General features: G+C 44.2%; 1 protein-coding gene across 1 annotated transcript; it reads right to left on the reverse strand.

The window, feature by feature from the left end:
• Window positions 1-12193: 12193 nt before the first annotated feature.
• Window positions 12194-59099, reverse strand: LOC120936444 (galactose-3-O-sulfotransferase 2-like). The gene is made up of 4 exons (XM_040348779.1): window positions 58934-59099; window positions 37491-37586; window positions 24676-24976; window positions 12194-13065 (listed from the first exon to the last, which is right to left on the reverse strand). Exons 1-4 carry the CDS (start codon window positions 58957-58959, stop codon window positions 12220-12222), a joined length of 1269 nt encoding a protein of 422 aa, XP_040204713.1. The 5' UTR covers window positions 58960-59099; the 3' UTR covers window positions 12194-12219.
• Window positions 59100-72089: the final 12990 nt, after the last annotated feature.

A 72089-nucleotide genomic window follows, 5' to 3' on the forward strand; every position in this document is an offset into this window, starting at 1 on the left:
AGTTAACTTTTATGTCTCTATACCCTGTAAACAGTCATTTCAGCCAAATTTTTTTTTCCTTTAGTGACCCTTTAACCAAAAGTCTGTGGGTTAAGTCTATCCATTGTGTCTTTTCATGTCAGGGACTGCTTGGTAAAGAAAACTTGTCATGAGAGGATTATGGAGGCTGCCGTTGCTGACCTCTCCTGGAAATGCTAGTTCTTTGGGTGTCATGTTGATTGGCTTTAATGCTTTCTGAGTCACTGACCTGGATTGACAATAAAGTTAAGGAGTTTTGACAATTTTCTGACACAAATTTTCAGCATTTACGTTTATGTTTTTAAAAAGGATTAAATCCAAAATGGCCAAACAACTAGCAGAGGTCAGCAAAGGTGGCCCCTATAATTTGTCAATCACGGGGTCAATTTAAAGTAATAAATAAGTCCTTCTCAAGGATTCTCTTCTACTCAGCAAATATCTCTGTCAACAGGCATATATATTTCATTTTTCAACAAGAAGCTGTAAAAGACATTTTAAGAATAAAACATTTTTAATAAAAAATGTTTCCAGCTGTATTGGTGAGATTTATTTTAGACTTATATTGCACATTTTTTTCCCGAAATGATTGGAATCCATTTGAAGTCATCAGCAGAGCAAACGTAGGAGAGGTACAGTGTTTACGTCTACGTAAATCCTAAATCAATTTTCCAGTATATAAACTTTTGTTTGTGAAATTGTTGTAAAGTTTCTTACCTGGAGATCCTGAAAGTTAAAGGGTTAGTTTAAAAAAAAATAACAGACATGCCATTCTTACCTCCACTGTGCAGTTCGTTTTGCACAGTGGCCCCGATCCACGTCTTCTGGGGTCCCTTGACGGCTGTCTCGGCTCCGCCCCGCAAGAGCTAACCCCCTTCTGGGAAGCGCTCTCCCAAGGAGGTTAGCTTGCGGGCGCGCTCCCGTGTGATAAAGTGGCGGCCCTAGCCGCCAAGTGTATCACTCGGCCCCACCCCCTGGCGCGTCATTGATTTGATTGACAGCAGAGGGAACCAATGGCTGCGCTGCTATCAATAATCCAATGAAGAGCCAAGAAGACCGGGCCGAGAAGCCAGCGCGTTCACGGAGCAGAACTTTTGAGGGTTTAGGTAAGTAAATGGGGGGGATGGGGGGCTTGTAAGCATCGGATGTTTTTTCACCTTATTGCATAGGGTGCATTAAGGTGAAAAAACGGGAAGCTTTACAACCCCTTTAAACCTTGTATACACGATCGGATTATCCCACGGGAATTGTGTGATGACAGGCTGTTGCCGGAAAATCCGACCGTTTGTATGCTCCATCGGACAACTGTTGTCGGATTTTTGTACAAACACGCATGCTTAGAAGTAATGCTCACCATAACACAACATTAGCAGAAGTTGCCCAAAGAATTGCGCTAAAGAGCTGAAAAAAACACATTGTTTCGTGTTTGTTGGCCAACAATTCTTTGCTGTTTGTATGCAAGACAAGTTCCTGGCCAACGGCCTCCGGATAAAAGTCCTAAATGTTGTCCGCAGAAAATCCGATTGTGTGTATGAGGCTTAACAGCACTCTTTGTTCCAACGCTAAGCTGCTGCCTTGCATTTAGCAGCAGTGTGTTGACCCTGTGGTTCACAATTCTTGCACTGTCTACAGATAGGCAGCCCAATGGCCAACCGAAGATGCATGCACTGCAGGCTGCACTGACAACACTGCTGCTAATTGCGAGTCAGTGGCTTAGACTAGTCATACATTATACAACAATGTGCTTGATAAAAGTGGCGCACGATGCCAAACATACTGCAAAATAGATTTAGTGATAACATACTGTACATCTAAGGCAGGGCTCGACAAATCCCGGGCGCCAGGTCGCCATGGCGACTAGAAATGGTGTCCTGGTGACTTGGCTTGGAAGGTGGGTGAGCTGGCGCCATCTGGTGGTGAGCCGTTGGTATTACAAGTTATTACCACCAGATGTGTGAGCTGGCGCCATCTGGTGGTGGTCGTTGGTATTACAAGTTAAGCATTACAAGTTAAACAGCAATTCTAATGTAATTTTTCACTATTTTTCACTGCCATCTTCTTCCCTCTAATTAGCCTCCCCCAAACATTATATATATTTTTTATCCTAACACCCTAGAGAATAAAATGGCGATCGTTGCAATACTTTCTGTCACGCCGTATTTGCGCAGTGGTCTTACAAGCGCACTTTTTTGGGAAAAAATTACACTTTTTTTAATTAAAAAATAAGACAACAGTAAAGTTATCCCCATTTTTTTTAATATTATGAAAGATAATGTTACGCCGAGTAAATTCATACCCAACATGTCTCGCTTCAAAATTGCGTACGCTCGTGGACTGCCGACAAACTTTTACCCTTTAAAATCTTCATAGGCGACGTTTAAAAAAATCTACAGGTTGCATGTTTTGAGTTACAGAGGAGGACTAGGGCTAGAATTATTGCTCTCGCTCTACCAATCGCGGCGATACCTCATATGTGTGGTTTGAACACCGTTTACATATGCACTTCTGCGCGCAAGCTCATCGGGACGGGGTGCGTTTTCTGGCTCCTAACTTTTTTAGCTGGCTCCTAGATTCCAAGCAAATTTGTCAAACCCTGATCTAAGGCCCCGTACACACGGTCGGACAAAACCGATGAGAATGGTCCGACGGACCGTTTTCATCGGTTCACCTCTGAAGTGGCCGTACTGCCTGATATGTGTACACACCTTCAGTCCAAAATCCGATCGGGTCAGAACGCGGTAACGTCAAACACACAACGTGCTGAATAAAACAAAGTTCAATGCTTCCAAGCATGCGTTGACTTGATTCTGAGCATGCACGGGTTTTGAACCGATGCTTTTCTGTACTAACCATCGGTTTGGTCAGATGGGGCAGCGGTCCATCGGTTCGGTTTTGAAGCATGTTTTAAAATTTTGAACCGAAGGAAAACAGACCGATAGCCTATACACACGGACGGTTTGGTCCGATGAAAATGAACTTCGGTCCATTCTCATCGGACCAAACCGACCGTGTGTACGGGGCCTTAAAAGGTCACTGTGACATGGTCATGGGGAGTAACAATCAATTTTTAAATTCACATGGATTTTTGGCAAAATGGTAGTAAACAAAAATTCTGTTTTTTGTTTCTAATATGAATACATAAAGTACCCGCTTAAAGTGATGTGATATACCCCAAAACAAAAATGTATTCAACTACAGCTCACATTCCCCTTAAAGGGCACTTCTGGGCCAGATTCTCCAATAATCTGCGGCGGCCTCACGTAAGCTATTTACGCTACGCAGCCGCAACTTACTGGAGCAAGTGCCGTATTCCTCAAGCACTTGCTCCGTAGTTTGCGGCGGCGTAGTGTAAAAGGCCCGGCGTATCCCCGCGTAATTCAAAGGGGGCGGCTTATATTTAAATTAAGCGCGCCCCCGTGCCGATCGAACTGCGCATGCGCCGGGCTAAAAATAGCCCAGTGCGCATGCTCCAGTTCTCGACGGAAAACGTCAATGATGCCGACGTGTGCGTCATTGACGTAAAGTCGTATTCAAGAACGACTTACGAAAACGACGTACCCGATGGGAAAAGACGACGCGGACCCGACGCCATACTTAACATGGCATACGTGGGACTGGAGTAAGGTTACCCCTCATATAGCAGGGGTAACCTTACGCTTACGCAAACGACGTAAGCGACGGTTACGCGACGCGATTTTGTTCGGGAATCGGCGTATCAGGCTCATTTGCATAAACAAATGAGACCTGAACGTAAACGCCACCTAGCGGCCGGCAGGGAAATAACATTTAAGATCCGACAGTGTAAGTGACTTACACATGTCGGATCTTCAGCGTATCTATGCGAAAATGAATCACTCGCATAGATACGCGGGTCAAAAAACAGAGATACAACGGAGTTTCCTGAGATACTCCGTTGTAACTCTTCTGAGAATATGGCCCAGTGTCAATTTTGCCAGGTTCCATCAAATTGCAGAAATCAAGTCTACCCAGATCCTTCCTGTCAGCTGCACGACCGCTCATTTCCAGGTTCTGGGACTCCTCTACCATACCCCCTCCAAATTTATGGGTAGAGCTCATGAATGATACCATGCTTATGGGGGAAATATAAATACACACACTAAACTGTGGTACAATTGGCTCCACTATTTTACCTCAGACAAGTTCCGCATCAGAATCTCCACTTAATATCGGTGGTTGGCCAGGCTGCGGGGAATAGATAATTGCCCTACGTGCCTTACCCCATTTTCGCTTGCTCTTCCACCAACCTTCTGTTGGCCGTTGTACACCTCTAACCTCCCTTTACGATCTACCTGTTTAAAGGTAAAACGCGGCAGTCTTGCAGTTTTTCAGAACTACTTCCTGTCCACCACTTTCTTGGCTCTGCTCATTCTCTTTTCTTTCTTTTCCCATCTTTTACACCTTTTTTTTCAGGGCCCTGCCTCTCTGTTAATGAGCCAATTGACCCTCTTATTTGTTTTACTTTATTATATGATATATCACTCATAACATGTTCATCCAATTTGGCTAAATGCCTACCCGTGATGATTCATGTACAGTGGAACCTTGGATTACGAGCATGATCCGTTCCAGGAGAATGCTTGTAATCCAAAGCACATCAGTTTCCTCATAGAAGTCAATGGAAACGAGGATAAATCGTTCCGCATTGACTTCTATGGCATGCAATACGGCATGTGGCCAGAGGTGGGGGGGGGCGCTGGAGAGCCTCGGAAATACTTGGAAAGGCTCGGGGACAGCTAGGCTGAGTTTTTCCGAATTGCTCCAATCGACTCAGATGGCCTCTGCTCAGCTCCAGCACCCCTGCACCTCGGGCCAAATGGGGTACTGTACGCCCCATTAGCTTGAATTCTGCTCGTTTTGCAAAACAACACTCGCAAACCGAGTGTTTTTAAAAAAAAAAGAAGAGTTGCTCGTTATTCAAAATGCTCTTTAACCGCGTTACTCGTAAACCAAGGTTCCATTGTACTGTTATCCATTATCACTCTCTCCCCCCCCCCCCCACCCTCTTTTATTTTGTACCCCCTTTGAATTTGTTTTTCCATAACAAAAACAAATATATTCAACCTAAATTGCAGCTCACCAATTCTTAGATGTGGTGGCTCCCCTTTTTATTTCAGGCTTTTTTCCCCTTTATTTTCACCTGGTGTTCTCCTGCCAGTAATTCTGTTATTTTTCAACTTAAGGCTCGTACACTCTATAAGAAACCCGGGTGAACATTCCCAAATTTTTCTTGTATGGGAACAGAACAAATTATTTTTGTTTAATGTGTACCGTTTTCATACAATTTTCGTACAAGAAAATCAGAAAAGAAACAATGCGCATGATCAGAAACAATAAGCAACAAAAAAAAAAATTCTTGTACGAGAATATTCGTAAGAATTTACTTTTATTGGTTCCTATTTGCTGTGAAACATCGAGACAAATTGGACGAACGTTCGCCCGATTTTCTTATAGTGTGTACCCCACTTAACTTTAAGAGACCAAGGTGTCCAGATAAAGTGGCAGTTAGAAGAATGAGACAACCACTTACCACTGATAGGGGTTCTTACAATAGTCAGTTTTTATTCATTTATATTAAACCTTTGTCCCAAAAGTAAAATTAACTATTTACTTATCCCTTTAATTTCTAAGCCTATTTCTGACATTTGTTGCTTACAAGTTAAAATCTGTATTATTATTTTTTTCAAACGCACTTTTTTGGGAAAAAAAACAGTAGATAGCCCGATTTTTTTGTATAATGTGAAAGATGATTCTATGACGAGTAAATAGATATCTAACATGTCATGCTTTAAAATTGAGCACACAAGTAATTGAAATTTATCACTTATATACAGTGCCTTGCGAAAGTATTCGACCCCCTTGAACTTTGCGACCTTTTGCCACATTTCAGGCTTCAAACATAAAGATATAAAACTGTAATTTTTTTTGTAGAATCAACAACAAGTGGGACACAATCATGAAGTGGAACGAAATGTATTGGATATTTCAAACTTTTAAGAAAAATAAAAAACTGAAAAATTGGGCGTGCGAAATTATTTAGCCCCTTTACTTTCAGTGCAGCAAACTCTCTCCAGAAGTTCAGTGAGGATCTCTGAATGATCCAATGTTGACCTAAATGACTAATGATGATAAATAGAATCCACCTGTGTGTAATCAAGTCTCCGTATAAATGCACCTGCACTGCGATAGTCTCAGAGGTCCGTTTAAAGCGCAGAGAGCATCATGAAGAACAAGGAACACACCAGGCAGGTCCGAGATACTGTTGTGGAGAAGTTTAAAGCCGGATTTGGATACAAAAAGATTTCCCAAGCTTTAAACATCCCAAGGAGCACTGTGCAAGCGATAATATTGAAATGGAAGGAGTATCAGACCACTGCAAATCTACGAAGACCTGGCCATCCCTCTAAACTTTCAGCTCATACAAGGAGAAGACTGATCAGAGATGCAGCCAAGAGGCCCATGATCACTCTGGATGAACTGCAGAGATCTACAGCTGAGGTGGGAGACTCTGTCCATAGGACAACAATCAGTCGTATACTGCACAAATCTGGCCTTTATGGAAGAGTGGCAAGAAGAAAGCCATTTCTTAAAGATATCCATAAAAAGTGTTGTTTAAAGTTTGCCACAAGCCACCTGGGAGACACACCAAACATGTGGAAGAAGGTGCTCTGGTCAGATGAAACCAAAATCGAACTTTTTGGCAACAATGCAAAACGTTATGTCTGGCGTAAAAGCAACACAGCTCATCACCCTGAACACACCATCCCCACTGTGAAACATGGTGGTGGCAGCATCATGGTTTGGGCCTGCTTTTCTTCAGCAGGGACAGGGAAGATGATTAAAATTGATGGGAAGATGGATGGAGCCAAATACAGGACCATTCTGGAAGAAAACCTGATGGAGTCTGCAAAAGACCTGAGACTGGGACGGAGATTTGTCTTCCAACAAGACAATGATCCAAAACATAAAGCAAAATCTACAATGGAATGGTTCACAAATAAACATATCCAGGTGCTAGAATGGCCAAGTCAAAGTCCAGACCTGAATCCAATCGAGAATCTTTGGAAAGAACTGAAAACTGCTGTTCACAAACGCTCTCCATCCAACCTCACTGAGCTCGAGCTGTTTTTTGCAAGGAGGAATGGGCAAAAATTTCAGTTTCTCGATGTGCAAAACTGATAGAGACATACCCCAAGCGACTTACAGCTGTAATCGCAGCAAAAGGTGGCGCTGCAAAGTATTAACTTAAGGGGGCTGAATAATTTTGCACGCCCAATTTTTCAGTTTTTTATTTTATTTTTTTAGTTTGAAATATCCAATAAATTTCTTTCCACTTCATGATTGTGTCCCACTTGTTGATTCTTCAAAAAAAATTACAGTTTTATATCTTTAAGTTTGAAGCCTGAAATGTGAAAAAAGGTCGCAAAGTTCAAGGGGGCCGAATACTTTCGCAAGACACTGTACTTCTGGCAGCGAGGATTACAATTGCTAGGCACTGGATACAGTCGGTTATTACTCTCAGTTACGTTAGATGGAAACTCTATTGGATCATGATTAATGATAAGCTCACCCATATAATTTGTAATAATTAAAAAAAAAATTATAAGATATGGGACCCGTGGTTTTGTTATATCTCGGCTCCCCAGTGAACTCTGGGTTGACTCTCTTCTTCTTCTCCTTCTTCTCCCTCTTCTTTTTCTGCTTTTTCCTCATTATTTCCCTATTTTTCTGATATCTACATGTACTGTACATTTGGTTGTCTATGGGGCTTCATACAGTTGTGTGCCCTACGATAGTATCAGGAATTAATGGCGGGATTTGCCCGTGGTTCCTTACCCATTACTTGCCCTTGTTCCTACTCTCCATCATACATAGTTGTATTCCTGACTACCGATAAGAGGTGATTATTCAGTTCCACTATTGCTCAGGAATGGATTACATTTTTGTTTTGTTTTGTGTTCTTTTTTTTGTCTTATTTTTTGAGGATGGTGGATAGTACATTCAACCCTTGGAGGTTAACCTGAGACTATTTTACTAAATATGCTTCTTTCATGTAATGTTGGATAACAGTTATCTTATTTGGTCATACCTTATGTGCCTTTGTTTTACTATGTTGACAACCTGAGAATTGGCTTTGTTCCAATGATATTTATATTACTACCAGATGTTTTTTCTTTCCCAATAAAAATATTGAAATATAAAATTGCGCACACTCGTGGAATGGCGACAAACTACGGTACCTAAAAATCTCCATAGGCAATGCTTACCTTAATTTTTTTTTACAGTTACCAGGTTAAAGTTACAGATGGGGTCTTTTGCTAGAATTATTGCTCTCGCTCTAACGATCACGGCGATACCTCACATTTAAACACTGTTTACATATGCAGGCGCGACTTACGCAAGCGTTTTCTTTGCTGTGCAAGCTCGCGGGAATTTCTTTTTGTTATTATTTATTTTATTTATTTAACATTGTCACTTTGAAAAAATATATATTCTGATCACTTTATTGCTGTCACAAGGAACTTCCCTTGTGACAGTAATAGGTGGGGACAGGTACTCTTTATGGAGGGATTGGGGGTCTAAAAGACCCCAAATCCATCCTTTGTATTTCGAAGTATTCAGATCGATAAAATTGTCGATTACTGAATACTGTAATTCAAAAAAAATCTGCGCCATTGACAGCCTGAGAAGTGATGTCTTCTCTGTGTGTTTACCGGCTTTGTTTCAGTCTCACTCTAGCCGGTAGAAGTGCCGGATGGTAGATCAGGTCTCCTGGTGGGACGGGAGGCCTGGGAAGAGCGGCGGAGTTAAATGGCTGAGTTAACCACTTAAGGACCGGACCAATACGCAGCTAAATGACCCAAGGGGTTTTTACAATTCGGCACTGCGTCGCTTTAACAGACATTTGCGCGGTCGTGCGACGTGGCTCCTAAACAAAATTGGCGTCCTTTTTTCCCCACAAATAGAGCTTTCTTTTGGTGGTATTTGATCACCTCTGCGGTTTTTATTTTTTGTGCTATAAACAAAAATAGAGCGACAATTTTGAAAAAAATTCAATATTTTTTACTTTTTGCTATAATAAATATCCCCCAAAAACATATATAAAAAAAATAATTTTCCTCAGTTTAGGCCGATACGTATTCTTCTACCTATTTTTGGTAAAAAAAATCGCAGTAAGTGTTTATCGATTGGTTTGCGCAAAATTTATAGCGTTTACAAAATAGGGGATAGTTTTATTGCATTTTTATTATTTTTTTTTTTTTACTACTATTGGCGGCGATCAGCGATTTTTTGTGACTGCGACATTATGGCGGACACTTCCGACAATTTTGACACATTTTTGGGACCATTGTAATTTTCACAGCAAAAAATGCATTTAAATTGCATTGTTTATTGTGAAAATGACAGTTACAGTTTGGGAGTTAACCACAGGGGGCGCTGTAGGAGTTAGGGTTCACCTAGTGTGTGTTTACAACTGTAGGGGGGTGTGGCTGTAGGACTGACGTCATCGATCGAGTCTCCCTATAAAAAGGATCACTCGATCGATACGCCGCCACAGTGAAGCACGGGGAAGCTGTGTTTACATACGGCTCTCCCCGTTCTTCAAGGGGAGTTCCACCCACAATTTCATTTTTTAAATATAAATACCCCTGTAATACACAAGCTTAATGTATTCTAGTAACGTTAGTCTGTAAACTAAGGTCTGTCTTGTTAGATTGTTACAGCATTTAAATAGTTTATAATCTAGAAATAGACCGTGGCCATCTTAAGTGTGGGCATCATGAAGCCAGACTGTATGACTTTCTGGATTTCAGCTTTGCATATCTCGCACATGCTCAGTGCACAAGCAATGTAATAGGTTTCAGTCAGGTTTGCAAGGACTACTGGGAAACATGATGCCTATCCCAGAAACCCTTGCAAATAGCCTAGGCAAATAAGGAGGAGGAAGTAATGAAGGACTACAAAATAAAGGTATTTACAAGCAACAGATTAAATAAAAATTGTCCATTCTGAACACTATGAGATTAGAGCATGCAGCACAGACAAACATAAAAAAATGGGTGGAACTCCACTTTCCACTTTCAGCTCCGGGGAGCGATCGCGACGGAGCGGCTATAAACGAATAGCCGTGCTGTCGTCCCGGATCGCTCCCCGCGGGAATCCGACCGCAGCACGCAGCGAGGGGGGGTGCCGATCGGACCCGCTAGAAGGCAAGGACGTATATATACGCCCATCTGCCTGTCCGTGCCATTTTGCGGACGTAAATAGTCGTGCGGCGGGCGTTAAGTGGTTAATGAAGGTACAACATTTAGCAACTTATTGCTACACTTAGAGGTGTCTCTCTTCCCTTGTATACCCTGTAAAAAGAATGCTTTGATATACAAGTGCTTTGGATTACAAGCATGTTTCTGGAACGAATTATGCTTGCAAACAAGATTTTACTGTATAGTTGTTTTTTTGACCATATATGAAGGTTTTTTTTTTTGTTTTTTTTCCCCCAAAGTATTTTATTGAGTATTTTAATAATACAGTAATGTAATACAAGTACATTGCAAGGAATTTTCAATGGTACAGAGTAAGTCAGAATTATGTGGGTTACAACAAGAGCCATGTTATGTTCTAACAGCAAGATAATAAACAATCCTATCATAGGCAAAGAGTTAAGGCTAAAATTGTTGAGCAACAATTCAACCCAATGGAGAAGGTGTTCAAGTATATATATGTATATATATATATAAAAAAAAAAAAAAGGGAAGGGATAGTACTAAAGAATAAACTCTCCCCTTCCTATCCACCCATTAAGGGGGACAATCTGTGAGTGGCGATAGGAGGGAGAACACAAATCAAGTCTCTGACATAGCCATAAGTAGTCTTCCAGGGTTTTAAGCCAATACACCCCAACCCCACCCGAATGGATCCCTTTGTCTACCCTGGGAAAACCTAAATTCAGACTATGTCCATGGGAGATCTTTACCCTGAAAGGGGAGAGAAGGGTATAGCAAGGATCAGAAGGGAAAGGAAGAACAGGGCCCGAGGTGGAGTAGTGAAGAGTGAACATGTGACTAAGTAGGTGTAGTTCCTGCCGTCAAGGATTCTTTGTATTGTAGCCAACTGGCCCATGTATATCTATATTTCTCATGTATGTCCTTAGCTTGATGTATAAGCCGTTCCATCTCCTCTATTTTGTTGACCCGTGAGTGCCATTCTTCTAGATTTGGAGGGGTTTTGGATTTCCAATGTAAGGGGATGCATTGGGTTGCTGCATTCACAAGATGAAGCGTTAATGAATTCCGATACTGTGATTTTGGTATGGGAGTATGATGCAATAAGAATTGCGCTGGAGAGAAAGCAATCTGCATAGTGGTGATCTGTACTATACTATTGTGTATCTCCTTCCAAAATTGGGCCAACGAGGGACAATCCCACCAAATGTGTAATAATGAGCCTTTCTTCCCATAACGTCTCCAACAGTCTGGAGAGACTGACGGATAGATTTTATGGAGTTTTTCAGGCGTCCGGTACCATCTGGTACAAAGTTTGTATCTGTTCTCCTGTGCTGAGACATTTATGGAGCCTTTGTGAGTGTAATCCCAGATGCGATCCCAATCCCCGTCAGAAAGGGCCAAAGATAAATCAGTATCCCAAGCTGTACGTATGTTAGGGCTAAGGGCCGCATCCGGGACCAACAAGGAATACATTTTGGAAATCAGGTGTCGTTGGGGTTCCTTGGTTACACATACCCTTTCTAGTGGAGAAAGATCTCTACACCACCGTGATCGCATATGGGTAGACCCAAAAAAGTGTTTGATTTGTAAATATTTAAAGACCGTCAGATCAACGTGTGGGAGCACTGAAGTCAAGTCTGTGTAAGTAAGCAGATTGCCATTCTGAAATAATTGATGAGCTCGGAGCGTCTTGAGGTCGGGGTCCGTCACCGAGTGTTTAAAGGTGATGCTGGGTTTAAAGTCTGGGCTTTGGGACAGAGGTGTCATAGGTCCATGGGAGGGGATCAATTTGAGGGATTTGCATGAGGTTTTAAATGTTTTAAGTGTTGGGCCAATTAAAGGGTGTTCTAAGCAAGCCTTAGGAATCGAGTGATGTTCCAGCCATGGTAGGTGGGATATATGAAGGTTTTTTAAGAGGTATACCGTAGACTTGTTACATGAGCACAATTTATAAATGTTATTACGGTGGGGGGGTTTTTTGTCTAAACCTGCTGACTTTGCTTTCGAGGTTCTTTCTCACCATTTTAGCTTTACTAACTTTCTGTTTTGTTTTGTTCATCAACAAATTGCTGTATTGAAGTTCTGGGGTGATAAGTCTTTTACACAGTGTCCTCTCAGGCTCTGCCAGCCCTTGTTTTAGGCTGTAACCAAGGATTCTAGCTATCCCAGCCTGAAATGGTTTCAGAGACTCATCTTTTATGTGTTTTGGATCCACTTGACCTTGTAAACAGATTTCCATATGCAAAGCCCTTCTCCTCCGCAGTTCCTTTACCTCCTGTTGCATACGCTCTCGGCCAAACTCATCTACCTTTTTCCAGAAAGTGTTATTGAAATAAACATACAGCTGCCAGTCCAGCTGGTTCCAGATCTTGATCCTCTCCTGAATTTTTACCGGTGGGACTTTTCGGGTGGCGTTACTTCTGCTGTTTAATGGAAATGATAGGACATCATCATAGGTCCAGCAAAGGGCATCTTTCAGAAGCACTAGTGACTCGTCAAAGTACTCAGTTATAAGCACCAAGTTAAACATTATCTCTACGGATTTCTGGACTAGTTGGAAGTACTTTGATGACTCTGGTCCATTGTTGTCAAAACCAAGGTCAAATGTCATTACATTTTTTGCATAACTGTTGTTTATACTTGTTTTGTTATAGAATTTGTAGGGATTCATAATAAATTGTTCCAGACTTTTAGTATGGATAAAGCTGTCTATAGAAATGTAATATGCGTAAGATGATTCCATGACTGACACAGGATTCCGTAATATAGTGAAATAAAAAGTGTTCTTTGGCATCACTTTCTCCACCTGTAAGTAAAAGTCACACAGATAATCTTTACCTCTTGCTTTGTTTGAAAAATGATACATTATTAATGTGAGAAATCTGAAGGCCTAATATGTATCATAGTAAAGCTGAAAGGGTATTTATTTCATGTGTTAGTAAATGTAAATAATTACGAGGAGTGTAAAAAATTTCCCCAGCATGCAACACTGCTGACCACAATTAAAGCTGAACTCCGAGGAATACAAACTTTTATTAAAGAGGAGCTCAAGGCATGGATATTTTCTACATAGTTACATTGGTCCAACTTGGACCAATGTAACTACAGGCATACCCCACTTTTAGGTACACAATGGGGTTTATTTATTATGGCTGGAGAGTGCAAAATCAGGCTCACTTCTGCATAAAAACCAATGATCTTCCAGGATTTATTACCAAAGCTTAATTGAACAAGCTGGGGTTTAGAAGCTCATTGGTTTCTATGCACAAGTGAGCCTGATTTTGCACTCTCCAGCCATAGTAAGGCCCCTTTCACACTGGGGCGGGAGGTGCGGTGGCGGTAAAGCGCTGCCATTTTTAGTGGCACTTTACCGCTAATTTCGCTGCGCTATTCGGCCGCCAGCAGGGTGGTTTTACCCCCGCTAGCAGCCGAGAAAGGGTTAAAACCTCCCGCAATGTGCCTCTGCAGAGGCCCATTGCTGGCAGTATAGCCACTCTGTCCCATTGATTTCAATGGGTGGGAGCGGTGAAGGAGCGGTATACACACTGCTCCTTCACCGCTTCAAAGATGCGGCTAGCAGGACTTTTTTCCCGTCCTGCTAGCGCACCTCTCCAGTGTGAAAGCCCTCTGGGCTTTCACACTGGAGAAACAGCAGCAGCTTTTTAGGGTAGTTTCAGGCGCTATTGTGAAAGGGGTCTAAATAAACCCCATTGTGTACTTAAAAGTGGGGTATGCCTGTATGGATATACTATACCATACCTGGCCCATCTCACCAGGAAGCTGGAAATCACTGAAGTAGACTTCGCTACTCCAGTGATCTCCACTTGCTTTCAGGTCCTGTGCTAAGTGCCTACACTCCTGCTAACTGAACACAGGGAGTTGGCTGCTTGGTACGGGTGCCATTCAGAGAATGCTCTGCATATTCTAAATAAATACGAAGGGGTAGATTTACTAAAAATGGTGCACTCAGAACAGTGCTGGGACAAGGTCATCCGGTGCCCAGGGCAAAAGATGAAAAACTGCGCCCCCCCCCCCCCCGGTTTTCACAGCAGAGGCGGGGGGTGGGGCGTTTCGCAGTTTTTCATCTTTGCCCTGGGCACTGGAAAAAAAGCTGCTACAGCATCTACAGAAGGGATCTATATTAGTGCATCAGTGACAGTGCATTAACCCCCTTCCTGCTGCATATTACCAATACCATTGCTAATTAAGCAAACTCCCGTCCCCTACAGCTCATCTCTGTATCCCCCCCAATTCACAGCTCACCTCTGTACCCCCTGTCCACCTCTGTACCCCCCATCCACATTCGCCTCTGTACCCCCTGTCCACCTCTGTACCACCATCCACATTCACCTCTGTACCCCCTGTCCACCTCTGTACCCCCCATCCACCTCTGTACCCCCCATCCACCTCTGTACCCCCCATCCACCTCTGTACCCCCCATACACATTCGCCTCTGTACCCCCGTCTACCTCTGTACCACCATCCACATTCACCTCTGTACCCCCTGTCCACCTCTGTACCCCCGTCCACCTCTGTACCCCCCATTCACATTCGCCTCTGTACCACCATCCACATTTATCTCTGTACCCCCTGTCCTCCTCTGTACCCCCATCCACCTCTGTACCCCCCATCCACCTCTATAGCCCCCTCCCATCCACCTATGTACCCCCCATCCACATTCACCTCTGTACCCCCCATCCACCTTTGTACCCCCATCCATGTTCACCTCTGTATCCCTATTTCTCTTCACATATCTCCACGATTCTTTCTGTCATAAGGTGAGATTGACAACGTATTCATCACGGTGGACCCAGCGGTGCATTACAGTGCAGTCTCGAGCTATCAGACCCAGCACACCACAACAATTCACTCGGCTGTGTGTTACACGGGTCTGTTAGGCGGGGGTGGGGAGAGGGGAATACAGAGCGCTGCTCTGCTTCGTTCCCTGTTTTCGGTCTGCAGATTCTTTCAGAGGGAGAAGCGGGACGGTCAAGCGGCCTCAAGCACATGAAGCCTGCAGCTGTCCTGCTCTCCTGTTATAATGTGGCCACTGCTTGGAGCGCGGAGGGAGCGGCTGCTCGATTGAGTAGCATGACGGCCCTGACTGCGCCCCCCTTCCTCCAGTAAATGGTCCCGCCCAGGGCATCTGACCCTTCTGCCCACCCCTTGTACCAGCCCTGACTCAGAATCTGGTGCAGCTGTGCATGGAAGCCAATCAGCTTCTAACCTCAGCTTGTTCAATTAAGCTTTGGAGATAAAGGCTGGGTTCACACTTGTCCGACAAACGGTCCTACATTGGGAGCCTCATGTAGCATGACGTGTGAAAATCAATGTTTCCCTATGAGAGCTGTCTTAACTGGTCCTACACAAGTCGGTCCGACTTTGAAAATGCTCCCTGTACTACTTTTGGTCCTACATTGATCCTACTTCAACCCATTGAATACCATTGAAGTCGGACCAAAGTAGTATCCTGTTCATGAAAGTAGCATGGGTGTAGGACCAATGTAGGATAAATGTAGGACCAATGTAGCAGAGCAAAGTAGGATGAAAGTAGTGTAGTAGTGTGAACCCAGCCTAAGGCTGGGTTCACACTACTACACTACTTTCATCCTACTTTGCTCTGCTACATTGGTCCTACATTTATCCTACATTGGTCCTACATCCATCCTACTTTCATGAACATGATACTACTTTGGTCCGACTTCAATGATATTCAATGGGCCTGAAGTAGGATCAATGTAGGACCAAAAGTAGTACAGGGAGCATTTTCAAAGTCGGACCAACTTGTGTAGGACGCTACAAGACGCTCTCATAGGGAAACATTGAACACAGAGCAAAGTAGGATGAAAGTAGTGTAGTAGTGTGAACCCAGACTTAACCTGGAAGCTGATTGGTTTATATGCAGAAGTGAGCCTAATTTTGCACTCTCCAGCTTAAGCAAATAAACCCCAAAGTGTTCTCTGATTGGACGAGATGGAGAAGCAGGGAGGTGGCAATCTAAATTTATGAGAAATAGAGATTACTATCAATATAAAAGCGTTGTTCTGAACAAATGGAAGGATTATAAAGGAGTATTAATAACACACAAGTCGACAAACTGATCTTTTCTTCCTCGTAAACCGAGGTTTCAATATAAATATATATATAGATATATATAGGTGTATATATATCTATATATGTATATATTCATAGGATTGTGACTCCTCCAGTGCACCAATCTCTATATGCAGTTCATTTAACAAGAGTTCATATTAACCACTTGCCGACCGCGCACCGTCGTTATACGTCCACAAGGTGGCTCTGCTGGGCGAGAGCACGTAATATGACGTCCTCTGTCCCAGCCGCCCCCGACTCCCGTGCGTGTGCCCGGCGGGCGCGATCGCCGCCGGGCACACGCGATCGCTCGGTCCTGTCAGCAGGGGAAATGCTGATCTTCGGTTCATACAATGTATGAACCGAGGATCAGTGTTTCCCCTAGTGAGGCCACCCCCCCCCACAGTAAGAACACACCCAGGCATACTTAACCCCTTCCCCGCCCCCTAGTGTTAACCCCTTCACTGCCAGTGGCATTTTTATAGTAATCCAATGCATTTTTATAGCACTGATCGCTATAAAAATGCCAATGGTCCCAAAAATGTGTCAAAAGTGTCCGAAGTGTCTGCCATAATGTCGCAATACCAAAAGAAAAATCGCTGATCGCCGCCATTACTAGTAAAAAAAATATAATAAAAATGACATAAAAATACCCCCTATTTTGTAAACGCTATAACTTTTGCGCAAACCAATCAATAAACGCTTATTGCGATTTTTTTTTACGAAAAATATGTAGAAGAAAACGTATCGGCCTAAACTGAGGAAAAAAAATGTTTTTTTATATATTTTTGGGGGATATTTATTATAGCAAAATGTAAAAAATATTATTTTTTTTCAAAATTGGCTCTCTATTTTTGTTTATAGCGCAAAAACTAAAAACCGCAGAGGTGATCAAATACAACCAAAAGTAAGATCTATTTGTGGGAAAAAAAGGACGCCAATTTTGTTTGGGAGCCACGTCGCACGACCGCGCAATTGTCTGTTAAAGCGACGCAGTCCCGAATCGCAAAAAGTACTCTGGTCTTTGGGCAGCAATATGGTCCGGGGGGTAAGTGGTTAAAGCACACAAATCTTCAGCCTTGTGTCTGTGTGAATGATTTTCAAACCATGACCAACTGTGCCCCATTACCAGTCATACAATGGAATCATTCACACAGGCACAAAGGAGAGAGCACATTTTATATCCACCCCCAGCATGCACCAGTGGCCTAAACTTCCTACTGGATTGGCTGAAGGAAATGTAAATATTCATAACTTAGTTTTGTTTGTGAAATCTTATACAAGTACATTGTAGCCCCAGTTTAGGACAAGGAGGCTACATATGGATGTGGGACAGACTCTAACCCTTGGCCAATCAGCTTTAGAGAGGGTTCTTGCTATAGGTTATATAGATTAGCTGGTTATCCCGAAGGCTGAAGATCCAAACACTGCATGACCACTGTAAACAGGGTCCTTATAACTGTTTTGTGCTAGATGGTTCTACACAGCCAGAACATACAATGTAGCTCATAATTTGCACTATCAAAAGGAATACTTTTTATCTCATGTCATCTCATCTAGTTAAATGTTAAATTGAAAACATTTGTCTACTACAGTCCACTGAACTAAGAAAATATCTGTAATATCATCTTAATTCTATATTTTAATATCACAACAACATTATATAAATTAAACAGATACTAAGTCCTGGTTCACACCAGCGTGGCTTTGAAATTGTACTACTTCAGCATGATTTGCACCTTCGATTTATTTGCTGTTTGAGACCCTGTTTAACAGAAGTCTTTGCAAGTCGCAATGAAATCGAAAAAAAGCAATACAGGAACCTTTTTTATAATCGCTGAAACATGAGTCGTGGCAATTTGAACGATTCCATTGCTTGAAATGGGATGCAACTTGTCAAAATGTCAAATCGCATGACAAATCGCACTGGCGTGAACGAGGTCTAAATGTGTCAATATGCAAAACTGTCTGGGTCTGCGAAAAGGCATCTAGCTATGATGCACACAGACCACACCACACTATAGAAGTGATAATTTTTAATTTTTGGTTATTTTTTTCTAGGTTGTTTTGTTTCTACCCTACCAGCAGCCTGCCACCCTTCTAATTTGTAATGTAAACACAGAAAAGGTGCACAGGAAGATGGTAAAGAGCAGAGTGCTGAGACTCAACTTGAACAACTTTACTTGGGAAATTTTAGAATTAATTACTCCACTGTGTTGGCCAGTGAGAATTTGTTTAACAATGTATTTATTGCTTATTCGGAATTTGTAAATATTTAAATGCCTGGAATTTGCCTATTCGGAATTTGTAAATATTTAAATGCCTGGCCATTTCTATGCACGACTTGCTCGTTTTTTTATTAGCCAACAGACTAAACTATTCTGCTGCATCGTTTGTTGCTAGGTATTTCAGCTTTTTTTTAGCTTTTTCATTAGCACTTATTTATTTTTATTACTATTATTTTCCGTTAGGGTAAGGGGTTAGGATTAGGAGTTGGGGTTAGGGGTAGGATTAGAGGTTAGGGTTATTAGGTTATGGGTTATGAGGTTAGGGTTATTTATTTATTTTTTGTTAGGGTTAGGGTGTTAATACTACTATTGCTACTAATAGTATTAAATGAATACATAAATGTAAAATAAATATACAAATAAATAAAGATAATCATAAATAAATAATAAATAAACTCAATAAATGAATACTAAGTATTAATAAATAAATAATTAACCCCTACCATTAAAACAATAAAATAATAAATAACTAAACACCCCAACCCGTGGGTGTTTATTATTATTTTATTATTATTTTTTCCTAATAATAATAATTTATGTAAGATTTATTATTTATTTATGCATTATTTATGCATTATTACTTTTTATTAAAGTGGAGTTCCACCTAAAAGTGGAACTTCCGCTTTAAGCACTCCTGGGGGGGGGGGAGTGGGGGCTTTGGTAGGAGTGGGACTTCCTGTTTTTTTTAAATTTGGGCAGAAAATTGTGCAAAAATGTGCGATAAAAAAACGCAAATGTGCACAAAACTTGCGAATGACGTGTTTCAATTAAATTCTATCAGAATAAAAACGTGCCCAAAACTTTCCAATCTGCCCGATTCGAGCTATAAATAAAGCTTCAGAACTTTTTTGAGCTTCAGGCATTATGCCGCGTACACATGACCGTTTTTTATGACGTGAAAAATGTTTTTTTTTTTTAAATATCATTAAAAACGATCGTGTGTGGGCTCCAGAGCATTTTTTATGACGTGAAAAATGGGCATTAAAAACTTAAAACATGCTCTATTTTTTTTCGGCGTGAAAAATGGTCTTGTGCAGGCTTTAATGACGTGAAAAAAAACGCGCAAGCTCAAAAGCAAGTTATGAGATGGGAGCGCTTGTTCTGGTAAAACTAGCGGGCCAAATCCTCAAAAGAGATACGCAGGCGGAACTGCTGTTCAGCCTGCGTATCCCTGTGCCTATCTTTGGAACTGATCCACAGAAGGATTTTTCCAAAGATAGGCATAAGATCTGACATCTGTAAGAGACTTACACTGTCGGATCTTAGGATGCAGTACCGCATCCGCCGCTGGGGGCATTTCGAGTCGAAATGCCGCTTTGCGTATGCAAATGAGTACTTAGGCAGATCCACAAAGCTTTTTAGCTTTGTGTTTTCTGCGTAAGTTACGTTTTGCATGCGTAAAACTAGGGATGCTTTTTGCTTGTAAACTGTTTACACCTTGTAAAAACATACCTTTTTTTCGATCGCCGCTATTTTTTTTAAATTTCAAATTTTATTTTTCGCCGCGTAACTTTTTTTTTTCCCGACGCAACTTTATTGTCCCGTCGCAATCCACAAAGCCCGACGTAACGTAATTTTGCGCGCTGCCCGTCGGGAAAAATGATGTCACACGCATGCGCAGAACGTCCGGCGCGGGAGCGCGCCTCATTTAAATTGTTATCGCCCCCTGGATGAGAAGACCGCCTTGCGACGGAGGCACTTAAGTTACACAGCCGAAAATTTCTAGGTAAGTGCTTTGTGGATCGGGCACTTAGGTAGAAATTTTCCGCCAGTGTAACTTAACTGTTAAAAGTTAAGTTAGGCAGGTTTTTTGTGGATTTGCCCCAGCGTTCCTAATGGAGCACATTCGTCACGCTAAAACAGACTGAAAAGCACGAAGACTGAAAAGCGTGAATCGTCTCTCACCAAACTTTTACTAACACAAAATCAGCAAAAGCAGCCACAAGGGTGGCACCATCCGAATGGAACTTCCCCTTTATAGTGCCGTTGTACGTGTTGTACGTCACAGCGCTTTGCTCGAGCATTTTTTTTTTCACGATCGTGTGTAGGCAAGGCTCGTTGTTTTTCCTAGACCATTAAAAATGGTCGTGTGTACGCGGCATTAGGTTTTAGGTAACTTGAAGTGGAGATGTGAACCATCTCCATAGAAAATTATTGATTTTTTCACCTCCAGCATTTTGAAGCTTGAAGCTACAAAACATTGAGGTGTAAATGGGGCCTTAGTGACCTAGAAAATACAGACGTGCAAATTACTGTTTACTTTATATATTTCTAAATCATTTGACTATGGTTACTTGTAAAATTAGGCGTCTGCCTTTATAATTAGAAATGTGTGCAATCTATATGTTACTTTTAACCTGTCTGTTGTACCATTGCCTGTCTCTTGTACTTTTCATTCACTTTTTCATTTGGTAAAAGAAGTCTCTTAGGCCCCGTACACATGGTCGGACCAAACCGATGAGAATGAACCGAAGTTCAGTTTCATCGGACCAAACCGACCGTGTGTATAGGCCATCGGTCTGTTTTCCTTCGGTCCAAAATTTTAAAACATGCTTCAAAACCGAACCGATGGACCGCTGCCCCATCGGACCAAACCGATGGTTAGTACAGAAAAGCATTGGTTCAAAACCCGCGCATGCTCAGAATCAAGTCGACGCATGCTTGGAAGCATTGAACTTTGTTTTATTCAGCACGTCGTGTGTTTGACGTCACCGCGTTCTGACCCGATCGGATTTTGGACTGACGGTGTGTACACATATCAGACCGTACGGCCACTTCAGAGAACCGATGAAAACGGTCCGACGGACCAGTCACATCGGTTTGGTCCGACCGTGTGTACAAGGCCTTAGAGGAATACCGCAATAACAATTCCACTTTTATGTTCATTTTATTTTCTCCAGTTTTAAATTAGAACTCCAGGAAGCATAACATTAAATTATAGTGAAAGGTACAATGCCTTGAAAAAGTATTCATATCCTTTCAAATGTTCCACATTTTGTCATGTTACAACCAAAAACGTAAATGCATTCTATTGGGATTTAATGTAATAGACCAACACAAAGTGGTACATAAATGTAAGGAAAATGATAAATGGTTTTCAATTATTTTTTTAAATAAGTTTTTGAAAAGCGTGGCGTGTATTTGTATTCAGCCCTCTTTATGCGGATATCCCTAACTAAAATTGAGTGGAATTAATTGCCTTCAGAAGTCACCTTATTAGTAAATAGTGAGTCCACCTGTGTGTATTTTAATCTCAGTATAAGTACAGCTGTTCTATGAAGCCCTCAGAGGTTTGTTAGAGAACCTTCGGTGAAAAAACGTAGGGCCTAATCCACAAAGCAGATGCGCCGACTTAACTCGAGATACGTGGCGTAATTAAAATTTACACGGCGCGTATCTTTGCACCTGATCCTCAAAACGAGATACGCCTTAAAATCATGTTTTTCCATCCTACCTAAAATAATTACACCGGCGCTTTTTCGTGCGCAAATTACGCTAGACACGCCACTGTTTTGATAGGCAAAGATGCAAATGAGGGAGATAGGGCGATCCACAAAATTAAGTATGTGCGCCGTAGATTACGCCCTGTGCGCTTCTGTTAGTTTCAATGTGTAAATTTACACTTTATAAAAGCAGCCCTAATTTTACACATGCCGTGTAAAGGTCAGCTAAAGCAACACCATTAAGGAAGAGCTGAGCACACACACTTGCTGGACTACAATCTGTATGCCAACATGCCAGGGGCATCCATGCGCATAGCTAGACTAGTGACTTCAGTGACCGAGGGTACCCCCTCTTCTGAGGGAACAGCAGTCAGGAGACGCCTCGCAGAATGCATCTTTGCACAGTAAACACACACATTAATTATGTCACAATGAGAATGCATGAATGCACACCACTGTGGTCCCTAGCACAGACATATCACATGCACATCTAATTGGATTAGATCCAAGTACCCCCCCCCCCCCATTGGTACTTGGGAGCAGTAACGCCACGCCACGGCTCCAATTCTGTTACTGTGCATTCATACACCATTCAGGGACCTGGGATCACTTCTGCCTGGTCCTGGGGATCCCTTCTCCACCAAAACTGAGGGTGACACCCTTATTTAATCAGGAATGCCACCCCCCACATTCACACATCATTCACACACATAAACCAAATCATAAGTACAGTATAATAAACAAAATCATAAAAATATAAAAAAAAATCATAAAAATCAAAAATCAAAAGTACCCCTGCAAATTAATTGTGGCGGCGATTGCTACGTCTGGGCTGCCCACGGGCACGGACACGGGCACAGCCACGGCCACGGCCAACCGGAGGATCTTCATGGGGGGGTGTTAGCAGGGGAGGGAGTATCTTCGTGGGGGGGGGTGTTAGCAGGGGAGGGAGTATCTTCATGGGGGGGTGTGAGCAGGGGAAGGAGGAGCCTCCCCTGGTGTCTGTCCTCCTGCTGGCCTGCCCTTCAAGGCCACTGCTATCCTTGTCAGACAGAGAGTGAGGGCAGCCGCATTGGCCTGGCCAGCCCTGGTATTGTCCTGCACAGCCTGGGTCAGGGCAGTCACCTCCTGGGCCACGCCTGTTGTGGCGGTCTGCAGCTCACACAAGCATGTGATGACCGCCAATGAGTTTGTGGCCACATCACTGAGTGACTCCTTCATTGCACCCAGGCTGTGCTCCATCTGGGTCAGAGTCTCTTTTATCTGACCCAGATGGCGGGTCTGCCGGGCATTGTCTTTCTGCAGACTGGCCGGCAGACGCTCGGCCACCCCCCTGGTCTCCTGGGTCGCCATCCTGCCTGCCCCTGAGGCTTGTGGCCTGGGAGGAGGGGGGAGAGTGACCCTTGTGGGTTGCGGCCTGTTGGGGGAGGAGTGGGAGGGGCTACCCCTGATGGTGGCCTGACTGCTGCCAGCCTCTGGGGTAGGCTCTGGGGTAGCCTCAAGGGTAGCCTCAAGGGTCATCATATCCGAGGCCAAAAGGACTTCCCGGCCAATCTGAAGATCTTCTTCCTCCACCCCCTCATCCTCCTCCCCCTCATCCTCCTCCCCCTCAACCTCCTCATGAGGGGAGGTTTGGCCACTCCCCTCCCCTGGGGACTCCTCAGCAGCCTCTTGTCCTTGGGGTGGTGCAGCAGCCTGGCCTGATGGGCCAGCAATCTCCTGGTCATCTGTGGAGGACACAAAACAATCACAGGTTTGAGGATCCACACACTTGGCACATCTTCCCTTCCCCCACACATATAGCCAGAGCTATAGGTTTAGATCAAAGCATATTCATGTGTTAGAATGGCCCAGTCCAAGTCCAGACCTAAATCCAATTGAGAATCTGTGACAAGACTTGAAAATTGCTGTTCACAGACGCTCTTCATCCAATGTGACAGAGCTTGAGCTATTTTGCAAAGAAGAATGGGCAAAAATGTCACTCTCTAGATGTGCAAAGCTGGTAGACACGTCCCCAAAAAGACTTGCAGCTGTATTTTCAGTGAAAGGTGGTGCTACAAAGTATTGACTCAGGGGGGCTGAATACAAATGCACGCCACACTTTTCACATATTTATTTGTAAAGCATTTTGAAAACCATTTATCATTTTCCTTCCACTTCACAATTATGTGCCACTTTGTGTTGGTCGATCACATAAAATCCCAGTAACATACATTTATGTTTTTGGTTGTAACATGACAAAATGTGGAAAATTTCAAGGAGTGTGAATACTTTTTCAAGACACTGTAAATGTAATGTGCAGTTTACACTTACTTGCACATTGTCCTTTGGCAGATAGAAGGCTATGGAAACTTCGCTGTCAGTGCTGTGTACTGATATACCAGTTTGCACCTTTAGTGTACTGGGATCAGACGTGTTCAGTTAATGGTACCACAGTGACATCCAAGTTGTAGAATCTTTTACCCACTAATGGACACTGACAGGCAAGTGTATACTATCCATTGCACTTTGTAAAACCTGGAGTTCTTCTTTAATGACCTGTTCTATTAGGTGTTATGTTTATTTTTTTTATGATATTTAAATACAGATTACCTCTCCCAATTGAAATCGCATGTGGTGACACATGATATCAAACTTAAGAATGGTCCTCCTAAAATAGCCTTCCACATAAGCCGCGTTGAAGTAATAGGGATAAAAGAACTGTGATGCATTATAAGCTGGTAAGGCGAAGAGCAGATTGTTTGATTCTCCAAAGCGGAAAAGCATGTTCATGATGGTGCTGCTGGCCGTCTTGTGAGTTTTCATGAAGAAAATATGTTTCTGAGGCTTACATGAATTCTTCTTTATAGCTTCAACTTTAGAAGAGCTCTTAGTTGGCTTCTGTGCTATATCACTGTTGGAAAAGAGAATATATGCAAAGTCAGGTTTTTTAAATATAATTTTTTTACCCACTTAAATGTAGCGCACTCCCTAAGGAGCCGCAAGTAGAAATGGGATCCCCCATCCTGCACAGCCAGGCACACCAAATTTTCACAGTCACCAAGAGTCAGAAAACAGTCCAGTACTTAGTTTTTTGTTTTATTGAGGGGATTAAACTTGGATAGGGATAGAGGTATTATGGGATGCTCGCTTGACTTCAGAAAACCCTTAGGGACAACTCTTCCAATATACAGTTATATACAGTCTCTATGTACGCTCCTCTTCTTCCTTCAGCCCTCACTTGCTTGCAAAAACAGACTCAGCTGGGACACTTTTAGAGAATCTGGCAAAATACTCAGCCAGATGAAAGCAAAAGACCTTTCCAGGCTGGGACCCCAGGCCTCTTTGGTTGTGTAGCAAAGTCCATTGTCCATCTTACATCCCCGTGGCTACTGATCCCAGCACCACCTCTTCAGGCACTGCCAGCCTGCCTGGCTGCAGCTGCCCCGTTCACTAGTCCTCCTGGCTACTTCCCCACAGACCTCCCAGATTGACACCACAGTCCTTCTAGACTGCTCACTCACCAGCCTACCTGGCTATCTCATCTGGAGACTCCTGGATGTACTGAACCTCTCCCACTATCCTCTCTTTGCTCCCTTTGCTCCCGTGCCTCCAGGAAGGTCGAAGGTAGAAGGTCCCTCCAGCACCCAAGCCCCTGGCCCGAGGTTGCCACCCCCAGACTAGGGGGCACCCTCAAGGGCCGCCAACAGCCTCCTCAGCACTCCTTCTCCATCTTCCACCTAACTGCCCCTGCTGGCATGACTCATGAGTATTTAAGAGGTGCCTGCCCACTACCAGCCCACTTTGCTGAGTATTGTCCTTTATTAATGCTCCAAGCAGCTCCTCCTAGACTCTACCCTCTAGTTCTGGAAACTTATCCAAGGATTTATTTAATATTCATTATATTTATTATTTTTAGGGTTGTCCCGATACCACTTTTTTAAGACCAAGTACAAGTACCGATACTTTTTTTCAAGTACTCGCCGATACCGATTACCAATACTTTTTTTATATCAGTGGCACATGTGTCAGTATTTTTATTTTTTTTTACAATTTGTTTTTACAATTTTTTGTTATGTTTTTTTTTTTACAGTGTTTTCTTCTTTTTTTTAGTGGGGGGGAGTGGATTGTGTCAGTGTGTTTTTTTATTAAAATGTTTATTATTTTTTACAATTCATTTATTTTTATTTTTTTATCAGCCTTGTTGGGGGTCTTTGGTGAGATATCAGGGGTCTTAACAGACCCCTGACATCTCCCCTTTGAGATAGAGAAAGGGACTAAGTACACAGATTCCTCAGTCCCTTTCTTTGCAGCCTCAGCTAAAAAAGAATGGAGAGAAGCTTCTCTCCATTCATAAACTGAAGCATCGTAAACACAGGTTACAATGCTCAGTTATGTGAATGAACAGTGATCACTGACTCTGTACATTCGGAAAAGGTAGGAGTCGGATTTAGCGGCTCCTACCTATGCTCTCCATCCTGACAGATCGAGGGGATGGAGGAGGACATTAAGAGGGACACGAAGCACGGAGAGGGACTGCAGCACGGAGGGGGACACAGAGCACGGACTGCAGCACGGAGGGGGACACAGAACACGGACAGCAGCACAGAGGGAGACAAGGACCCAGAGGGGGAGAGCAGCACGGAGGAGGACACACAGCACGGAGGGGGACACAAACCCAGAGGGGGAGAGGAGCACTGAGGAGGACAAGAACACGGATGGGGGACACACAGCACGGAGGATGACACACAGTATGGAGGACACACAGCACGGAGGAGGACACACAGCACGGAGGAGGACACACAGCATGGAGGAGGACACACAGCACGGAGGGGAGAGCAGCACGGAGGGGGACAAGGACCCGGAGGGGGAGAGCAGCAGGAGGGGGACACACAGCATGCAGGGGGACACGAAGCACGGACTGCAGCACGGAGAAGGACAAGGACCCGGAAAGGGAGAACAGCACGGAGGAGGACACACAGCACGGCGGGAGACACGAACCCAGAGGGGGAGAGCAGCACGGAGGAGGATACAGGCACAATCAGCGGTGATCGGTGCAGCTTTGGGAGGAGTTGCAAGCACTGATCACCGCTGTATAACTTTAACTAAAGCAGCTGAAAAGGGGGCAGATCAGTGCTTGTAAATCCCCCGCCGCACCAATCACCCCTGACTGTCCAGGTATCGGGTGAAGCATCTGAGCGTTTCCTCAAGGACAAGTACTCAGGGAAATGCTCGGTATCGGTACCGATGCCGATACTAGTATCGGTATCGGGACATTCCTAATTATTTTATTATTTTATGACTCACAAAGTTGATACATATTTTGAAATTTGTTTTATATATATGTGACTCATTTGTGACTCACATGACCATATATTTATTGGTCACAATTTTGTGTGTGGCACAAGTGAAATGTTGGAAACTTTATGTGCTACAGTTATATTGTAATTGCACTATAACTGAAAGGTTGGCCCAAGAGTTTTTTCATATTTTAATCTATTCCAAACTGCATACAGCCATGGGCCATTATCATGGAAATGCATAGAAACAAGGGGCCAGATTCACAAAGCACTTACGCCGGCATATCTAGAGATGCGCGGCGTACTTGTAAAAATGCGCCGTGCGTATCTCTGCGCCGTATCCTCAAAACGAGATACGCCTGAAAACCATTTTTTTCCGACCGACGTAAAGCGATTACACCGGCGCATCTTGGGGCGCAAAATACGCTAGACGCACCATCGTTTTGCTATTCAAATATGCAAATGAGGGAATTACGGCGATCCACAAAAGTACGTTTGTTCAGCGCAGGCTACGCCCTGTGCGCATCAGCTGAATGTCCGGTCTAAAGTTACACCTTATAAAAGCAGGCTTAACTTTGCACCAGATGTGTGCAGGTCAGCTAAAGCAATACCATTAGGGACGAGCTGAGCACACACACTTGCAGGACAACAATCTGTATGCCAACATGCCAGGGGCATCCATGCTCATAGCTATACTAGTGACTTTAGAGGCGCACAGAAGGAGGAGGGAACAGAGGAGGGAACAGAGGAGGAGGAGGAGGGCACAGGAGAGGATATACCGCACACGCCTAGATGTCTTTGGCATGCCTGCTTCTGAGGTGTATCGCACCTTCAGATTCAGCCATGAAGCCATCATGGAATTAACCAGAACCCTGCAGGATGACATCACCAGCCCAACACACCGCTCACATGCACTGGAGCCACTGGTCAAGGTCATAGCAACACTCCATTTCCTTGCCACTGGCTCTTTTCAGCGCACAAGTGGAGTGGTGGCTGGGATGGCACAATCCTCCATTAGCAGATGTGTGCACCAGGTTATCCCTGCAATCCTGAGACGCATGGCCAACCAAATCATCAAACCCACCCAGGAGGACCTGCGGATGAAGAAAATGACAGATTTCTACAGAATTGCCAGATTCCCACGCACCGTGGGGGCCATTGATTGCACACATGTGGCACTACAGCCCCCCCGTGAGACAGAGCACATATACCGCAATCAGAAGCATTGGCATTCCATCAACGTACAGGTGATAGCCGATGCCCAATACCTCATATGGCACGTCCGTGCCAAACACCCAGGATCCAGCCATGACAGCTACATATACCGTCAAAGCCACATCCCAAGAGAATTTGAACAGAACGTGTATGGGGACAGCTGGCTGGTTGGTGAGTGACATGGGTGTCAGGCATGACTGCCCCCCCCCCCATGATGCAGACATCACGAGGGGCACATGCATGACTAACATCCTCCTGTCTTTTCCCTTCCAGGTGACTCGGCATATGCACTTGGACCCCATCTCATGACTCCATTCCGGAACCCCCAAACCCCAGGAGAGGAAAGATACAATGAAGCACACATACGTACCCGTGGAGTGGTGGAACGCACCTTTGGCCTCCTGAAGTCCCGTTTCCGATGCCTGGATAAGTCTGGGGGTACCCTGTTGTATTCCCCAAACTTTGTGTGCCAGATCATCGGTGCATGTTGCATTCTGCACAACTTCGCCATGAGAAGGGGCCTGGAGATTGACCTACGTGATGACCTGACCCCCTAACCAGACATTCCCCCCCTAACCGAGGGTATCCCGTCTTCTGAGGAAAGAGCAGCCAGGAGACGCCTCGCAGAAGGCATCTTTGCACGTTAAACCCACACATTAATCATGGCACAATGAGAATGCATGCATGCACACCACTGTGGTCCCTAGCACACACACCCCACATCGAATTGGATTAGACCAAAGTACACCGCACGGTACTAGGGAGCAGCAACGCCCCGCCAAGGCTCCAATTATGTCACTGTACATTCATACACCATTCACATGGACCTGGGATCACTTCTCCCTGGTCCTGGGGAACCCTACTCCACCACAAATGAGGGTGACACCCCTTTTTCAGCAGGAATGTCACCCCCACATTCATACATCATTCACAAACATAAAACAAATCATAAACACCAAAACCAAAAAAAGCACTAAAAACGAAAATACACAAAAAATTAACAACAGCTTGACCCACGCCTGGACCGGCCACGACCACGGCCATGGCCCCTCAGGGGAGACTCATGGGGGGGGAATCAGGGGAAGGAGGAGCCTCCCCTGGGCTCTGCCCACCTGCTGGCCTGCCCTCCAAGGCCACGGCTATACTGTTCAGGCCCACAGTGAGGGCTGCCGTATTGGCCTGGACAGCCTGGGTATTGTCCTGGACAGCCTGGGTCAGGGCATGCACCTCCTGACCCACGCCTGCTGTTGCAGTCTGCAGTTCATTAAAACAGTTGATGAACGCCAAGGAGTTGCAGCTCACTTCAGTCACTGAGTCCTTAATGGAGGACAGGCTGTCCTCCATCTGTGCCAAAGTCTGGGTGACCTCACCCAGATGGCGGGTCTGAAGGGCCTGGTCCCTCCGCAGATTGGCGGGCAGAAAGTCGGCCACCCCCCTGGTCTTCTGGGTGGCCTTCCTGCCTCCAGATGAGGCTTGTGGCCTGGGAGGAGGGGAGCCCCCTGGGGGGGAGCCCTGTTGGGGGAGGAGTGGGAGGGGCTACCCCTGATGGTGGCCTGACTGCCTCCAGATGAGGCTTGTGGCCTGGGAGGAGGGGAGCCCCCTGGGGAAGCCCTGTTGGGGGAGGAGTGGGAGGGGCTACCCCTGATGGTGGCCTGACTGCTGCCAGCCCCAGGGGGAGACTTCTCCAAAAGGAGAAGTATCTCACTGGCTATGTCAACCTGATCCTCCTCAACCTCCTCCCCCTCATCCTCCTCATGAGGTGAATTGTGGCCACTCTCCTCCCCTGAGGACTCCAGCCTTGCCTGGGGAACTTCAGCAGCCTGATGTCCGGGGGTTGGTGCAGACTGGCCTGATGGCCTAGCACCCTCCTGGCCATCTGTGGATGACACAAAACATACACAGGTTGGAGGATCCACACACTTGGCACATATTCCCCCCCCCCCCCCCACACACATGCTACTCGCCAGATGGAAAAAAAAAACGTACCTGTCCTCACGGCCTCCTCGGAGTCAAAGCCAGGCAGGCCCACCACTTGCTGCCTGTTGAAGCACCGGGCCACTGCCCACTCCTCCTCAGTCGGCCTGATGGTGCAAGGAATGGCCTGTAAGCTTGGCTAGCTTATCACGGACCAGGCGGCGGAGGTCATTGATCTTTTTGGAGATCCCACTGACGGTCCTCGTCTCCCCCCCCCACCGCATTGATCTCATCAGTAATGTCCTGGAGGATCTGCTTCTTCCTGGCCCGGGTGATGTCCCGGCTCTCAGGGCCATGCAAATATCGCCCATGACGGGAAATGGCCCTAGCAAGGATTTGCATCTCCCGGACAGAGAAGTTTAACTTCCTCTTTTTTGGTGCCATATCACCACCAAACAGTCAGCACCAAACAGACACAAAAACAAACAGCACACACAGACACAAAAACACACAGCACACACAGACACAAAAACACAGCACACGCAGACACAAAAACACACAGCAAAAAACAAACACCAAAATCAAACAGAACAAACAGACAGCTAATACAGACACCAAAAAACACACAGAAAAAACAAACACCAAAATCAAACAGAACAAACAAACAGCTAATACAATCTCCTATCTCACTCTCCAAAAAATCTTTGCTACAACACTCCTACACAAACCAACAAACAGCCACAGACAACAGAACAAAAGCACCTTGCTTCAGGAAGGGAAACACAGGGATGTACTTTTGCAATGGAAGGGCGTTTGTCTGGGCCTATTTAAGCACAAGGCGTATCTCACTAAGTATGCTTGGCCTAGTTCCTATCTCACTGATTGCGCCAGGCCGAGTTCTGCGCATGCGCAGAGAGGCTATGAACAGAGTCAGCACCATTGCGCATGCGCATGCCAGCCGGCCCTTCATTTGCATGGGGTCACGGCTCATTTCAATGAAGCACGCCCACTTCCTTGATACTTTCAATTACCCCGCCTTACGCCTCAGAATTTACGTTACGCTGGCGCAAATTTGGGCTCAAATACTCTGTGGATACGGTACTTACGTCACAAAATTGAGCCGGCGTAATGTAACAGAGATGCGTTACGCCGATCTAAATATGCGCCGCTCTACGTGAATCTGGCCCAATGATTCTTTGGAGTGAGACATGGAGACCAATGAAAAAATTAAGCCCATGAAAGTTGAGAAAAGTTTAAATGAATAAAAACATTAAGATAATTATTCCTCATTTCAGGACTGTGGATGGAACCATAACAAATCATTCCCTTATGCATCGATGGTCAACTGCACATGCAAAGCTTGGGTGTATAATATATTTTTAAGCTGTATCTGTAGCATACACTATTGGTTGTGTATGTTCGGCTGGAAATTGTGTTATAGAGGATTGATTTGCATGGCTCTGCACTTATTAACTCTCAAAAATCTGTTAATATATAAAAGTGCATATAAAAAAATCATTGAATCAAACAACACATAAAGTGCATAATTAAATGTCCATACAATAAGGTGCAAAAATGTCCACAAATGGATGTTGATTGATGAACAACTAAATATAATTGTGAAATCCTATATTTAAAGCTTCCAGAACACCAACGAATCACCTCACTCGTGCTCTCCCCGAATAATTATAGGCTCACCTCTGGGAGTGCGACCTCCCAACTAAGCAGGGTCAGAAAACGCCTGTGAGACACCCCAGGACTCAGTGAGATATCCAACACAGCTGGCTTCCAAACTTCTCCTAAAGTGCCTTTTTATTTTGTAATTTTTTCAAATGACAATTATTTATAAATTTTTTATTGCATTTTAGTCCAAATATGAGATCTGAGGTCTTTTTGACCCCAGATCTCATATTTAAAGTGGAGGTTCACCCGGACATACAACTTTTTACCCTTAGATTCCTGCTCATTTTGTCTAGGGGAATCGGCTATTTTTTTTTAAATCAAAGCTGTACTTACCTTTTTAGAGAGCGATCTTCTCCGCCGCTTCCGGGTATGGGCTGCGGGACTGGGCGTTCCTATTTTGATTGACAGTCTTCCGAGAGGCTTCCGACGGTCGCATCCATCGCGTCACGATTTTCCGAAAGTAGCCGAACGTCGATGTGCAGGCGCAGTATAGCGCCGCACCGACGTTCGGCTACTCGTGACGCGATGGATGCGACCGTCGGAAGCCTGTCGGAAGACTGTCAATCAAAATAGGAACGCCCAGTCCCGAAGACCTATACCCGGAAGCGGCGGGGAAGATCGCTCTCTAAAACGGTAAGTACAGCTTCGATTTAAAAAATACTAGCCGATTCCCCTAGACAAAATGAGCATCAATCTAAGGGTAAAAATTATTTTTAGGGTGAACTCCCTCTTTAAGAGGACCTGTCATACTTGTTTTATTACAAGGGATGTTTACATCCCTTGTGATAGGAATAAAAGTGACCCAAATATATTTTAAAAAAAAAACTGTGCAAAATCAATAAAATAAAGTAAAATAAATAAGATTTTTTTTTTTAAAGCATCCTGTCCCGAAGAGCTTGCGCACAGAAGCAAACGCATACATAAGAAAACGGTGTTCAAACCACACATGTGGGGTATTGCCGCGATCATTAGATCGAGAACAATAATTCTAGCATTAGACCTCCTTGGTTACTCAAAACATGCAACTTGTAGAATTTTTTAAACGTCACCCATGGAGTAAAAGTTTGTCTCCATTCCACAAGCGGACACAATTTTGAAGCGTGACATGTTGGGTATCAATTTACACTGGGGAAACATTATCTTTCACAATATTAAAAAAAATTGGGCTAACTTTTCTGTTGTCTTATTTTTTAATTAAAAAAGTGTATTTTTTCCCAAAAAAGTGTGCTTGTAAGACCGCTGCGCAAATATGGTGTGACATAAAGTATTGCAATGACTGCCATTTTATTCTCTAGGGTTTTAGGAAAAAAATGTATAATGTTTGGGGGTTCTAAGTATTTTTATAGCAAAAAAAATTGTTTTTAACTTTTAACACTGAGTCTGAAAAAGAGGCTTGGTCCTTAAGTGGTTAAATGTATTTATCAATAATAATGACAGGCAACAAGAATAGTGTGGAGTGTAAAGTTGATTTTACTGTGGGTTTTCCTATGACATACAGGTTAATGCAACGTTAAATAAAAATCATCTTTAAAAAAAAAGACTTATGCCCTGTACACACGATTGGTTCGTCTGATGAAAACGGTCCGATGGATCGTTTTTATCGGACGAACCGAACGGGTGTGGGCCCCATCATTTTTTTTCCCTTCGGTGAAAAAAAATAGAACCAGTTTTAACCTGTCTAACTCTGATGGTTAAAAAAACGATAGAAAAAAACGATCGTCTGTGGGGGAATCCATTGGTCAAAAATCTACACATGCTCAGAATCAAGTCGACGCATGCTCAGAAGCATTGAACTTCATTTTTCTCTGCACGTCGTTGTGTTTTACATCACCGCATTGGACACGATCGGATTTTTAACTGATGGTGTGTAGGCAAGACTGATAAAAGTCAGCTTCATCGGATATCTGATGAAAAAATCCATCGGTCCATTTTCATCGGATGAACCGATCGTGTGTACGTGGCATAACTTTGTGTTATTGCCCTGCTGTTCTGGGCCTGGCACCCTGTATAATCATGTAACATAGTGGAACCACAGAGGCAGAAGCTCTATTTTCCATGTGTAGGACCGGCCAGGGTGGTCAGCTATTCCACTTTTAAAAGTGCAGAACCCTGGAGTTTAGTCAGGGAGCTCCTCACAAATTTCCTTGCCAAGAGTAGTTATCTTGGTAGATTGATAGGGATCTATTGATTTCTCCCTAAGCTTGGTCTCGGTGCACTTTTCTCTTCTACCACTAGGTGGCCGGGTACTTGGTGATACTAGCTACGAGAGGGCAACCCCAGGTCAGGCTATGGGTATGTGGGTGTCTTAGCCAAAAGACAGGGGTTTTCTTTAATGCCTTGGCCTGCTGGGAGAGTCTATATATTCGGGTGAGGTCAGGTGATCTGTGTTCTGTGCCACCCAGACTGCCATCTGGGTGGACGTGTGTCATCTACCCCAGGCTACTAAGCCAGAGATTGGGCCTATCCTGGGGGCATCTGGCTGCCAGGCTGTGTGAGGGCCTATCCAGAAGTAAAAGGGCAGCGCAGGTTTGGGACTGCGGCGTGCAGTCCAACCAAAAGTGAAGGTTCTATCAGCCAGAGAGCCTGATGTGGTCAGAGGTAGAAGGGAAGCTGTCACCACTAAGGGACCAATCGGCTTTGCCAGGGACCACAGTGAGTAACCGATGCAAGTACCAAAATCATATTCTCACCGAAGGGCATGGTGGAGAATTGGGAAACTTCAGGCGGTGATCAAGTCAGGGTCTCAACCAGCAGAGGAGACGCTTGCAGAGCAGCCTTGTGTGTCAGGCTAGGGACTGAGCCGGTTAGTAGGGGTGAGGATTGAAGAGTATCTGGAGTGCCAAGCTAGGGACCCAGCAGAGAAGCGGGGTGACGCTTGAGGGTATACCACCGCAAACCTTGGAGGAGCACAAGGGATTTATAGTCAGTAAATAAGCGGGTCTAGTGAAAAAACAGGAGCTCGGTATTGAAGAACTACAGGGAGCAGTTGTAGTGGAGCTAAAAGAACTGATATGTTTGAGTTGGCAACTGTTAAAGGACTGTTACCATAAGAGACAGCACTCCTGCACGTGCAGAAGTGGCGCCTTGCTGGGGCCTTTCCCTGCACGGCTGTTCTCCTATTAAAGTCTTGGAGTCTGTCAATTGAGTTTTCAACTATCTAAGGGTGTCCTGGCCCTAACGCTCTTTGCCCCGAAACAAACGCTCTGTCAAAATAAATAAAACCTCTTTTACATCCAAGAAGTGTCTGGCGCCCGATGACTTTCACCATCTTTGCACCCATTATGCCTCACAACCCACTACATATTGAAGGATGTTAGCTATCTTTGGCCTTGGAGGTTCTCATTAGAGCAAAACAGGTAAAAGACTTTGCAAAAGAGTAGCAGTGTTTTTGCTGCCATCTTCACCACTGCAGCTTCTGCCAAGGACAGATGTGGAAACAGATAAGCTTTGGCCTCTAGCAAGTTGCATAGGACCTAGTGAGAGTATACAGCTCAGCTATGTACAGGGTTGCTGTTAGAAATCATGGGGCCCTGTACAGCCTTCCTGACAGCCCCCCTCACTTTTCCGAGGTGCAGAGGAACAGCAGCACTGACTTTATCTGCCTACACCTCAATAAAAAAAATGTAAAGTCTCTCCTCTGCTCTCACTTCCTGGGCCCCTCTGTTAACCTGATGGGGTCCAGGGAAATGTAATTTAAGCCCTGGTAGGCAAGTAGGAGCAGTGGTGTGTCTAGTAAAATCAATTTATGAACAATGAAACTTCCCCGGGCTCCCCCTGTTTAGCTAATGGGGTGCAACAAGACTGGTTGTACTGCCTTATCAGTGGCCCTGGCTATGTAGCTAACAGGGGTATGAATCAAATGACTACCCACAAACATATATTTTTAATACATTTTCCAGTACATGAAAATAAACATTTGACTAGTATAATTTGGACAGTCCCTGCTTAATGGTGCTCTTAAGAGTTTCTTCTTGGGCATAGGTTAAGTGGTTCTCTCTTCTCATGCATCCATACCACCACTTAGCTCACAAATCCTTGAAAGAATTCGTAAACATGCTGGCCCAGATTCAAGAAGCAATTGCGCTCGTGTAACCATAGGTTACACGGCGCAATTGCTTACTTGCTCCGGTGTAACGAGTGCTCCTGATTCAGGAACCTCGTTACACCGACTGCAGCCTAAAATCTGCATTAGGCTGCATTCTTACGTGGGCCGCTAGGAGGCGCTCCCATTGTGATCAGCGTGTAGTATGCAAATTGCATACTACCACTGATTCACAAACTTGCGCGGGCCCTGCGCAAGCCAGGTACGGAGTTTCCGTACGGCAACTTTAGCGCAAGGCTGCCCCTTCTAATAGTAGGGGCAGCCAATGCTAAAGTATAGCCGCCGCTCCCGCGACGTGAAATTTGAATTTCACGTTGTTTGCGTAAGTAATTCGTGAATGGCGCTGGACGCCATTCACGTTCACTTTGAAGCAAATGACGTCTTTGCGACGTCATTTGCCGCAATGCACGTCGGGAAAGTTTCCAGACGGAGCATGCGCTGTACGCTCGGCGCGGGAGCGCGCCTAATTTAAATGATTCCCGCCCCCGACGGGATCATTTACATTGCGCGCGCTTACGCCGGGCAATTTTGCCGGCGCGCCCTCGCAATTTACGGAGCTACTGCTCCGTGAATTGAGGGCAGCGCAAAATATTTGCGGGGGCGCAGGGCAAAATCGTTGCCCTGCTCCCCCGCAAATATCGCGCAAATGTACCTGAATCTGGGCCGCTGTATTTATTTTCCTTTTTTTTTTTATCTTTCAATTTTTTTACACTTTCTTTTATTTAATTTTTTTCTGTTCGATCACATACATTCCGTAGAAAGATTTTGTTCCTCTGCTTGGTCATTATTGTTCTACATACAAATTTTTCTTAGTTCATAGGTTATATCTTATTAGGACTCACCATGGCACAGTCCCCTACATTGTCACAAACCTGGAATATCAATAATAGCGGAATGGACCTCTGTGACCAATCCACGGGGAGAGATGGAAAACATGTCAGGGGGTGTGGTTGGAGCCGTGCTTGCTAAGACCACATTCATCTACATATTAATGCACTGGGTTGGTGAACGGCATCTTTTCTTCTCTTTGATAATTCTCTTACACCTCTGAATGGTGCACTAACGTCGGCTCGCTTCACTGCAACCGGCAGGGAGATCTCTGTCTCAGCTTGGAACGGCACTGCAAATTTCATTTGGATCACTCAAATATGCCCCTTTCCCTTTCATATGGCAACATTCATGTATAAGTTGATAATATGGCTCTTACTACTTACCATTCTGATGTGTTCTGATTCCGCAGTATGGCCAGCATACAAATAATTCCAGTAAATATAAAAATAGTAAACAGTAACTTCAGGTATCGACTACTCCTGTAGACAATAGTAGAGATTCTATAATTAGATCTGCAATCTTTACATTTCATAGTATTCAGTAAAGCAAAGTGAAATAGCCAATAATGTCCAGTTGGTTCTCACCTTTTATTGATACACTGTTTATGGACAGGGGTGTAGCATGGCATGTAGAAAATCTTAGCCCTGATAATGGGGAAGTCGAGATCCATATAATACGCGTTTAGCCAAGACAGAGAGAAACACTGACTGCAGCTGCTCTCTGAGGCTGCTACCCTGCGATGCTGAACTGTTTAACAGCAATTTCAGCAGAAGGAGGGAACTTCTGAGCAGATAGTGTTCAATGGACTGAGTCAGGCAGCACTGCACTTTGGGAACTGTAGTCCTAGGGAGAGACTCTATTATGTAATTAAGAGCTTTTGAACTACATCCCTCAGGAAGAGATTGCCAGAGGGATGAGAAAGAGCTGCATTTTTCCTGGGCTGTACAGGACACAGCTTCCTCTTGCCGCAAGGGAGACCAGAAAGTGCACATTGCTGTCCAGTATGCACCACCACTGCTGGGATCTGGAGTGCTGAGTTTGGATGTGCCAACAGGCAGAGTTACCTGGGTGCAGAGCAGAAGAGAGGGGACTGATCGCCATGTGTGACGGGATGGTGATGGCGATATCACTGGGACTGGTGATCTGCTGCTGTGGGGATTTACTATTAGCTGCTAGAGAGACTGGACCCTTTAGGAACTGACTGTACAGCCATCGATTAGCCTTATTGCTGCCTGCAGGCTTGACTGGGATTAATCTCATGTGCACCAATGGTACAACTGGGCCCCTGATGCATAAGGATGGGATTATGTAAATAGAATAGGGTAGTGACTAGAGATGAGCTTGATGTTTGTGTCGAACGTAGGTTCGACTTGAACATCGAGTATTCGCCCATTCGCAGAACAGCGAACATTATGGGGCGTTCGCTGTAAATTTGAGTGCTGCGAAACGCCCCATCATGCACTGCGAGATCGCAGTGCATTGCGGTATGATGATTGGCCAAAACATGCACCTGACCTGCATACTTTGGCCAATCACAGCACCCTTTGCTAAGAGAGCCATAATTGGCCAAAGGCAGGGTGCCTTTGGCCAATCATGGTTTAGGGGGGTCCAGACTCCACACTATATAAGGCAGCTTGATCTAGTACATACAATATATATATATATATATATATATATATATATATATATATATATATATATATATATATATAAATAAATATATATATATATATATATATACACTCTGCATTTTGCATAGCCTATAAATTCAGTGTTTACTATATATTTAGTCAGTGCAGGCAGTGTATAGACACTATATATATATATATATATATATATATATATATATATATATATATATATATATATATATATATATATATATATATATATATTTCTATACACTCTGCATCCAGTGTAGCCTATATATACAGTGCATTCTGTGGTGTAGTTTTTCTAATACACTTCAGGCGGTGTACACAGTATCTAATACAGTGTGTACAGTGTCTACTACACTTCTGGTGGTGTACACAGTAAAAAAAACAGTGCAGCCATAGTACAGTTGCTAATACAGTGCAGGTGGTGTACACAGTATCTATTACAGTGCGTACAGTTTCTACTACACTTCTGGTGGTGTACACAATACAGTGCAGCCATAGTACAGTTGCTAATACTTTTCTGGTGATGTACACAGTATCTAATACAGTGTGTACAGTTTCTACTACACTTCTTGTGGTGTACACAATACAGTGAAGCTATAGTACAGTTTATACTACTTTTCTGGTGGTGTACACAGTATCTAATACAGTGTAGTGTGGTGTTGCAAAAGAAAATATACATCATGTCCGGAAGGCCACCAAGGAGAGGCATACGCTCACAGGCCACTAAAAAGAGGGCAAGCAGCCTCTGTGTCTACAGTCAGCAGTGCTGGTCATAGACATGGTGCATCCTCTGCAGGTGGCTGTGGGGCATGCTTGTCCTTTTTTTCTGCTTCTGGCTATGTTATTGAGACAGAACATGTAGAAGAGATGGTGGAGTGGATAACAAAGCCGTCCTCATCCTCCTTATCTTCTGTCACCCAGGCTCAGAGTAGTTTGCCTTCCAACGCAGCTGCCAAGGCGGCCTATTCCAGCGGCTCCTTGTCCACAGTCACTCTTTCCGTAGCCCCACCATCATGCATGGAGGAGTACCCAGATCTATTCGACCATAGTGTCGGGTACATGCTGTTGGAAGATGCGCAGTGATTTGAAGGCTCCGATGTTGGTTCCCATGTTGAGGAAGGAAGTAATGAGAGCCAAGAGAGAGGGGGTGCCCAAGAAGGACAAGAAACTGTCAGTTATGTTCCCCCAGCTGCAGCATACTGCCAAGTTTGCTCCAGTCACGAGGAGGGAGGGGATGATGAGGTCACTGACTGTACTTGGGTGCCTGAGAGAAGAGAGGAGGAAGATTAGGAGGCAAAACTACAACAAGGAAGGATGTCCTCTAGGGGGCAGCCACCCTATTGCATCGCACTGCAGAGCCCCGCAGGTGCAGGGCGCTGCTGACTCCCCGCTAACTTTTAAAAGTTCCTTGGTGTGGGCCTTTTTTGACACGTGTGCAGCAGATCTCACCATTGCTGTTTGCAACCTATATCTGAAGCGGATCAAGCATTGGCAACAGCACTTGAAAGACCCACATCAAATAAAAAGGTGGACTTCTCCTTCCTCCTCATCTGGGATCTCCAACCCCACTATACCTCCAGTCCTCTCAAAAAACTGCACTGAGAGAAATTAAGGTATAGCAATAGGTGCCCCAAGTACTTGCAACCAATCTGCTAGAAGTACACCACCATCTGATTTTAGTAGGCAAATTTCCCTACCCCAGTTGCTGAACTGTTAAAAGAAATTTGATCCCAGCCATCCACATGCTCATCGTCTAAATGCTAGCTTGGCTAAATTGTTGCACTGCAACTGCTGCCTTTTCAGCTGGTATTGGATTTGTGGAATGTGCTGTACCTCAGTGGCAGGTTCCAAAACGCCATTTATTTTCACGGAAGTCCATTACAGCGCTCTACCAGCATGTGGAATGCAATGTTTTGGCCTTGTTGGATAGGGCAGTCAGCAGTAAGGTGCTTATTACTGCTGACTCATGGTCCAGCAGGCATGGGCAGGGACGTTACCTTTCTTTCACGGTGCACTGGGTAACTCTGCTGGCAGCTGGGTTGGGTTCAGTATTGTTGGAGTTTGTTCTGTACCATGCCTCCAAAATGCTAGTGGTGATTCTGCCTCAGCTCTCTCCTCCACCCCCTCCTCTTCTTCTTCCTCTGTAGCCTCTTCTGCAGATTTGTCCTATGAACCAGCGCAGCTCTGTAAGCGTTCAAGGGGCTATGCAAGCAGTCAAGCAAAAAGATGCCATGCGGTGCTTGGTCTGCTTAGGGGACAGGGGACTCAAGGCCCAATTTTTCTGCCCCTGTTTAACAGGGACATGTAATTCCTTGATATAATATTTCATAGCAGGGCCCGTTCCTGCGCCCAACAAATGTAACTGTGAGGGCTTACAGTGTTGTGGCACTACCACCACCACTACCAAAGGCCCAATTTTTCTGCCCCTGTTTAACAGGGGCATGTAATTACAATTCTTGATATTACATTTTACAGCAGGGCCCGTTCCTGTGCCCACCAAGAGTAACTGTGAGGGCTTACAGTGTTGTGGCACCACCACCGCCAAAGGCCCAATTTATCTGCCCCTGTTTAACAGGGGCATGTAATTACAATTTGTGATGCAATATTTCACAGCAGGGTCCATTACTGTGACCAACAAGAGTAACAATGAGGGTTTACAGTGTTCTGGTACGACCAACACCTAAGCCCCAATTTTCTGCAGAGTATATAGGGCAGGCCGTATAGTATATATATACTGCTGTTCAGAGTATATAGTGGCTGGGGGCCTGGGGGACCCCCAATACATTTTTTTTTTATTTGGGAGTGAGGTTCCCCGAATATCCATACCAGACCCAAAGGGCCTGGTAATAGACTGGGCGGGGACCCATGCCGTTTTAGTCAATGATTTTCATCTATATTGCCGGGACCCGACAATACATTACTGCCGCAAGTAGTTTTAAATGACGTGTTTTGCTTTATAAATCTAATTTTGCTGTGGTATTGTTTTAAACACGGCAAAAATGTGCCACTTTATAAGCATACTAAGGACTGAGTCCTCAATAGAGGACTCGGGTAAGTGTTAAGTGAGGTAGAGAGGTGGGTAGCACAGCAAGTGGTAAAACATTTCTAAATGTGCTTAGAAGAAGCTGACTGAGGGGAGCTGTCTCTCATAGATCTGTCTGCTATTACTGGAGGGCATTGTTAGAAAGATTGGAAGGCAGCATCCATCTGTCCTTAAGCCTTGTGTGTACAGACTTTGCTGGATCTTGGGGACCTTGTCGTCTTTAATATTGATTGGACCCTGGGCAAACATTTTCTTGGACCCCCCTCCATGCAATTTCGCTTTCCACCTGCTCTAAAAACATACAATAAATAGCAGCTAGACGCAAAATCAGTTTACTGAATCAGATCAGGCAGTGATTGCGATTGGTTGCCAGAGGTTACAGTGTATCATTTCTGCTCACTGACTGGCTGCTAGAGGTTACAGCACATATTATGGCTCACTGATTGTATGCTAGAAGTTACAGCTCTTGACGTCTGCTTGTTGATTGGTTGCTAGAGATTACTGTACATCACTGATGGGTTGCTAGAGGTTACTGGACATCCTTACCACTCACTAATTGGTTGATAGAGGTTACTGCACATTATTACCGATCAATGATTGGTTGCAAGAGGTTAGTGCATATCATTACTGCTCACTGATTGGTTGCTAAACTTATAGCACATCATCTCCTCACTGCCTGCACACCATGGACTGGGGAGGTGAGGGGACCCATCAATAGACAGAAAACTCCTTGGAATCCTAGGATTGGTGGCAATGCTGGGGGAGGGGGGTGTGATCAGTGGCAATACTGGGAGGTTGATGGGATCAGTGACAGTGGTGGGGGGATGGGATTAGTTAGGAGGGAGTACACTGTGGCATATTCTGAATTATGTAGAGCAAAGCTGGAAATCTTTGGCAAGTATATAGTGGGGGATTCTAAACTGACGTAATGGGGAATTTACAATGACCCTCAATGTGAGCGGGACTTTGCACCACCCACCAATATAAAGAGGGATTTCTACACTGACATCAATGCAATAGGAGCATTTACACCATTCACCAGTGTAAGAAGGAATACAATGACTACAGTGCAGGGTGACACTTCTACACCGTCCACCAATGTTAAGGGGGGATTTACACTGACCACCAATGTAAACATGCTGCCCTTTAGTAGATACACAGCAGTGCCATTAATTGTTATGGTGGATTCCAGAGAAATGTGTATGGGTTCCCTTCCCCAAGAAAGACAAAATTCACTTTTAGTTATTTGTACGATGATGGGGGGGGGGGGGGGGAGGGGTTAAACATGAAGGAGAAAATGTAGATATGGAAATTTGGCTAATGTGAGGATTATGAAAGTATGATATTATAAGCAAATAAGCAAATGTAATGCCTAGACAACCAAACTATGTACAGTAGTTTGGGTTTGCCATTATCAGATATATCTCCACAACAAAGACAAACAAAACTGGGAACAATGTGTCCCCTATTGTATCAAAGATTGCAAACATAAAGCCTGTGGAAGCCAACATTGCCTTTGATAAGATAAGAGCTGGATCCTTTTAACAAAATGTTTCTGTTACGTTATTAAGTTAATGTCAATGCTGATTGGCATTAAATATAGCTAAAGCCTCATACACACATACGGGACTCCTGGCGGTTAAAAGTACGCAGGGTTCCAGGGGCCCTTCTTATGGGCCATTCACCACCTGTACACTAGTCCCTGGTTAAGACTCCTTTTGCTCAGTCTCTCTCCTTGCTAGAAATCCATATATCCACGGGGTCCCGGTACGGGGTAGGGATTTTAAACTAGCGCTTTTCGCAGATTACATCATACTTACCCTGACCCAGCCCAGGATATCACTGCCCAACTTACACGCTGAACTCGACCTATACAAATCCCTCTCTGGCTATAAAATAAACACGGCTAAATCGGAGGCTCTCCCTATTAACATCCAAGCAGCAGAAGTTCACCACTTGCAGCAGTGCTTCCCTTACCTTACCACTGGAAGACGGCAGCCGTGAAATATTTGGGGGTTCAAATCACCCCATCTTATGCTACTCTATACCAGGCTAATTTCCCCCCCTCTTCCAATCCATAAGAGACCTCCTACAGAAATGGAAGGTCCACCACATCTCTCTCTTGGGGAGGGTGGCCTCTGTGAAGATGACCATCCTACCCAAACTCCTCTATCTCTTCCAGACATTGCCCATCCCAATTCCATATGCAGTCTTGAGGAAGCTAAAGGCGGACTTGCTACGCTTTGTCTGGAACTATGGGAGGCATAGAGTACCCCCTCACGGTTCTGACGGCGTCTTGCTCCGACGGGGGATTGGGGTTTCCTGACATAATTAAATACTATCAGGCAGCTCAGCTGCGTGCTGTGACATCCTGGTTTCCCAAACATTCTTACAATAAGTGGACAGAAATCGAAAAAATATGGCTTGCACCCACACACCCAGACAGCTTTGTCTGGAATGCGAACGCGGAAGTAGACTCGGGTTGGCTCCTGGGACCTATGCTCCACCTTAGGTCGCTCTAGCGCAGATTGTCTCAGGCTTGGAAAGGTCTCTTTTGACCTCCTTCCTTTATAACCCCAGGATGCCTGCTGGTCTCACTCATCAGATGTCTTTACCCTGGGCGCCACGGGACAAGTTCCACTTTGACCACTTGATAGAACCTATATCACGCAAGATGCTCTCGTTTTCTGAACTCCAAAAAAAATTAGATCTACCTCGCCAGGTGTTTTAAGGGTATTTGCAAATACGGCATTACGCACAATCTTTTGCCCCGAATCTCCACTTTTCGGCACCAACCCCTTTTGAGAAGCTGATATTGGAGGGATCTGCACGCCGAGGTCTGATTTCTGACGTATATTGGCTGTTAAACTCTTACTCCATCCCCAGGGTAAGCATGAGTATATGCTTCGCTGGGAAAAGGTGTTGGGGGAGGAGATCCCAGAGGCGACATGGCAGACGGTCTGGTCTCAGGCAGCAAAAAGCTCTTTTTGCACGCTCTACAAGGAAAATGCTTACAAAATTCTCTATTTTTGGTACCTGATGCCAGATGTTCTCCACGCTATCTATCCCTCCAGTTAAGATAGATGTTGGCGCTGTCAGGGAGCCATATGTACTGGACCTGCCCCAAGATAGTGTCCTTCTGGACAGACACACAGCTTTTGCTGCCCCCTCTTTTAAGAGTACCGGTTCCCAGGACCCCAAAATTATTCCTACTAGGAGTTTCACCTCTGCAAATTCCCAAATGTTCCAAAAAATTGCCTAGACATGTTTTGACGGATGCGAGATGCCTAATTGCTCTCCATTGAAAGCGACAATCCAGACCCTCCCAGCCAGATCTGTATACTAGAATAAAAGACATCGAGCTGATGGAAAAAATGACAGCCAGATTGCAGGACAGACTGGAAATGCATTACAAGGTCTGGGAGGAGTGGCACTGGTGAGAGGATCCGCCCTGAGCTGATGGTCGAGCTCCCCTACCTCACCCCCCCCCCCCCATCTTTCTTTTATCTGCAGCTTCCTTTCTCTTTCTATAATTTTTCTTTCCCTCTGGTTTTTTCTTTTCTCTTTTCTTTTTTGGATTTTATTGTGGCTTTCAGAAGATTTTATTTGATGTTTAGCAGTTTTTGTGGGGACCCCCTGCTGTCTGTTTTGTGATTTACTGTTCTCTGATATACACTGGCTCTATTGCTGTCAGGCTAAAGTTTTTGTATCGCAGTGCCAATTTATGATTAATAAAAATTGTTATTTGAAAAAAAATAATAAGTCCGCAGGGAAACCAGAGGGAAAAAACCGAGAACCTGCTCGGTAAATTTTTTCCCCTACACACGACCGGGTTTCCTGACAGGAAAACTGCCATGAGAGCTTTGGTCAGTGTGTATGCTCCATTGCAGTGTTTCTCTAGGAAAACTGCTGGGTTACAAACCGCTGGGAATCCCGGCGGGAAAAAAGAGAACTGGTTCTCTTTTTTTCCGGCAGTTTTCCTGTCGGGAAAACTGCGATGGAGCATACGCACGGCCGGTTTTCTCAGCCAAAAGCTCTCATGGCAGTTTTCCCGACGGGAAAACCGGTTGTGTGTACGAGGCTTGAGGAAATTCAAAGATCAGTTAGTGTAATATTGCTAAGCCCAAGAAAATGCAAGGTCAACTGATTAATTAAGTGATTGATTAATTAATTAATTAATTAATTAAGTTTTAGGGGCATTATATATGGCTGTAAATATTTGAAATTGTAAAAAGGTGTAGTTCCAAATGTATTAAACACCTGAGATTAGCCTCCACAACATCTCTAGAATACGCCCCTTTTTAACCAATGACACCACCAAGCTTCTAATTCACTCCCTGGTTATCTCTTGTCTCAACTACGGCAACTCACTCCTCATTGGATTACCTTTACATAGACTATCCCCCCTTCAGTCCATAATGAATGCTGCTGCAAGACTCATCCACCTTACACTGTTCAGTGTGCTCCTCCCCTCTCTGCCAATCCCTGCGCTGGTTTCCGCTCACCCAACGAATAAAATTCAAAATACTAACAATAATTTACAAAGCCGTCCACAACTCTGTCCCCAGCTACATCACTAACCTAGTCCCAAAATACCAACCAAGCTGCTCTCTTCGGTCCTCCCAAGACCTCCTGCTCTCTAGCTCCCTTGTCACCTCCTCCCATGCTCACCTACAGGATTTCTCCAGAGCTTCTTCCATCCTTTGGAACTCCATACCCCAATCCGTCCAACTGTCCCCTAATCTATCCATATTTAGACGATCCCTGAAAACCCTTCTCTTTAAAGCGGTTGTAAACCCGCGATTATTTTTTATTTTTTTTGTTCACCTGAAAGGCAAAGCCATAATGAGCTAGTATGCACCGCATATTAGCTCATTATGAAATACTTACCTCGGAACGAGGTGAGAGGAACTTACCTGGTCCACGCCGAGCGAGATGTCATCTTGACTCGGCGTGTCTTCCGGGTATCGCCGCTCCAGCGCTGTGATTGGCTGGAGCGGCGATGACGTCACTCCCGCGCATGCGCGCGGGAGACTTCAATTCAGCAAGGTGCGGCGGCTGCCGGTCCTTTAGCCGAGGATCCCCGCTGCGCATGCGCCGCTGCAATCAGCGGCGCATTGCGGGGGGAATATCTCCAAAACCGTACAGGTTTAGGAGATATTCTTTATACCTACAGGTAAGCCTTATTATAGGCTTACCTGTAGGTAAAAGTCATAAAGTGGGGTTTACAACCACTTTAAAGAAACCTATGCTGCTTCTACCTAATACACTGTTTTACTTTCTCCATCAGCTCATCCCCATAGCTATTACCTTTTGTATCAATTGACCCTCCCTTCTAGATTGTAAGCTCTAACGAGCAGGGCCCTCTGATTCCTCTTGTACCAAATTGTAATGTAACTGTAATGTCTGCCTTTATTTTGTGAAGCACTGTTCAAACTGTTGGCACTATATAAATTCTGTATAATAATAATAGTAATAATGAAATAATTATGGACTTCATATATGAAATTGCCTGGAACAGAAAGAGTCCTGGTCACCTTGCCCCATTCATCCAGTATGAGTGGGCGAATCTGAGATTCTGATTGGTTTTATGGTAAATATGGATTGTTCCTTCTTCAGACGCATTTATGAAAGAAACTACTTGGTAATTGTGAAAAAAATAAAACATAATTCAGATAACACAGGCCTGTGACATAATGAGAATAAGATACAGTCTGCATCTACTGTATACACTTGCTATAAACCAAATAACATTCACTTCTTAAAGCGGAGGTTCACCCAAATAACATCTATATAAGACCAACTTCTTTATACTTCTAACATGTACAGTATGCACTTTTCTTTTTTTTTTAGGCTGTACATACCTTATTATCGCTATTTTCTATCCGGCTTCCGGGTACTCACTCCCGCGGGAGTAGGCATTTCTATGCTGTGCCACAATGTAATCTGGGAGTTCGCCCAGATGATTGATGTCCTTCAGAAAAAGTTCCCCCCGGCGGATAAGGCCCCACGCCCCACGTATTGCGTAGGCACGTCACGAGAGTCACAGAGTTTCCGAAAGTAGCCGAACATGTAGAGCTGCGAGTTAGCTCTACACGGCGCCTGCGCACTGACTAGGAGCCGTGACGCACCTACGCAATACGGGGGGCGGGGCCTTATCCGCCGGGGGGAACTTTTTCTGAAGGACATCAATCATCTGGGCCAACTCCCAGATTACATTGCGGCACAGCATAGAAACGCCTACTCCCACGGGAGTGAGTACCCGGAAGCTGGATTGAAAATAGCGATAATAAGGTATGTACAGCCTAAAAAAATAAATAAAGTGCATACTGTACATGTTAGAAGTATAAAGAAGTTGGTCTTATATAGATGTTATTTGGGTGAACCTCCGCTTTAACTCTTCTTGTGGCTACAATGGCTGACAGTACCACAAATTATGTTATATCTTCATACCATTTGATACATATCGGTTGGTGTAGAGAAGAAACTTAGCCACTTAGACTACTGTACACATTCAGTGATAAATGGTCTGACACCCTTTTAACGAAACCACCACTCTAACTAGTCCTTTAGGCTGCATCAAGACACACTCATAGCATCACGGACAAACTTGACAAAGGAGCGCGCAGTGCTTCCACCTCACCACTACGCATGCTCTGAAACACATCCCATTTATTTATTTATTTATTTATTAAAATGCTTATAAAACACAGAGCAGTCTTACACACGTGCCTCGATGCGCTGGCGGGATAAAAACAGAACAGAAAAGGGGCAAAAACTACATCGACCAAACAAGTGACAATAAAACAATAACAATCAGCGAATAAAAAATATAAAACATACAAAGCTAAATATATAAAATTTTTGAGCTATCAGAATACTTAATATTTAAGTCACCCCGAAAGCCTGGATATATAGCCATGTTTTTAACAATCTCCTAAACTTTAGGAGATCATTTTCCAGTCTTATATGAAGGGGCAAGGAGTTCCAGAACTGAGCTCCTTGAACTTCCAGGGTCCTCCCACCACATTTGTTTTTAGCAAATTTGGGGATGTTCAACAAAGCCAAATTCTCAGACCGCAGCGATCTAGTAGGCACATGTCTGATGAATTTTTCTCTGAGATAGCCCGGTCCAAAACCATGGATGGCCTTATGCACAAGACACCCCATCTTAAACTGAGCCTGTTGTGCCACGGGCAGCCAGTGTGAGGCTTGTAGGGATGGAGTGATGTGATCGTACCGGCCCACGCCCGTGAGTAACCTGGCAGCCGCATTCTGCACCAGCTGAAGCTTGTGCAAGATGTTCTTAGACACACCCATATACAGGGCATTGCAATAATCAAGTCGACTACCAACCATTGCATTGACCATAGAGATTTTGTCAGAGTCCTCGATAAAGCGAAACGTACATCTCAGGAGTCTCAAGTGGAAGTGGCATACACTTACCACTTGATTCACCTGGCTACGCAATGCCAACTCAATGACGTCATCGCGCCACCTTGTTTATTAAAATTATACAGTTTTACCTAAGTGGCGCCTGTTTTCTTTGTTTCCTCTTTCTGAAGATATCTAACAAGACGATCGCAAAAGCTGCGAGGCCCTCAGAAGTCACTGCGAGCTTTGAGAAAGAAAAGCTGGATTGGTGAGACTTGGTACAAACCCAGGGTACCCTACAATCTGAGTCATTGAGGATGGGAAACTGCTTAGTGAAGATAGTCGGAAAAACCTGTCCAGTCCTGTTAAAGTGGGGCCAATCAACGGATAAGTAGTTAAATGGGTAAAGTCAGACAAGGTTTTGTTGCAACGTTTCTTGGCTGCATGACCATGTTTAAGTATGATTCCTCTAATATAGCATTTGTGTTTAGACCACACAAAGAGTGGATTTTCCACAGAGACTACATAAGGTAATTTCCTTACAGATATCTGCCGCAATTTCCGGATCATACAAGAGCACCTCATTGAGTCACCACGTATAAGTCTTGGGAGAAGCCTGGGAGAGAGCAAGCTCCAGAGTGCTTGGGGCATGGTCAGAGAGTGTTATATGGCCAATATCTGTCTTGGTAACCAGAGATATCACCAAATGTTTTAGAAAAAAGGAATTATTCTCCATATATTGATCAATTGATGGGAGTGCAAAAGGTTTTTACGGTGAAGTCAGGCTCCCCTGGGTCGAGAGGATAAGTTTGAAGAAGAATCTCTGTGTGGGTCCAAGGTCAAGTTAAAGTCCCCTCCTAAGACAAGGATTCGCTTGAGAAAAGGGTCAAGGGTGGACAAAAATGTCTCGAGGGTTGGGAGTGGATTGGAATTTAGGAGATACATTTTCGCAAGAGTGAAGGTCTGAGAATACATTTTCCCTTTCAGAAGCCGGAATCTGCCCTCCTGATCATGATGCTCATCAAGGAGTTGCCATGGAAGGATATGAATCCAAATCCATGGGATTTGGATATGAGGATACTCGTCCCTTTAGATTTAGAGGTTGAGGACAGAATATGGTAGGCCGTCGGAAAGTATTTGTTGGATAGTCTGGGATTCTTGTCTGCTCTGAAATGAGTCTCTTTGAGAATTGCAAGAATACAAATACACGCCACACATTTCACATATTTAGTTGTAAAAATTTGGAAAATCATTTATCACAATCAAATACATTTATGGTTTTGGTTGTAACATGACAAAAAGTGGAAAATTTCAAGCGATATGAATACTTTTTTAAGGCACTGTACATCATCATTAGAACCCGTGAGGGACATAAGAAATTGTTGCTAAAGGACAAGTACATTGGGGCACAGCCCACCTGCCAATTTTTTTAATTTTGTCGCGGAAGAAATGCTATAGTTCACCCCAATATGTAATTTGTTTGTCTGAGAATGCCTGCTTATGATGTATTGAAGATATTTCCAGATGTGCCAATACAAGCTCCTTGCTGTCTCTTACATATAGAAAGCCTGATGTGAAGGATATATCAGTAACAAAGAAGATCCTGACAGCCATTAATCACATTAAAAAATGCTTAAGTATAACTGGTGACACATGACGAAAAGAAAAAAAGTTACAAAGAAGATACTTCAGGAACTACACTGCTGTTGACTCTGCAATTTCTCTTGAAATCTGTAGAAACAAGAAAAACCTGTGCTCAGATCCCAGCTTGTCCATGCATATATTCTACCAGGTGCTAAAGAGGTGTAAAAATACTGTATAAACCTCTCTGTGTACTGCTATACCCTTTCAAGCAAACTTTGCAAAAAAAAAATAATAATAAAAAAAATAGGGATATTTAGTTCACAAATTTTGCAATACATGTTTAAGCTGGCCAAGTATGTCAAAGTAATCCCTCTTTAGCCAGTCCTACTCTGCTTTGCCACTGCAAATGCTACTGTGGACATAAAGCCAACCAAGGTAAAACAGAAACAAAATGGAGGAGAGCTACAAGGTCTGGCCACTGACCTGCAATACAATAGAAACAAGATATACCTGTGCTCAGATCCCAATGGCTTGTACATGTATATAATCTACCAGGTGCTAAAGAGGTGTGGGCACATGTTAACACTAAAACTACTGGATGAACCCTCTCCCTTGGGTTATAAGGGAGAGGGTTATAAGGATAATATGGATCTGAGCACAGGTATATCTTGTTTCTATTGTATTTTAGGTCAGTGGCCAGACCTAAAACTGAGTAGCTCTCCCCCATTTTGTGTCTGTTTGCCCCAGGTTGGCATTGTGTCCACAGTAGCATTTGCAGTGGCAAAGCAGAGTAGGACTGGCTAAAGAGGGATCACATTGACACAGCTTAAATATGTGTAGCGGTACCCCCATAGGGGCTGTTGGTAGTTGTGGTTTGTTTCTCACTCTGCACAGCCAGGCACACAATCTTCAGACACTCAGCAGTCAAGAAGCAGTCCTTGTACTTTGTTTTTATGTTTTATTGGAGGAATTAAACTTGGATGGGGATAAGGGAGATATGGGATGCCCACTTGATTAAAGAAAAAGATAAAGAATTGGGACTTCAACTATATACAGCCTCTGTATATACACCTCTTCACTTCCAGCTCCAGCACATCACTTGATTACCGAATTTACTCTTCAGCAGCTCATTTGATTCATGATCTCACTCCCAGAACCAGCTAGTACTATGTTTTAGGCCTGACTCCAGGTCTTAGCAAATGCCCTTTGCAGGCAGGGACCGTGGGCCCCTGTGGTGTAGCAAAAATGTAGGTAGTTCTAGTGCTAGCTGTCCATGTGGCTACTGCTCTCAGCACCACATCTTCAGGCCATGCCAGCCCTCCTGGCTGCAGCTGCCTCTCTAAACTGCCCATGCCACCACAGTCCACTCCACTGGCTCTGCACCTATCCCAGACTGCACTCTCCCAGTCATCTCAGGCATGCCTCCTCAGTCCTCCTGACTGTGTAAACACTCACCAGACCTCCTGGCTGCCTCTGTGGAACTCCTGAAGAGCTGCCAGGCAGTGTTCTCCCACTGTCCTCTCTTGCTCCTCCTGCGCCTCCTGGTCAGGACACCTCTGTAGGTTGTAAGAGGGTCCCGTTTGCACCCGAGCCCAGGCCTAAGGCCAACCCCCCCCCCCCCTCTCCAGACTGGGGAGCTCACTCAAAGGCCATGACAGCCTAACACTTCATCTCCATCTTCCACCCGATACCAACTTCTCCCCAGCTGGGCTGACCCTGAGTATTTAAGGAGGCCTGTTCCCTGCCAATCCTAGTTGAGGATTGGTCAGGTCCCTCAGAATTATCCAGACAGCTCCACCTCTCCTCCCCAGAAGATTCTAGCATATTCTAGAAATAAGTGGGAGGTCTCAGTGATGGGGCCTGTGAGTCACCCAGCTCTCCCTGAGTCTATGAAACCCTGACCCAAAAGAAAAACAAACACACAGGCTTGGCTTCCAGCCAAGCCTGGAAATTTACCTACACTACAAAAAAACGATATACACATCCTTGTACAACTAGAGGGTGCTAAACATGTATTGCAATATGTGTGAGCTTAATATCCCTTTTTTTTTTTTTTTTAATTTTTTTATTGCAAAGTTTTCTTGAAAGGGTATTCTGGTCACAGTGCCTTACAGAGAACTGAGCTTTAACAAAATTGTGTGAACATTCTGCATCCCATCTACATTGATTGCTGAATAACATTACCAGCTCACTTATCGGTTTTAGATAATCATTTAGAAATGAACAGTAAGTAACTTTACATTCAGAAAGAAGAAGGGAGGGGGGGAGAAAGAGCCAGACCATCCATAATCCAGTAATCTAGACTTTAGATAAAAAAAAAGGCTGTTGTTTGCAAACCTTAACATCAAAACCTTAAATTGTACACATGACTAAAATAGTCAATGCGATATTCACCCCTACCTCCCTGCCCATGCAGTATTATTATTATACAGGATTTATATAGCGCCAAAAGTTTATGCAGCACTTTACAATATAAAAGGGAGACAATACAGTTACAATACAATAAAATACAAAACGATTAAGAAGAGCTTACAATCTAATAGGATGGGGAAGGTGGTACAAAAGGGTTGTAACTGTGGGGAATGAGCTGATGGAACATGTAAAACATTAATTGGAGGTGTGATAGGCTTCCCTGAAGAGGTGAGTTTTTTGGGATTGCCTGAAGGCAGCTAGAGTAGGAGATAGCCAGACAGGTTGAGGTAGAGAGTTCCAGAGTATGGAAAATGCTCTGGAGAAATCCTAGAGACAAGCATGGGAGGAGGAGACAAGAGAGTTTGAGAGTAGGAGATCTTGAGAGGAGCGGAGAGGACAGGTTGGGTGATATTTGAAGACAAGATTGGTGATGTAGCTCGGGGCAGAGTTGTGGTTAGTATTTTGAATTTAATTTACTTGGCTATCGGGAGCCAGTGCAGGGATTGGCAGAGAGTGGTAGCAGACACTGAGAGGTTAGTAAGGTGGATAAGTCTGGCGGCAGCATTCATGATAGACTGAAGAGGGGATAGCCTATGTAGAGGTAGGCCAATGAGAAAGGAGTTGCAATAGTCAAGGCAAGAGATAAGAAGGAAGTGAATGAGTAACTTGGTGGTTTCATTAGATAAAAAGGGGCGTATTTTAGAGATGTTATGGATGTGAAGTCTACAAGCTTTTGACAACTATTGGATTTGGGGCTGAAAGACCAAGTCAGAATCTAGGATTGCACCTAGCACCCTGGCACGAGGGAAGGGATTGATAGTTTAATAGAATTATTGGCATTAGGCATTATTTATTTTGATAGAAAAGTCATGGAGGTGGGGAATATTATCAGCTCAGTTTTAGAGAGATTTATTTTAAGGAAGTGGTGTGACATCCATGCTGATATGTCAGTTAGTAAGTTAGTAATGCCGGAGGGCACTGAAGGAGTGAGGTGAGGGGTAGACAGATATATTTAGGTGTCATTGGCGTATAGATGGTATTGGAAGCCATGGGCGGTTATCAAGTGACCAACGGAGGAGGTGTAGATAGAGAAGAGAAGGGGTCCAAGAACAGAGCCTTGGGGGACACCCGCAGAAAGGGGCAATGGAGAGGAGGAGAAAGTTGTAGGTAACACTGAAGGAGCGCTGTGGTAGGTAGGAGGAAAACCGGGATAGAGCAGAATCTTGGAGGCCAAGGGAACAGAATTTATTGAGAAGGAGCGGGTGGTCAACGGTATCAAAGGCCGCAGAGTGGTCAAGCAGTAAGAGTATGGAGTAGTGGCCGTTGGTTTTAGCAGTTAGTAAATCGTTAGTGAGTTTTAGTAAGACAGTTTATGTGCAATGCTGCGAGTGAAAGCCAGACTGTAAGGGTTTAAGGAGGTTATTTGCACTGAGGTAGGAGTTAAGATGGTTGTAGACTAAGCGTTCTAAAAGTTTAGAGGTGAATGGGAGCAATGAGATGGGTCTTAAGTTGTTCAGGTTGGTGGGGTCTAGTGAAGGCTTTTTAAGTATGGGAGTGATATGCGCATGTTTTGGGGGGGGGGGGGGGAGCGCTAGAACGGGAGAGATTGAAGATGTAAGTGAGGGAGCATAGGATAGAAGAAGAGGGTGACTGAAGTATTTGTGAGGGAACAGGATCCAGGGGACATTTGGTTAGGTGGGCATCTGAGAAAAGATTTGTAACCTCTTCAGTAGTAGCCAGTTCAAAAGAGGAGAGTGTCGACTGTGCTGTTAGGCAAGGTATGTTGAGTGGGGAAGATGTACGCGTAGTGGAGGTGTCCTCATATATTGCATCAATCTTGTCTTTGAAGTGATTGGCAATCTCTTGGGCAGTGAGTGAGTAAGTGGGTAGAGGGGGTGGGGGGCGAAGCAGAGAGTTATAGGTTGAAAAGAGCTGACGGGAACTGGATAACAAGGTATATGACAAGACAAAGTATTACATGTTAGACTCATAACAATTTTAAATGTATGTAGCACCCTGATGTTTAGTCAGGGTTGCTATCAAATTTAGTTGCCAGGCAATAGTTGCCTTGGCCAATTGTTAGGAGATCAATTGATTTCCCCCTAATTCTGAAATTGCTGCACTTCTTTCTTCCGTCACTAGGTGGCATGGTAGCTGGTGACATTGGATAAGACAAGGGCATAGCAAGGACAGATTATGAATGAATGGGGTGTCTCAGCCAATTGGCAGGGGTTTCTTTAAGTCCCTTGGCCTGCTGGGAGAGCCTATTTATTTGGGTGGAGTCAGGTGATCGGGGTTCTATGCCACCTGGAAGGCTGTCTGGGTGGACATGTGTTATGCTGCCCCGGGCTGCTAGGCCGTAAGCCTGAGGCCTATCCCGGTGACTTCTGGCTGCTAGACTGTCTGAGGGCCTTTCCAGAAGCAGGAGAGCAGCGTAGGGTTGGGACTATTGGCTTGTAGTCCAACCAGAAGTAGCGGTTCAGAGGTAGAACCAGCTGTGGTCAGGGGTAGAGGAGGAAGCTGTCGCCACTAAGGGACCATCCACCCAGACCACTGTGAGTAAGCGGAAGCCAGTACCTGAGCAGTCTTCTCACCAACCGGGAATGGTGAAGAAGTGGGAAAACTTCAGCAAGTGCCAAGCCAGGGACCCAGCGGGACCTCAGAGGTGACGCTTGCGGAGCATCAGTGGGTGCCAAGCCAGGGACCTAGCGGGCCAGCAGGGGTGACGCCTGAAGAGTATCTGTGAGTGCCAAGCCAGGGACCCAGCAGGGAAGCGGGGGTGACGCTTGAGGAAAATACCGAGTGCTAAAAGTGAAAGAGCTCACAGGGTTTCAGTGGCTTTTGGATCCGAAGTGAAAGAATGGGAGTTTATTGTGTGTGTGACTTAAAAATATGTTACAGTAATTTGTGAGTGAAGGCGACCCAGCACCAGTGTTTCCTTGATTCCCATGTTCTGCTAAGGTAGAGCAGGTATACATGGTTGCTACATGTGACAATTGTAACTTTAAACATTTTAATAAACTTAACTAACTGTTAGAGCTTTCTTTCAAAGATCTCCAGATCAGCATCAGGTTTTTTAGTGGAAATATATAAAAAAAAATAGGCAAGGGCTATTTGGTTTGGTAAGTAGAAGTAAATATGAATGCACTCACTTGATCAGGTTGTGTTTAATTAGGAAAACTAGCATTTAGCAGTGGAAAACTCCTTCCCAACTCTGCTGGGAGCATTGGGGCATATGACTGTCATTCAAACTGTATGGGGACAACTAAAATGGAAGATAAATACACAAGAACCCTGGGTCCATCCTAAATACAAATACAGAGGAGCCCTGGGACCATCCTAAATTGTATTACAAAAGATTAAAAGTCAGAAAGCTTAGGTTAAAAGACTTTGAAACTCAGAATTTAGATTTTGTATTTGAAAATGTTGTTTAATAAATTTTAGGATAGCCCTAGTGCAGGGGTGCCCAACATTTTGAAGAGCAAGGGCCACTTAAGCGACTTGGTAACCAGTCGCCGGCCACAATGAGTGGAGTGGGTGGATGGCAGTTCAATCGGCTCAATAGAGCGCACTCTACTCTCAGCACACCAAACTCACAGGCTATTAGAAGTCTATGGCTCAGTGCAGGTAATCCACAGGTCCACTTCTCTGCACTTGTGGGTTACGTTTGAAAGCAGCCCAGTAACCCCTGCAGAACAGATATGCCCATATATACACTGTGGCCTAGATTCACGTAGGGCGGCTTTACGTTGTGCGGGCGTAGCGTATCTTATTTACGCTACACCGCCGCTACTTAGAGAGGCAAGTGCTGTATTCACAAAGCACTTGCGTCCTAAGTTATGGCGGCGTAGCGTAAATCGGCCGGCGTAAGCTAGCGTAATTCAAAGTAGGCAGGATGTGGGTGTGTTGTATTTAAATTAAGCGTGACCCCATGTAGATGCATGGTCGAACGAACGGCGCATGCGCGCACATGCTCAGTATCACGTCGTATTTGCGCCCAAAGATACGCCGGCTCAATGCCTGTGACGTGAACGTAACCTACGCACAGCCCCATTCACGTACGACTTACGTAAACGACGTAAAAAGATACACTTGTTCCGACGTCCATACCTTGCATGGGCTGCGCCACCTAGAGACCAGCTTTATCTTTACGCCGGCGTATGTCTTATGTAAACAGCGTAACTAATTGCGACGGGCGTACGTATGTTTGTGAATCGGCGTATCTTGCTCATTTACATATTCAATGCGGAAATCAACGGAAGCGCCACCTAGCGGCCAGTGTAAATATGCACCCCAAGATACGACGGCGTAGGAGATATACGCCGCTCGTATCTTGGCCAAATCTATGCCTAACTGATTCTATGAATCAGGCGCATAGATACGATGGTGGCCACTCTGACTTACGACGGCGTACTGGAGATACGCCGCCGTAAGTCTTTGAGAATCTGGGCCTGTGATTTTAGTAATAAAAAATTTACTTTAATAACAGTTTTCTATTCTATTTTATTCCATCCCAGAGCAGGAGGTCGTGGGCCACATCAGAGGGCTCCGCGGGGGCCACATGTGTTGGGCACACCTGTACTAGTGCTCATCCGTAGATAACAGTGCCATAATATGTTATAACATCCTGGTCACTTTGTTACATCTTTCTACACAATCTAAAGAAGTGAATTGCTGTCTTCTAGTTGAACTCCCTGGGCTAGATTCACATAGAGATACGACGGTGTATCTCCTGATACGCCGTTGTATCTCTGACTTAGGCTGGTTGTATCTATGCGCCTGATTCATAGAATCAGTTCCGCATAGATATGCCTAAGATCCGACAGGTGTAACTGTGTTACACCGTCGGATCTTAACTGCAATTTAAAAATGGCCGCGGGGGGCGTTCTCGCTGATTTACGCTGAGAAATATGTAAATCAGCGAGATACGCCAATTCACAAACGTACGCGGGCCCGACGCAGTTTGTTACGACGTTTACGTAGCGGTTTTCCCGGCGTATACTTACCCCTGCTTCTATGAGGCGCAGCCAATGTTAAGTATAGCCGTCGTTCCCGCGTCAATTTTTATTTTTTTTACGTCGTTTGCGTACGCCGATTCTGAAACCCGATCGTCGCAAGTTACGCTCACGCCGAAACCACTGACGTCATAGCGACGTCAGTGGGAGCAATGCACGCCGGGAAAATTCGCGGACGGCGCATGCTCATTTAAATCGGCGCGGGGACGCGCCTGATTTAAATAGTACACTCCCCCTAGCCGCGGAATTTGAATTCCGCCGGGGGATTTACGATCCGCCGCCGCAAGTTTGGAGGTAAGTGTTTTGTGAATTACCCACTTGCCTCTCAAACTTGCGGCAGCGGATCTTAAATCACATAGATCACGCGGATCTAAAGATCCGCTGATCTATGTGAATCTAGCCCATTGTCTTCATTTACATAGATGCTTAAGGTATAGTAGTCTATTAATATGAAAACATGTGACTCAAAAAGGTATTTCACTGACAAGATGCTTAAGGTATAGTAGTCCATTAATACGCAATTGTGGCGAAAAAATTATTTCACTGACAACCCTGATTTCTAACCTTAACATGCCAGCTTGCAGGTAGTTTTAAAGAAGAATCTGCATACAATACAGGCATAAGGTTACAGTGCTAAATGATCAGTCATTGACTGCTCAACTGACAATTCTCACCCAATACACTGAAACTGAATGTCACAATCATACAGCAACTGCTGTCAGTCATTCTCTTCTTACCTGCAGTGCAACCATTGCCTGGACATCTTTGTTGATATTTACAATAATCATCTGTAATAAAATGAATGGTCAGAATTCAATTTCATAGACTTTTCTCCTTCGTCCAGGTCACCATTCTTTTCCCCAGAATGATCTGTCTTCTGTCCACATGTCTACTTACTCTGAAACTTCAGAAAAGCTCACTCCCATTTCACTCCCGCCTTTCTGCTTTACATACTCTAAACATCATAATTGCCGCAGGTTCAGTTATTCATGACCCTGGGCAAACAAAAGCAGAATTCACCAATCCTTGTTTAACCAGTTATCTAGGTTTAAATAAAAAACAATGCTCCTATGATCTGCCCTGAACAGATAGGTGAAAGGGCCCATGACAAGGTGGGCTGGAAGGCACCTTCATGACCAGGATCAAAACAAACCTTACTGCCTAAGCCCAATTGTGCAACTTTGATGTGTGTTAGTAAAACTGTACATATCATTGCTACTACATAGTGTATCCAGGTGGATTATACCCTGTTTTTTTCCGGACTGATTGGGCTTTCTTATGGTGGATTTTTTTTTTTTTAAAAGTGACTTTTTTTTTAAGTTTGCATAAGTATAAAACAAATGTACAGTACAATAAACATTGAACACTTGTTCATTTACTGTAATACAGCAGTGCAATACAGTAAAGTGTAAGCCATACATATGTAGCAGGTACTTCTCTAGACTGGTCTAATCAATGGGAGCGGGTGGTACCATGGGTACCAGGCGGCACTTTTAGGGGGGCAGCATACTGACACCCGCCAGCCAGCCCATTCCGCCTGCTCCGCTGCATGTGAGGAGCACGGTGCCGGGCTGCCTGTGAGGACACTCGCAGAGGGGGGGGAGCAGTCAGCAAGTGAGCGGGCAGGCGCCACTGCCTGTGAGGAGCCCGGCGCCGCTGCTGTTAGTGGTGACAGGAGCGGGTGGGCAGAACATTGATATATACATGTATAGAGCCATGACACGTCCTTTTACACTCCTATACACATGTATAGAGCTCTGACAGGTCCTTTTGTACTCCTTTATACATGTATAGAGCCATGACAGGTCCTCTTTATACTCCTTTATACATGTATAGAGCCATGACAGGTCCTCTTTATACTCCTTTATACAAGTATAGAGCCATGACAGGTCCTCTTTATATTCTGTTATACATGTATAGAGTTTTTTTTTTTTTTAAGAATTTTTTTTCTAAGATCGAATTTGGGGGGTTGTAGCTCGATGAACAGAGGTCACATAAACCCTACATTTGGGGGGAGGCATGGGAAGAGCTACCCCACAACTGGTTAAAATATGGGACGGCTATCATTTATGGTTCCGGAGATACGGGCCTGCTTGCACAGCCTGTCAGAAGCTACATTCAGAGCGGCCAATATAAATACAAGCTGACACACTACAGCAGACTGATAGGATCACAGTGCTTATAATAATTATTTGTATATTACTCATGGTAATTAACCCCTTGCCACCCAGGCCAATTATGACACTTCTCTACTACATGTAAAAATCATCATTTGTTTTTTGCTAGAAAATTACTCTATGGTGGTCTTTGCACTTTTTATGTTGCAGGGTACAGAGCTGCACGATTCTGGCTAAAATGAGAATTGCAATTTTTTGGCTTAGAAGATAGATCACGATTCTCTCACGATTGTTGGGACGTAACATCATCTTTCACATAAAAAAATAAAAAATAAAAAAAATGGGCTAACTTCACTGTTTTGTTTTTATGGTTTTTATTATTCATTGAAGTGGGAAAATGCAGTGTGACATAACATATTGCAGCAATAGCCATTGTATTCCCCGGGGTCTCTGCTAAAATATATATAATGTTTGGCAGTTCCAAGTAATTTTCTAGCAAATAATATTGCTTTCTAACTTAAGAAACAAGTGTTGGACTTAAATTTAGTTACAATGTTAGTTAGTTACAATGTTTCATTTTGTTTACAAACTTCGCAGACTGCCCAGATTTGTTCTTTACACACAGAAGTGTATCCCTTTGATCTGAGAAGGAAGTGTCAGTTAGGCTGGGTTCACACTACGGTTTTCCCGTCCGTCAGCCGCATACGATTTCAGTATTGAAAACGTACGGGCCCGGACGGGAAAACGTAGAGATAGACAATGCATTGCAAATCGTATGCACTCGGATGCATCCGGGTGCGTACGATTTGCTGGCAAAACGTTTTTTAAACGGACGCAAAACCGTGTTCAACCACGGTTTTGCGGTCGTTTTTAAAACAGTATGGCAACCGCATACGTTTTCCTTTAACATTAATGTTAATGGAAAACGCACATATGTGCGGTGCCATACGTTCCCGTCCGTTTCAGCCGCATACGTTTTTTCATATAAATCGTATGCGGCTGACGGACGGGAAAACCGTAGTGTGAACCCAGCCTTACAATGTTTCCTGTTAAAAACTTGGCAGACTGCCCAGATATTTTCTTTTGACAGCTGAAAGTCTCTCCACTTGTTATATGAAAGAATCAGCAAACTCTGCATTGGAGATCGTCAGGGGGGTTGAATCGAGATCACAATTTTTTTAACGATTAATTGTGCAGCTCTAGCACGGTATTTGCGCAGCAATTTTTCAAACATGTTTTTTTGGAAAAAAAATGTTTCATTCATTAGAAAAACAGTTAGTTAGTTAAGTTAGCACAATTTTTTTTGGTATCCTAAGCGATGCTTTACATTTTCTTAGGTTACATGTTTAGAGTTACAGAGGAGGTCTAGTACTAGAATTATTGTTCTCGCTCTAACGATCGTGGCGTATGTAACCTATATCTGGCTCTGATACTACCAGTGCCTACCCAGCCACTGACTAGTATCTCTCCCCAGCCTGTCTCCACACACCCTCTCACCTGTGGATGGGGGAATCACTCCTGCAGTGTTATTGTGTTCTGCCAGTGCGTACAATGATCAGTGTTGCTAACTTTAGCTGGCAGCACTGATTGTTTTAAGAAAAAAAAAACAGGCTGGTTGTACTCAAGTTGATTAATAGATTGACTTGTGTAAAACCAGCTAGCCCATACATAGATTGACTATGGCTGGTCTCTGCATAATTGGCGTAATTTCAATCCATGTATGACCCGCTTAACCACTACTCAGTCCCTAAATATCCTTCCACTCCTGTACATAGTGCTCACTGTCATACTCTCCACACTCCTCTCCTGTACATAGTGCCCACTGTCATACTCTCCACACTTCTCTCCTATACATAGTACCCACTGTCATACCCTCCACACTCCTCTCCTGTACATAGTGCCCACTGTCATACCCTCCACACTCCTCTCCTATACATAGCGCCCACTGTCATACCCTTCACACTCCTCTCCTGTACATAGTGCCTGCTGTCATACACTTCTCTCCTGTACTTAGTGCCCACTGTCGCACCCTCCACACTCCTCTCCTGTACATATTGCTCACTGTCATACCCTCCACACTCCTCTCCTATACATAGTGCCCACTGTCATACCCTCCACACTCCTCTCCTATACATAGTGTTCACTGTCATACCCTCCACACTCCTCTCCTATACATAGAGCCCACTATCATACCGTCTACATTCCTCTCCTGTACATACTGCCCACTGTCATACCCTCCACACTCCTCTCCTGTACATACTGCCCCATCATACCCTCCACACTTCTCTCTGGTACGTACTACCCTCTGTCATACCCCCTCACTCTTCCTGTACATACTGCCCATTGTCATACCCTTCACACTCCTCTCCTGTACATAGTGCTTTTTTCCGTACCCTTTGTACTCCTCTCCTGTACATAGTGCCCACTGTTAGACCCTCCACATTCCTCTCCCTCACCTGCACATACTTCCCACTTATATACCGTCCATACTCCTCCACTATGTCGCTTACCCACAAAAACAGTTCTTTAAAATTATACTGAATATCCTCAATGTTACCAGCTCTAGAATGGAGACACTTTTGTTAGTTCAACTAAAGGAAATATCAGTTCTCATATTTGTTCTGCCCCATTATTAGTACTCATTTAATTTTGTGATTACTACTATGATGTATAGAGGAACATCGGGGATCTCAGCTACTCTAAATATAGCACTTATATAAAAAAGTGGCCCTGAAAATATTTTTTAAATGTTGGCAACTGTGCACTTAGGCACTGCCCAAGGGCCACCATCCACCGGGTCAGTAGGGGGCCCCATGAGAGGCTCCTGGGATCCTGTGATAATAAAGCGGTAGTAAACTTTCCTGACATTACTACTTTTTAGAGGCCCTGGGGTAGGTTATGCCACAACGTACAAGTATGCACAGCATATTAGCACATTAGTGTACACTTCAATTTTCAGACTGAGCCCTCCAGTGCTGCGATGAATCAGGCGGGGCCGGGGCACTTCCATCTTCACCCGGTCTTCCTTCTGGGTTCTGTGCCTTTGGTCACTTGCCTTGGCTGGGCTGCGTTCATGTCATTCCCACGCATTTATTTATTATTTATTACACCCCATTCACACCTCCGCGACAAAACGCCCGACGCCGGCCGCTCGTGCCGCTGGAGGGGAGAATTCCCATTGCTGTCTATGAGATGGTTCACATCTCATAGACGCCGTACACCTGCGGCATGGAAAAAAGTCCCGGACCCTTTTTTTCAGACGGCATTGGCGTTCGGCCATACAAAGCAATAGGAAGGATTTGTAAAAAAAAAGTTACACTATTCGCGGCAAAATACGCCGCGTACGCGGCGTTACTTGTCGCCTAAAAGGCCCCACCAAAATCCTCAGCACCAGGCCCATGATGTTCTTAATCTGGCCCTGCCCATAGGCTCACTATGCAAGGTGCTTAGGGCCCCACAAAGCTGCGGAGGGCCCCCCAAATTACTAGAGGCCCGGCCTGGTGAGAAGTCATTTTCGGCCCCTCACCCCGCTTCTCAACTCGCTGGCTGCATGGGAGAAGAGGTAAGAAGTCAGCAGTCATGACCCCCACGCTTCTCACTTTAATGTAAGATCTCAGCAGAACACCCCCTCCCCCCGCTTCTCTTTAATCTTTAATCTTTAATGTGACATGTCACGGTCAGTCATTTTGCTTAGGGCCCCAGGGAGGTCAGGATCGGGACTGCCTGTACAATTAGGGTAACTATTAGGGTTGTCCCGATACCACTTTTTTAGGACCGAGTACAAGTACCGATACTTTTTTTCATGTAGTCGCCGATACCGAATACCGATACTTTTTTTAAATGTCATGTGACAGTTTTCAAACCACAATACAGACTAAGGATATTTTCTTTAGAATTATGAAGAACTCTAACTCAAGACATTATAAAAGAATAAAAATGAGTAAAAATGAATAAAAATGTTTTATTTGCTTGTCACGCAGTAGTAAAAAACTCAAAGAATTTTCATAGAACATGTTGATAAATACAAAAAAAGTATTCTATTTAGGTATCGGGAGCATTTGCGCGAGTACTAGTACTCCCGCAAATACTCGGTATCGGTCTCGATACCGATACTAGTATCGGTATCTGGACAACCCTAGTAACTATGTTAACCCTTTAAGAGATGTGCTGAAAAACAAAAAAGTGCTGAGTGATTCTAAAAGTGCTTCGAGCTCTGGAACCAGATGAAGTCACACGACAAAACCGGTAGAACACGCTACGAACATCACATCGTTTCCAGGCATCAGACTTTTGTCAACATTATATGCCGTACTGTTTTTGTCTACATGTGAGTACCCATTTTTCGTTTTTTTAAATAAAGTATAAAACTATACGATCTGGGGCTCCTTTCTCTCCTATGTATGGGCTATTACTGGACTAACATCATCAGCGCAGGGGGACGCGTAATGGCCAGAGGGCTACACAGTGGCCTATGCTGTGAAGGCACCAGACCCTAAGAAGGGGTGAAAAAGTTGGTGAGTGCGGGGTGTATAAGAGCACGGATTGCAATGATCACCGCATACAACAAGAGCACAAAGCACTTTTAGAATCACTCAGCACTTGGCAATTGGATTTGTTTACTTCCAATAAGGACATTATATTGCACTGAAAAACAAAAACATTTTTTTTTTCAGCACATCTCTTAACCACTTGACCACTGGGCACTTAAACCCCCTTAATAACCAGACCAATTTTCAGCTTTCGGTGCTCTCACATTTTGAATGATAATTACTCAGTCATACAACATTTTCGTCCTTTTTTTCACACAAATAGAGCTTTCTTTTGGTGGTATCACCGTTCACCATTGTTTTTTTTGTTCTTTTTGCGCTATAAGAGAAAAAAGACTGAAAATTCTGTAAAAAAATAATGAAATTTTCTTTGTTTCTGTTATAAAATTTAGCAAATTAGTATTTTTTCTTCATAAATTTTGGCCAAAATTTATACTGCTACATATCTTTGGTAAAAATAAGTACAAATTGGTGTATATTATTTGGTCTTTGTGAAAGTTATAGCGTCCACAAGCTATGGTGCCAATATCTGAAAATTGATCACACCTGAAGTACTGACAGCCTTTCCCATTTCTTGAGACCCTAACATGCCAGAAAAGTACAAATACCCCCCAAATGACCCCTTTTTCGAAAGAAGACATTCCAAGGTATTTAGAAAGAGGCATTGTGATTTTTTTGAAGTTGTCATTTTTTCCCACAGTTCTTTGCAAAATCAAGATTTTTTTTTCTTTTATTTTTTTTCACAAAATTTTCATATTAGCATTTTTTTTCTCACACACAGCATATGCATACCACAAATTACATTATGCTATTCCTCCTGAGTATGGCGATACCACATGTGTGAGACTTTTACACAGCGTGGCCACATACAGAGGCCCAACATGCAGGGAGCACCTTCACATGTGTGAGACTTTTACACAGCGTGGCCACATACAGAGGCCCAACATGCAGGGAGCACCTTCAGGCATTCTGGAGCACCCAGGCCAATTCTGAAATTCTATCCTACATTTAAAAATCATCATTTATTTGCTAGAAAATGACATAGAACCCCCAAAACATTATATATGTTTTTTAGCAAAGACCTTAGAGAATACAATGGCGGTCGTTGCAACTCTTGTACTGTATTTGTGCAGCAATTTTTCTAACGTGTTTAAAAAAAAACAGTTTTGTGATTAAAAAAAACAAATCAGTAAAGTTAGCCCAATGTTTTTGCATAATGTGAAAGATGAAGTTACGCCGAGTAAATAGATACCAAACATGTCACCCTTCAAAATTGCACACGCTCCTGGAATGGCGCCAAACTTCGCTACTACTAAACTACTAAACTACACTTTAAATATTTTTAATTCAATCTTATTTTATTCAGAGAAAAGAGAAACAGAAAGACAAATAACGTCTCAAGCAATGCAAACAGTAACATTAATTACATCAACAGTAAGCATCAAGTTTGACATAATAAAAGCATGTCTAGGTTGCGTGAGAAACAGGAATGAGAACATGTGTACGTGGACCACCATAAGGCCGATCGATTAGGCAAACCCCAGATATATAAAATAAACAGTAGTTGTGTCTACCTACCTCACATTAGTGAGGGGTTCAGTGTTGCACCGCACGCGGCACATTAGGAGGGATTATACATGGATCTGAAAGTAAAATAAGACCTATGGGGTCACAGAACGAATCAATAATAATAAGCGGGTCGAGGCCAGGATACGTTAGCTCAATGCATTCCTAAGGAAGTATTTAGAGAACAAGAGAAGGAGAAGAAGAAGCAGGGGCAGGCAAAAGGGGGGCAGAGAGATAGGGGACAAGAGTCACTCCATCATGGCATCAGGGTCACATCATCCATGCCACGCTCGGCCCAAGAGATAAACTCAGAAGAGTATCGGAACATGGACCATGAAGTCCAGGTGAGAGAAAACTGCTCGCTTTTACCACCCTCCTCCGCCAACAGACGCTCAAGGTCCCTAATGCTGTCCACTTCAACAGCCCAATCCCCCAGGGAAGGCATGATTGCCGATCTCCAATGATGGGGGATCACCACTCTGGCCGCCGCCAGGAAGTCTCGTAGTACATCATTTTTGATGGATTTGAACGTGCCAGGAAGTATAGATAGGAGAGCCATCTCAGGGGAAGGGTGAATAGAGGTCGCCATCAGTTTGCAGTATAATTTGAAAATCCGCTGCCAGAATCCCTGTACAGGAGGGCATTCCCACCAAATGTGGAGCATGGTTCCTCGGGATTTAAGACACCGCCAGCAAGCATCCGGCACTGTCGGATTGAAATGATGGATAGTCGTTGGGCATCTATACCATCTCGTTAGCAACTTGAACCCCTTCTCTTGGGTCTTAGTGGCCAAGGATAATTTGTGTGTCAGCACTTTAAATATTTTTACTGGTTATATGTTTTTAGTTACAGAGAAGGTCTAGGGCCAAAATTATTGCTCTCGTTCTAACATTCGCAGCAATACCTCACATGTGTGGCTTGAACACCGTTTTCATATGTGGGCGGGACTTAAGTGTGCGTTCGCTTCTGCATGCGAGCACACGGGGACAGGGGCGCTTCAAAAAATATATATATTTTATTGTTCACTTTACTTTACTTTATTTTAGTTTGACACGTTTTTCCGCAAAAAATAATTTTTTTTTATCACTTTTATTCCTATTACAAGGAATGTAAACATCCCTTGTAATAGGAATATGGCATGACAGGTCCTCTTTACAATAAGATATGGGGTCAATAAGACACCACATCTCACCTCTAGGCTGGGAAGCCTGAAATAAAAAAATAAAAAAAACAATCATGGCTTCGATCGTAGCATTGAGTCGGTAGAAGCAGGAGGGGGGGCGTATTGCAGAGTATTGCAGAGTATTGTGGGGTATTGCAGAGTATTGCGGGGTATTGCAGAGTATTGTGGGGTATTGCAGAGTATTGTGGGGTATTGCAGGGTATTGCAGCGTATTGCGGGGTATTGCAGAGTATTGCGGGGTATTACAGAGTATTGCGGGGTAATGCAGAGTATTGCGGAGTCTTGCGGGGTATTGCAGAGTATTGCAGAGTATTGTGGGGTATTGCAGAGTATTGCAGGAATTGCAGAGTATTGCTGGGTATTGCAGAGTATTGCGGATTATTGCAGAGTATTGCGGAGTATTGCAGAGTATTGTGGGGTATTGCAGAGTATTGTGGGACATTGCAGAGTATTGCAGGGATTGCACAGTATGGGGCAGAGTATTGCAGGGTATTGGGCAGGGATGGCTGAGCAGGGATGGATGGATGGCTGGATCTGTGACTACATTTGTCACAGATCCAGCCCACAGCACTGCTGCTGCCTCCGCTCTCTCCCCTCTCCTCTCACACTGTACAGAGAGGCGAGGGAGGAACCGGCGTCATCACATGATGCCGGTTTGTTTACAAGTGATCGCTCCGTCATTGGACGGAGCGATCACGTGGTAAACAGCTGCTATCAGCAGCGATTAACCGTGATCCGTGATGCGGGAACGCGATTCTGGGAGGACGTTAATTAACGGCCTCCCGGAGTTAAGCAACCGCCCTGTAGACGTACTTTGTCTATAGGGCGGTTGTCAAGTGGTTAAAGGGTTAACATAGGTACCCTAATGGTACAGGAATTTTACGTTTTGCACATTTTCTTTAGCTAGCAGTGTTTACATTTATAATTTATAATTTGCACAGCACTGTGATACATATTTTATGTAATTTTTTTAATTTATTTTCATAGCTGCATTTATGATATATACTGTGGAATCATTCTAGTAGTTTACATAGGCACTTGGCACTTTGGATCGTTTAGCACTTTGTGTATATTTTGCACACTGCACCTTACACTATGAGCCTCTTTAATCTATTAGGGGACAGCTGTCTTCTGCAGCAGCGTGGGCTTTTTCACCCCGCCCTTTCTCTCTTCACAAAGACTCTCAGAACTGCTTGTTTGTAAACTCCCTATTGGAGATTGTCTGTAAACACCCTATTGGAACAGCCTGAGCTAATCATCAGACAGCAGCAAAGGACTGTGGGGGAGGAGATGAAAAGCCAGAGGAACTAGGCCAGAGCCTCTTTTTGCCTGCACCCCATCAGGAGAGCATATCCTGCACTCTATGTGTGTGTGGAATCGCGGCCTACCTGTCATGGTCTTACCTCTCTCCTGTCTCCTTCGTTTGACATGTGCTGGCGGCCATCTTGGTTTCTAGGTCTCTTGTAGCCTCCCACCCTGCGGCTCCTCCTTCCCACTGGGAGGAGCTGGATGCCTGGCTCATATATATAGGAGGTCTGTGGCTTCAGTTCCTTGCTTGGTCCTCCTGTGTTCACATGCTTCTAAGACTGCTGCTGCTTCTGATCCTGGCTTCGTCTGACTTCCCTGCTGGTTCCTGATCCTGGCTTTGTCTGACTACCCTTCTGGTTCCTGACCTCTGGCTTCGCAAGACTCTGCTTCGGTTTAACCATCCGTTTGGACTTTTGCTTTACAGCTTGATTTTCAATAAAGCCTTCTTATTTTCACTTATCTCTTGTTGTACGTCTGGTTCATGGTTCCGTAACACTACCAAGGGGCACACAGCCCAGAGGAACAGATTGTTCATGAAGCTCCAGCCCAGAGGAACAGACTGCCCATGCTAAAGAAGGACACCCTGCAACAGCTCAAGGACTGAATGCCACTGCAACACACCTGCATCTAAGATTGATCGATCGCTCAGGGGAGGACTGCTGACTGTGTACAGGATTTGGTGAGGGGGCTTTGCCCAGGAACCTTTAATGCTTTTCATAGAATACCACATCCAATTATTGTCCACAGAGCTCCTACATTGCCGGTGAAGATAATAAAACACAACGCTTTGCCTCCAGGACATTACTGTGGTTGCTCTTAAAGGGGACACACCACAGGTATTGAGATCATTTCACTGGGTCTGTACTAGAAGCATCGTAGGCGGGCCTGGGGTTCCCCTTTAGCCACAGCATCAAACACACACCAAAAGTTATTGGGGAGTCTATTTAATCTGTACATATTGTTACCTATTGCTTTCGTTGTTTGCATAGTGTTCCTGACTGTTTTCTTTAACCACTTAACCCCCGGACCATATTGCTGCCCAAAGACCAGAGCACTTTTTGCGATTCGGGACTGCGTCGCTTTAACTGACAATTGCGCGGTTGTGCGACGTGGCTCCCAAACAAAATTGACGTATTTTTTCCCCATAAATAGAGCTTTCTTTTGGTGGTATTTGATCACCTCTGCAGTTTTTATTTTTTGCGCTATAAACAAAAATAGAGCGACAATTTTGAAAAAAAAATGAATATTTTTTACTTTTTGCTATAATAAATGTCCCCCAAAAATATATAAAAAAAACATTTTTTTTCCTCAGTTTAGGACGATACGTATTCTTCTACATATTTTTCGTAAAAAAAAATCGCAATAAGCGTTTATTGATTGGTTTGCGCAAAAGTTATAGCGTTTACAAAATAGGGGGTATTTTTATGTCATTTTTATTAATATATTTTTTTTACTAGTAATGGCGGCGATCAGCAACTTTTTTTCGGTACTGCGACATTATGGCGGACACTTCGGACACTTTTGACACATTTTTGGGACCATTGGCATTTTTATAGCGATCAGTGCTATAAAAATGCATTGGATTACTATAAAAATTCCACTGGCCGTGAAGGGGTTAACACTAGGGGGCGGGGAAGGGGTTAAGTATGTCCCTGGGTGTGTTCTTACTGTGGGGGGGGGGTGGCCTCACTAGGGGAAACACTGATCTTCTGTTCATACATTGTATGAACAGAGGATCAGCATTTCCTGCCGGGCACCCGCACGGGAGTCGTGGACGAGCGGGGGGGGAGGGGGCGCAAAGAGAGCCGACGTAATATGACGGGCTCTCACCCAGGAGAGCCGACCTGCCGCCGTAGAATGACGGCGGCTGGTCGGCAAGTAGTTGAACTGTTTCAACCAAGTCCTGGGTACTTACACAGGTCCTGGCTGACTAATGTTAACCTGAATTTTACTTTTCTACAAGAAGAACTGTGTTGTGTATTCCTGCTGAGTTATTCAATTAATCACATTGCTAGGTGTGCCAGAGGGCCTTGGACAGTTCATTGGGGTTGAAAGGCAGAGTAAAGGACTGAACAAACAAAAGCAGCTCCCTCAGGGGTTTTCTACACATATATGGTCATATTTCATCCAATGCCAACTGCCACAGATAATTCAATTAGTCCTTCACTTTTACTTATAATGCATTAGATAATAATCAACTGGTATTGTAGATTGCAATTCCAGCCAAGGAGACCAAATATTACCAAATTTCTTTGGGCATCCTCATGCCTCATACGTTAATTTATATATAGGTATAATTTGGTTAACAGTCCTGAGCCACCGTGGTAAAGTAGGGGTATGTACTAAAGTAGGGGGTATGTACTATTTTATGCTAAGTTTCTTCACATTTGTTCTAAAAAAATATAAATTAGGTTCTGAAGAAGACACTTGTCTGATTTTTTTCCCCTCAATTTTGCCGCAAGTCATAATCACAGTTATGCATTACACTACAATATTTGCAAACAAGTCTTTCTTCCTGCACTGACCATCTGTAGAATCTTTAAGCGAAGTTCCACCCAAAAGTGGAAATTACACTTATCTGCTTCCACCTTTGCGGGAGGAGGGGGGGGGAACAGGTACTTGTTTTTGTTTTTCCCCACTTTCGGGAGACGGCACCACGGAACCGTTCCTCTGAAGTTTTGCCCCCCTCCTCCTTCCCCCTGCCGCTGGGCTAGTTAGAAAGTGCAGTGTGCTTTGCGCATGCACAGTAGGGAACCAGCTGTAAAGCCGGAAGGCTTTCATTGTCAGTTTCCCTTAAAGCGGGGGTTCACTCAAAAAAAATTTTTTAACATTACATTCAGCCGAGTTGTCAGAATGACATTAGGCTGTTTTTTTTTATTTCATTGCCGTACATACCGTATTTTCACCGCCACTTCCGGGTATGTAATCTGCGGAACTGGGAGTTCCTAATTGATTGACATCCTTCCGACCGGCGCATACAGCGCGTCACGAGTTGCCGAAAGAAGCCGGACTGCGAGTCGGCTCTATACGGCGCCTTGCGCACCGACGTTCGGCTTCTTTCGGCAACTCGTGACGCGCTGTATGCGCCGGTCGGAAGGATGTCAATCAATTAGAAACGCCCAGTCCCGCAGATTACATACCCGGAAGCGGCGGTGAAAATACGGTATGTACG

This window comes from Rana temporaria, chromosome 4, assembly GCF_905171775.1.
Source record: "Rana temporaria chromosome 4, aRanTem1.1, whole genome shotgun sequence".
Classification (NCBI taxonomy): Eukaryota; Metazoa; Chordata; class Amphibia; order Anura; family Ranidae; genus Rana; species Rana temporaria.

Coding starts and splice junctions, on each gene's coding strand:
- LOC120936444 (XM_040348779.1), bottom strand. CDS start 58,959: ATGTCCAGGCAATGGTTGCACTGCAG. Junction 37,587..58,933: donor AGGCAATGGTTGCACTGCAG/GTAAGAAGAGAA, acceptor TATTGTCTACAG/GAGTAGTCGATACCTGAAGT. Junction 13,066..24,675: donor TGCGATTTCAATTGGGAGAG/GTAATCTGTATT, acceptor TTTTACTTACAG/GTGGAGAAAGTGATGCCAAA.